General features: G+C 46.2%; 1 protein-coding gene across 1 annotated transcript; it reads left to right on the top strand.

Annotated features, from left to right (window-relative positions):
- The first annotated feature begins 16393 nt into the window (after nucleotides 1–16393).
- LOC125554347 (L-type lectin-domain containing receptor kinase IX.1-like) lies at nucleotides 16394–30666 on the top strand. Its single transcript, XM_048717921.1, has 6 exons — nucleotides 16394–17284; nucleotides 22400–22629; nucleotides 22714–22924; nucleotides 29692–29953; nucleotides 30051–30217; nucleotides 30288–30666. Exons 1-6 carry the CDS (start codon nucleotides 16468–16470, stop codon nucleotides 30596–30598), a joined length of 1998 nt encoding a protein of 665 aa, XP_048573878.1. The 5' UTR covers nucleotides 16394–16467; the 3' UTR covers nucleotides 30599–30666.
- Nucleotides 30667–72089: the final 41423 nt, after the last annotated feature.

The following is a 72089-nucleotide window of genomic DNA, read 5'->3' as shown; positions in this document are numbered from 1 at the left end:
TTTTAGTTTAAGCAATTGTTTCATGTTTTGGTTACACCTCCGAGTGGCCTATGTTTTGCCAGAGTGTTGATTAATTTCCGTTCCGGCAAATTTCAGGCGCTCGATATGTCCTTTTTTTAGCAAAGGTCATGCCGGATTTTTCCGTGAATTTTGGCATGACTTGTGCTAGAATATGTACAAGTTTAATTTTTGAATTATGAACGTAGGAAATGTCGTACTCAGACGACGACAGTCTTCCGGGGGAGTGCAGCTGGTGCCACGATGATCGAGGTATGTGCGACAGGTCCGTTGAGCTGGATGAAGATCGGCGCTTCAGCATTAAGCTCAAGGAGACCTTCGATGTTGAAACGGTACGCAACAACGACAAGTGTTTTTTTCGTAATTAAACATGACTTCAACTATTTCAACGTCTAATTTTCATCTTTTATAATTCGACTAGCTTATCCCATGCCATGCAAGACGCTATGTCTTGGAGAGGATGGGTTTTGAAGACCATGAAAATCATGAAACAAAGAAAATACACCTAAGGACCCATCATGATATCGATTTTGAAGTAAATCTGTACAATTCTCAGAGCGTAACCCATTTTGGTTGCCAAAATTGGGAAGCACTTTGCAAAAATGTATGGTTTTTATGAGGGTATGATTGTCACCATGGATCTTGGTAATCCTGACATCGAGCAAGACAATATGGACATTTGGGTCCTTGTTGATATGCTTCCGATTCTACCGCAATGTGAGTTTCTCAAACATAGTTATTAACTAATTTATATTGTTTATTTCAAAATAGTTGACAACCTATTTCCATTGACAGCTTATTTTGAATCTTCAAAGAATGTGCAGAAGATGGTAGACAAAATCCACTACACTGATGGCTCCGAATTAACTTATAAGGAGAAAAGTCATCTGATTGCTTATTGTACTTTTCTTGAGAATTACAATACCTATTATCGAACTCCTCCAAATTATGGTGAATACGTGCCACTAGTGCACGTGTTGAACCACGTTAACTTCTATGGAGATACCCTGGTAAGGTTTTTTACTATTACAACATCCGTGCATCTTTTGCATACTTCTAAAACTAGTACATCATTGCTAACTACGAAGTTATTACTATGTTTTTCAACAGGAAATCCCGATGGATTGTGTGCCTCATCTGATGTATCAGAATGGTCGCCTTGCAGTTATGAACATACAGCCGGGTGAATCTAAGGAGCTCACCTGTGCATATCGAATTTCTAAAAGCGGTGAACACATGCTAATCAAAGAATGGAAAAAATGTTTGGACATTCGCAAGGAGGTTCTTGGAAGTAACATTAAGCGAAAGGCAAGAATTGGAGACAGGATAATCTCCATTCTCCATAATGGAGAGTCAGGGGCTATCTTGTTGTTTGCTATTTTACCTTAGAGAATATAGTAGGTCCTAAGAGAATGTACTAGGTCCTATGAGGTACAATATGTTTTTTATGTGATACAATGTGTTAGAGTTGATGATGTGAGGAGTACTTGTGATTACGACTAGTGACCAATGATATGATGATGATGATGATAAGTTGTTAATGATATGATATGATGATGATATTTATTATATCATTGGGTGAAAGAACCGCAGATTAGTTTCAAGTGGATGTCCATCCACTTGAAACTAGTCCACACGATTCTTTCAGCCCGTGATGTAATAACTCATTATGATGTAAAAACAATTTCTAAATTCTTGTTGTATGAAAACTTGTGTAAAGGTGTACGAATACAACATGAAATTAAAAAGAAATAAAATATGAAATAATAGTAGCAGCGTGGGCAGGGAGAAGCGCTACTACTAATTACCAGTAGCGCTCCTCCGGGAACTCGCTACTACTAAGTCGATTTAGCAGTAGCGTGGGAGGAGGCACGCTACTGCTACACGTTAGCTGTAGCGCCTTATCAGTAGCGCATAACCCCGCGCTACTGATAGGTCTAAAACCCGCGCAGCTGCTAGGTTTTTCCCTAATAGTGGTGCGATGCCCTTTAGTCCCGGTTTGTGTCTCAAACCGGGACTAAAGGTCCCATTTTCAAACTCTACCCCCTCCCCCGGATCGCCTTTTTTGTTTTGAAAAAAATCAAAAGAAAATGATAAAAACTTCAAAAAATAAAATCCTTCGAGAGGTAGTTATATTACTACCTCTACTAGTTAGGAAAATTTAAAAACTTAAATTTGGACATGTTTTGCAAAAAATGTAGGGAAAATGTAAAACGGCTATAACTTTTGCATACGATGTCGGAAAAAAACGTATAATATATCAAAATGTTACGGCCTGTTTGCAAATTTTTAAAATCCTCAAATTCTAAAAGGAAAAAAAGTTATGCTCAAATTTCACTTTTTTTTTGTATTTTCGTTAAATCTGGTCAAACTATGGTCAAACTACTTATTCAAGAAGTATTAGTGTTATTAAATAATTATTCAAGAATATTAGTGTTACTAAATAATTATTTCAGTTTTTTTGAATTTTTGTCAAATCTGGTCAAATTGTGGTCTAACAATGGTCAAACTATGGGCAAACTACTTATTCAAGAAATATTAGTGTTACTAAATAATTATTTCGGTTTTTTTTGAATTTTGGTCAAATCTGGTCAAACTATGGTCAAACTATTTATTTAAGAAATATTAGTGTTACTAAATAATTATTGTTTTGCACAATAATAGTTTCAAACTCAAACAGTGAAATGTGTGACTTCATGCTCAAGCTAAACTCCCGAGGGTTAATAGGATTGACATCTTACTATTGTCAGGAAAACAACAAGTGCAGACTTGGAAACGAAGGAGAATAGAACCCGAAAGTTAAGCGTGCTCGGGCTGGAGTAGTGAGAGGGATAGGTGACCGGTCGGGAAGTTATATGATTTCGAATGATGAGGGGTGATTAGAGATTAGAGGTTAAATTGAGCAGTGATAAGGGGCGGGTGATTAAAGATTAAATTATAAAATAATTCAGAAATTTGAAAATCGAGAATTTTTTTTCAAAAACCGGGACTGAGGCCCTTATGAACCGGGACTAATGACTCTTTTTCTGCTAGTGCAAGTACGACATGACTAGGTTTTATATAAATTTCGTACATTTATATAAATTCTACTACATGTAACATTTGCGAGTCGAAGGCCTCACGATACTGCAATTTTTTCTCAAACGGCCCTTATATCAGATTTGCGGAACAGGGTTTTAGCGAATTTGCTAGATTTGCTCTAAGGACTGAGACTGAGAAGGTTCTATTAGGTGTCCAACTCCTTAACCTACTCGATCAGTGTCCAACTATAAGCATACGTGATGAATCCTTATCCTACTCGCATTATTATTTGGAAAGGATTCATAATCGTTGCGTCCACGCGTTGGCCAACGCACCGCGCCTCTCGCTCCTGGATCGGCGTCTCCTGCCTCGCGCGCCCTCGCCAGCTAGCCTCCGCCGCCCGCGCCGCGCCGCCCCCCTCCCCTGTCGCCCCGCCGCTGCTTCCATAGCTCTACCTCCAGAGGTAGATAGGTTGCCGCCCGGCTGCCTGCTGGACCGCCGCGTGCGCACGGACTTCGAGGACGAAGATGAATTCGATTATATCGCCGAGCAACCGTTCAGGATTCTCAGGTGTGTAGAAAGGAAGGCTTCGGGGTTCTCACCCGTGATGCAGCCCTATGCCGACGAGGTAGTCCAGAGCCTACACATCGGTGTGCATCTTGCCAAGGATGAAGACGACAGTTCGACAAATCTGTCTTGTCTGGTCCTCAAAGGCGGCAGCCCGCTGACCACGGTCGAAGCGGTGGACGAGGGCGTCATCGTCCTCACGACGACATTCCTACATGAATTCAGCCGCATCATCTATGTCGTCTACGATGCTGTCCGGGGATCGCTTCACATGGCCCCGGCGCCGGAAGACCCCTCCTGGATATTCACGGGCCTCACTCGTCGCCTTCTCATTGCGCGCCCGTCCTGCGGGGATGACTACGCGCTGGTCCTATTGGGGAAGATGGACCAACGGGGGGATGCCCTCTTGGTATGGCGGCCCGGCTCCTCCACCGTGCCATGGTCTGAGGTCAAGCTTGCTGGCTTTCCCTCATGCATCAGCGGCAAGAGCTCCCCATACTACCAAGTTGATGTCACCTTTTCGGTCGACGGCATGGGCTGCTGGGCGGATCTTCTGCGAGGCGGCGTGTACTGCCACTGGGACACTCTCTTCAACAATTGCGGTGGCAACGAGCCCTTGCTCAAGTTTGACATCTTTCCCCTGCCAAAAGAGTTGGCCAACGCAAAGTCGGTGGATCACTCCCGCAGCAACACTCGGGTGGCACAGCCAAAAGCCTACCGAACCGTGGGCGTCGTCAACAACACCGTGCTGTTTGTGTCCGTCGACGGCTTCCTCGATCATGTCCAGAACAAGAACCGCGCCGTGTCCGTCTGGTCGCTGCGCAAAGAAGAGATGGACTGGGAGCTGGTGTACAAGGTCCACGTCATGGACCTTGTGCAACTCGGTGGATTCGGCAATGATCTGCCCACCAACTTAACCCCCATGTACCCTCTTCTCAGCCCCACCGATGATGGAGTTGTCTACTTGGCGCTTGGCAAGCTCCGTGAGAACCGGAGCAACTGGATGTGCATCCCAAGAGGGGCACGATATCTACTCGCGCTCAACATACGGACGAACACCATCCAGAGTATATTATCGCTTGCGGAATGCTTTGACGATCCTTTCATCCCCAACTTCGTTGCTTCTAATTTCTGCCGGTACGCTCGTGTCGTCGATCTCGATTCCCACATCTTGATGATGGAGATGAGGAGGCAGCAGTCTTCGAAGGAACAAGATGGGCGAGCTGATCTTCCAGCTCATTATTATTTTCACTCAAGACTAGCCCAGTCAGGTATTTCATATTTGTGAGTTGTTTAAATCTTGGTGGTGCTTCTCATTGCATCCTTTCAGCCATCTCATTGTCTCTGAATGTTAGAATTTTTGTTCTCAATGCTTAATATGTTAATTTCTTTGCACAGGCATTGTAGACACCGTTCCAGAGCACCATTCCGGAGTTATCATGGAGTGATATCCTGTCTCCCGTAAGTTTATTGTGGGGAGGATACAGATTAACCTCTAGTTCTGTATCTTCAGGCTCACAAAGGTCGCAGTCCAATCTGAATCTTCACTTGGCACAAGAGGAGAAAGATTTGATCTCTAGTTCTGTATTGTCGCCTATATCTAAGCACTATTTGTTCCATATGTCTTCTCAGAAGTGTAACGAGATGATATTATCAATATGTTATTCACTTTTGTTTCAGTACACTCCCTCTAAACACATCAAAGGCTGTAATTTAGAGAAATTTTTGTTGTAAGTTTGGCCATATTTCCATGTTTTAAGAGAAATTTTTATTATCTCGGTTATGTCACATGGCAATTTCATGAATTTTGATGTACATAACATTTCAATTTTTCTTATAATGATTGGACTTATCACATGGCAAGTTTTACGGATGTTTGTGCTCTCTAGGGCGTGGCAAATTACATACATGACGGTCGGTAATTTTTGGAAGGAATCTATTTGTATTACTCAAAATGTCATTTTTAGGGGAATTGTCCCTAATTTTATTTCTTTTGGCAAATCCCCCGTTTGTTTTTGTGTTTTTACGTGTATCCTTTAATTTTGTCCTAATTTTATGTTACATATACATGTCTTAAATTATAGCATGAAAAATTTATTATTTGTAGATACCTTTGTCATATTCACTGAATATACCATGGTAAAATCTAAATTAGTGGGTGGCAGTTTCATAGGCCATAGCTTGGCAAAATATTTTAAATTTAGAACATGTCAATTGTGTTTTTATGTTTCTTTGTTTTTGTATAAATCAGAAAATAAGTTTTTGTTGTACTTTTAAAAAGTGAGCTAATTATTTCGCAAAGAAGTTAGCTAATTAGGCTATCTTTTTTTCTTTCTGCGCGTTACATGGGCTATCTAGGTCGCGCTAGACCTACACTAGAGTGAACATCGAGAAGGGACGAACGTCAGATGGATCGTTCTTCCCCATCCGATGTCCGTTCCCTATTTTTTAGGTCCAAAAATAACTAATCATCAAAAGTTACAGGGCATCTCAGAAGATGTCAAGAAAGTAATAATACAAGAAATCTCAGACACCCGACAAATCAACCCCAATTTGACAGTTTGACACCATGAACCGAGTGTATGGTCTTTTTTTAGCGAATGAACCGAGTGTATGGTCTAGGAGAGAAGATATTGAGATATCGTTGCTTCGTGGGCCGTGGTATCCGAAATTGGGCTGACCCGAGTGACAGTTAGGTTTCTTTTGTTCACGGCGTGGAGGAGATGTTGACGTTTTCCTCCTGATGGAAGCGCCACCGAGACATCGCCTCAGGCGTTCGCCGCCGCCGCCGCCGCATGGAGCACTTCCGGTGTGTGATCTTAACGTCGATGACCGCATCAGTGCCCTCCACGACGACATGCTCCTGCTGGTACTCGTGCGCCTGCATGGCCGCGCGCACCGAGGTCCTCTCGCGCCGGTGGCATGGCCTCTGGGCCCCAGGCCTGTACCAGGCACCTGTGCAGGGTGTGCGCCTGCACAGGGCCCCCAAACCGGCCGGGGCCCCAAATCAGGCAGAGTATTGCTAATTAGCAGGAAGTATACGTACTCTCCATGCAATTAATTAACTCAGCTAACTAGCAGTGGCGGAGGCAGAAATGCGTATAATCTGATGTTAGGGAGGGCCGGCTGCAGGCAACAGTAAAAAATAATATCACTGTTCATATGCATAATACAAAGGAAATTAGGATGTTGGGGAGGGCCCGGGCCTTGGCTGGCCACCCCCTGCCTCCGCCACTGCTAACTAGTATTCTCTCAAACTACTACATCCTCTCCTGATGCACGATGCTCTTTCTTCGTCTTCCTCAAACATCAAATAAAGTCTTAACTCATCAATGATCTTCACTACTCCATTTTCCATTCCGTGTCTATTCACTCTTCGCGATTTTCCCAAAAGAGTCCGCTGGAATATATAACGCTCTACTCCCAGTCCCCATCTATTTATCTAGTGTTCTTCTCAAATCTTCAATCGGCAAGCATGCAAGTTAGGGTACCTCTTTCGCTTGCTCTGTGACCCATCAGCAACAATTGGAAACCCCCCCCCCCCCCCCACACACACAAAAAAAAACGAGACTGGATTGCGTTTGGATATTTTTGAGTTCTTGGTCGCCAAACGATGGTTCATCAACAAGAGCAGTCAGACCGAGAAACTGCATTTGGATGTTTTTGAGTTCTTGGTCACCAAACCAGCGCTGCCACATGATCTTGCTTCCCAAATCAGTCAAAGATTGCTTCATTTCTTTCTATCCATATAATTGAAGGTTGCATCATTCCTTTTTATCTACATGTTTAGTTTTATATTCTTGATATTTGTCTCGTACTTTTAGTTTCTATGATGTCTTCTAGAACTAGCAAGTATGAATAGGGCAGTATATGAAAAAGTAGGGGAAAGTAAACTGTCAAGGGCCCATATTTGGATTTCGCACTGGGCCTCTATTTTCTCGGGTACGGCCCTGCTGGGCCCGCCTCCCCGATCTCACCTTCCGCTACGTCCCGCCCGGAGACATCGAGGCGGCGCTCTCCCGCGTCGCTCTCCCCGCAGCAGTTTCTCTTCTCGACATCCGTTTCCCGGGTTTTTCGTCGCCGGCGTGGGGAAAGGCCGACGACGTCCGCGCCAAGTCGCTGCTGCGCGCCGCCGCGCGGCTCTCGCCGGAGGAGCTCGTCTTCACCCTCTCGTCGTATAATGCGGTAAAACCAGGCCGTCCCGTCGAAATCGCCATGCCGTGCTTCCGCCGGGCCACATCGGTCGAGCTGGACACGAATCGCCTCCGCCTCAAACCGCCGCCGGCCGGCCAGCTCCCCGTGCTCGAGAGGTTGTCTCTCTCCGGCAACATTGTCGACCTTGGCACCATGCTCAGCCGCTGCCCACGGCTACGTGTGCTCAGGGTCACCTTCCGTAGCACGAATCCTGACTCGCTTGAAGCGGCGCTCTCCTCTCTTCAAGCCGCTGTGGCGCTCGGCCTTACGGTATCCCTCCTCCACATCCACCACATTACTATTGATTGGTGGAGGTACAGTATTGGGGCTGCTCGCTTCTCGTCCCTTCTCGGTTCCATGGCAAGGGTCTCCCCTCAGGAGTTCGTCCTCGTCGACGGCTACTACGAATGTTATAATGTTGACCTGCCTTGCTTCCGGCGCACAACGGCAATCCAGATGAGATTGTACACCGTCCGCTTCACACATCTACCGGAAGATCATTTCCCTGCGCTCGAGAGTCTATCCCTCGAGGGTTGTTGCACCATCCCCGACCTTGCCACATTGGTCGCCCGATGTCCTCGCTTGCGCGTTCTCAAGGCAACCATAGATGATCATACAGACCATGTCACAGTCTACTCGACGTCGCTACAGGAGCTTTACATCAATGCCGCTAAAGACACAGAATGCCGGCGCATTGACATTGTGACTCCGTTGCTTAAACGGCTGAACCTGGAGGTCAAGGCCGACATGGACCTCAGCATGTCTATCTCGACACCTATGGTGGAGAGGGTCTCATTGACGCGCTCCTATACAAATTCGCCTCTTTTATTTGGTTTTTGGTCGCTCAAGAGCATGAGATTAGAGACCACAGAGAGCTACAAATACTACAAAGATGGGGGTCTCAGCAACATCAACTACCAGGAAGCCGCGTGTTCGCAGCCCCCTCGCATTCATTCCCTGGTCTTTAGCATATTTGCCGATGTACGACCTCTTGTCTGTCCTCTTACTCAGCCCACTAGATTTGTCGGCTATACTTGCATATATACTTGAAGGTGTGTTTAAATTCTTGGCATGATACCATCATCATGCTTACTAACTATTTTGTTTTGCAGAATAGTTTTCATTCGGGTGCAGTGCCGCTGAACTTCGCGCATGAGATGAAGAAACTTCTGATCACCAACTATTCTATGTTGGAGCTATATCTCAACACAAAGGGGCATGTTCTTGGAGAATTGATGTTGCGTCTTCTTGGAATGCATCAAATTCGAACCGCTATACAAAGCCTTAAGGTTATCCTATCAGGGTGGTGCAGGGTAATTCTCCATGATGCTTATATATCTTACACACACTACTTTTTCAAAATACATTCTAATGGTTTTTATGTTCTAGATGTCACAAACATCAAAATGTCTTGAAAACTGTCTTTGTAATGAGCCCAGCAACTGGAGGAGCCAAAGTATCTCCTTGACTCATCTTGAAGAAGTAGAAATCGACAACTTCGGCGGAGGGGACAGTGAGATTGATTTCATCACAATGATATTCGGATGGGCGCCAATGCTTAAAGGAATGACCACCAGGCTGGCGCATGGCATGAAACAAAGTGACACTGAATTTTGTGTCATGAATATTAGCATTATATGTTTGTTGTATCCCTCTGTTGATTGCTTTATTTATCCCGGTTATTATGGTGAAATAGTTTGGCGTACGCCCATAAAATTACCATGCTCTTAGATGCAAGGTGGTCATGCCTGAGTGGTTATCGGGCAAGAATAAAATCATGTGGCTTTGTTTGCTTTCAGACAAGAAATGTTTCTTGGTCGGTGTAGCAAGAATATTTTACACTCGGACTCATCTCAGTCTTAATAAGGAACTTAGTCCCTGTATAATATCCGACTGAATATTTCAGTATGGGAGATGCAACTATGACTATCTGTTAATCTTTATATACTTGGTTATGTCTCATCCTATTTGTTTTGAAATTATATATTGAACTAGCTTGCAATGAGGTTCTTTTTATTTTCTTATTCAATTAACTACTTTTGAGCTGAATATAAGGAGCATTTGGAGCCATTCAATGTTAAGAAAAGACATCCAAGATATGGTTTTAGGGGAAAAAGACCTCAAAGATACGATTTTAGGAATTACAATCTTTCTCTAATAATAAAGCGGCTATTGCTTCTACCCGTTCACCGTCGCGAACTATTTTTTGATGTATATATAGGAATATCTCTATTTAGTTTTCGTTGGTCATCGTAAATACCGATTCGTTTTCCATTTAACTCTTCCAATCAGTCCGTGAGTTCAACGTAATAGGCCTCGGCCTGCTCTGTAGTCTGTACGAGACAATGCTCTCCTCTTTCTGTCCCGTGTCCGCCGCCGCCTGCATCACCTCACCTCTCCGCCGTGCCTCCTCCTCTTCCTCCCTGTTTTTCCTTCTCCTTTCTTCTCTCATCGGATCTCATCCCCACCCCCTTTCTATCTCTGTTCTCTTCAAGGATGCCATGGATCAGAGCTCGTCGCTGGATCCCGATTTGCCCCACCGTCGCGCCCCTCTGAGATGGATCCGTCCTTCGTGCACCGCATGCTCTGCTGCCGGCCGCGTCCACGCGGAGGAGCTGCCGCCATCGCCTGTCGTTTCCCGGTCTGCACAAGATGATCGGCCATGCCCTCCTCGAGTTCGTCTCGCGAGAAGATGCTTGCCCGCAATGTTCGTTGACCCCCTGCAGCCGTCCGTCCGCGTAGGGTACCCTTCCGTCAGTCCTTCACCCATGTCGAATCGCCGCACCTTTTCATGCAGCTTTGGTAGTGCTCTGGAGGCGTACCTCGCGGTAGCCATCGAGGCAACCACCGCCGCCTGCGGGCGCAACGAGGCGAAGGAGGACCTCCTGGTTGGGCTTGGCAGCGCGGAGGCGTCGTGAAAAGGAGACGCCAAGGTGCCGGTGGTGCTCAGCGAGGACGAGTGCCGGAAGGGGCGGAGCGCGTCGCCAATTTCTGGTAATAATTTTTATCTTTCTTTCAGATGTAGTAATTGATACCGATGAACTTAAAGGTAGAATTTCTAATCTTAATCTTGCGGTGTTCAAGAAGGCGCCCACAAAATCAATTGACACCATCCCTTCTCTTGTTGTGCACACAGATCAGGGGAGACATACTGGCCTGGACAATCTTTAAAGCCCTGTTTGATAGCAAAGTATTTTCTAAGTATTTTGAGAATACTACAGTTTTTGAGATTACCATGGTTTTATTTACAATGAGTTGTTTGGTTGTCCCTAACAACTGTGCTTTTAATATTGTAGTATTGGGCAAACTGTAATTTTTTCTCTGCATAAAAAAAAAGAACCCCAAACCTCTTTTTTTTTTAAACAGAGCTGCTGAGTGCTTAAACACAACGGCTAAACAGCAAAATTTACAGCGTTATGCGGCAACAACCAAACAGGTTCTATGTATTGTGAATACTGCAAAATACTCTGTTTTGATAAAACTATGGTATCTCACACCTACAAGCAAAATTACTATAGTTTTTGATACTTTGGTTTATATAATACTTTGCTATCAAACACAGCCTAAACCATGAAGCCCTCTCACGGGTCAGACATTGAACACATAGTTCTTCTTTTGGACAGTGAAAGAAAATTTTCCTACAGATGTGATTGGTGAGGAATGTTTGTCTTCAGGGAAGGAGCATGAATGATTTACTGCTTCAGATCTGTTGAAAAATTACTCTGTACAAAGAATGCCATTTGAAGCTAGACATGTGTCCTTGAAACAGCACACGTAGTGAAAGTAGTGCCTCTTCTAGGAAGTCAACTCTCAGAGAAGCAGAAATGATTGTGACAACACTCAGTTGGTGTGGAGGTGGTATATATGCAGTTTGCTCACAAACTGCTTCAGCTATCAAACATGGAAGTTTCTCCGAGCAAGATTTGTTTGATGTTGTTATCGATGAAGCTGCACAGGTGGGGTCTTAGACTCTCAATACTAATTGTTCTCTTTAAATCAAGCTAGCTTTATATTTTATCTGAGCTTATTTTGATTTACTCCTATTTAGGCTTCTTTAGCATTGTTCGTTGAAGAGATAGTGGCGGCGCCATGCGCAGCTCAGTGGTCCTTCAGGGAATCGCTCAAGGTGCTCGATGCTGACATCCAACGCACCAACTTTGTTCATGTCCAGTCTCTGCAGGACGTCAGACTACTCGAGGGACATACACAAGGAGTGGGGGGGGGGGGGGGGGGGGGGGGGGGGGGTCTGCGTGGAGTTCAACAACAACAGGGGTGAGAATAAGAACCTGATCGCCTTGCATATTTTCATTTTGTTTCTGTCATGTTCAACCATAGCAGCCATGTTTGGTGTTTAGTTTAATGCGGTCTTCAGAGCTAGCTTAGTCGATACTAAAAGTTTCGTGTTATCAAGTGCTTCACCTGTCACTCACCTCGGAGCAGCTCCTTTGTTCAGATGTCTATGCCATGTAAGTAAGTTGGTGTGACCGTCATTTATGGAAAATTTGCAGCAACTTCTGTATCCGCTTACCAGTTTTGTGGTTGGTTCTTACAATGCCTGACCTTCACCACATACATGTAAGTATTAGAGATTTACAAGGTTAATTTTTTCTTTGGAATTTTACATGGCAAGTTCACCACATACATGTAAGTGAACTTCATGAGGTTTTAAACTGTAAAATTAAGTTGCATTTAAATTCTCTTAGATTGACTACCATAGAGCTTTCAAACTCGACTGGAATCATGAGGCTATGCATTGCATGTGTATTGTAGCAAAATGACTACACATAATTCCTTATCAACTAGACGAGTAGATGGAATACACAAACTACTTACCGATTCATAGTTCCTCACACACCAAACAAGAAAACTTGCCAATTTATACATTGAGTGCATGAGCAGACGATCTTTTTGTGCAAAAACAATTATATTTCACTAAACTGCCTCCGGCCAAATGGTTGTGCTAGCTATAATCATTCAACCATGTATTTATAAGCTAAAAATTCATATTTGAGATTGGTCTGGATCAATGATAGACATGTCCAGGCTCCAGATTATTCCATGAAGCATATTATGAGTATTCCTTTGTCTGGTTGATGATTTTGGCTGCAAGTGGTTTTTTTGCATTCAATTTCATCTTGGATGCATTTGGGTCTATGGGTTCTTTTTTCTTTGCCTGAGGTCTCACACAAGTAGCCATCTTTTCTTTCTCCAGTGATCTTGCTACTCAGTTCTGGCAGTGTTTGCAGTGTTGATAGCCTTTTATCTCTTGATAAGTTAGTAACAATTGATAGTTAGTACTTAGTTCTATGGACATTTGAATTGTTATTATTATTTTTGCTTACTACAATATTATAGATTTTGCTCTAGATATTTCAAGACTTGCATGCTGAGCGTCAGTATCCAGCCTGGCACATTATGGTTGGGCCTTCCAACTTCTATTCATCTGCATGTATTAGGAAATTTATGTAAATGGTTTGTTCTTTTGTTTATCAATGTCTTCTGTTCTTACATAAGCGAACATCCTCATGTGTTGGGTTTTCATTTCTGTTTGACATCATTAAATTACAGTCCTACCTACTTTGAAATGGTTCCAGCGTGTGCTTGATGCATTGTTCCCCTTAGTTTTTGGAGGAATATGTGCTATTCGTGGTGCTTCTGGTTGTAAAAAAAACTTTCTTTTGGCGGTCACTTTAATTATGAGGTCATCACCCTACTGCCATGTTGTCATAGCTGCTGAAAAAAGCTCCTTCTATAGCATTTTCTTGGTATCATCTCTATATACCGATACTAAGTTTAAAAATCTCCACAATACTACAATTTTGAAGTTCTGGTTTATGTGGGATGTGGTGAAAGTTGAAATGAGATGACGAAGGTTCTCATGTATTTCCCCCAATCGACAATGACACTGACCGATGAATGTGAAGAGTGGAACCGCCCAAGCGTGTGGCGAGCTCACCATGGTCTCCTTACTCTAGATTGAGAGCTAAAACAACTCCCCCGCCAAAAAAAGAGCTAAAACAACCATCCAATGACCCACTTTGGATACAAGGTACATCAGGGACGTGTTTAGGGGGACGAGGAGGAGCTTGTGATTTCTAGGTTGGCCAAATGGGGAATCATGTAAGGACGGCACACTAGAGTGACCAACAAATCCTGTGTGGAAGACTTGCAGTCCGGAATTTTCTCTAGTTGCAACGCACGGGCATGTGTACTAGTTATAACTAAATAAACGAGTAATGCATAAACTTGTTGTGTCAACTTTTAGTTGTATGTCTCATAGTTCGTCTATGCGAAGATTCCATGTAATTATTTGATGTTTATAATGTTATTTTATTGGTGTCGACTTGTCATGCCATTTGCATTTGGGTTTGGTGCATCCGCTCTTGTGTCATTTGGATGACTAGCACAAATGTTCGTGCATACATCTACAAATACCAAATGACAAAGATGGGGGCATGTCAGCGTCTCCTCGCCTCTCAGTCCGCCATCAACACCCGGTTAATCTCGTTGAATTTGACCTATTTCTTGTTGAATTTGAACTATGTAGTACTAGACTTATTTGCATACTATGTATGGATGATGTGTGCTATTTTCTATCAAAACTTTGATGAATTCGGCCGTGTTTGATGGATTTTATCCGGTTAGTTGAATCCGGGCTTGAAATGTACGCGAATAGTGTTGGATGACCGGCTCCCGTATCCGTGTTCGTGGACTGGTTCTCCATATCCATGGACAGATGCGGTGTCCATTTTGCGAGTCTACGTTGGAGATGCCCTCATTGCCTTTATATTGTTCTACTCCGTAACAACGCACATATGTCCAATTAGATAATCAAGACTTGACTACGCTTGTTATTATGATGTGCATTTTTTTGATTGGAGACGTATGACAAAAGCTAGAAGCCAGGTCGCCCTCCCACGTTGCCGTGAGAATTGGTTGCGGAGTATATTCCAGCGAGATTTGATTATATGAATATGAATATTTGAATTGACAATATATTGCAAATTTTCGACCACATCATGTGTGCCCTGGGTCGAAAAGGGTTAGAAAAAAAACCGATGCATGCAATTAGTTGCTAAACATCATATTTGTCCTCAGTTGCTAGTTGAAACGTGTTAGAAATAAGCCAAGGCATGCTGCATGCAATTAATTGGTAAAGGTAATTTGAGTAAGGCTAGTCATAGTGGGGAGTAATTTAGACTAGTGTCATGCATATGACACTAGTCTAAGTTACTACCTTCATAATGCAAAGTAACATAATAGTAGTATCATAGATTGCTTTATTTATTAGCTCGTAGACTCATCTTGTTTTAGAAAACATTATGTTACAGTAACATATTATATTACCACCTCTTATTAATTACTTGCCACATAAACATAATTTTTTCGAAATGCGCTATGTTACTAGCTAAGTTACTCCCACCATGACTAGCCTAATGTGGCATTCGTGATGAGATGGCATAGCTGTATATGCTCTAAAATAAGTTGATGATGGCTAGCGATTTATATTGTGGTCTGTTTTTTTATTAGAGACGTACAATAGAAGCCCGGTCTAGTTGGCAGGTGCTAGCCCAAGTTGCCAAATTGCTCAAGTATATTAAGCTGGAATCGGCCTCTGGGTCGCGAATCGAATGGTACACGACTTAGTTTTGGAAGATATGCCACCAAAAGAGGGAGATAGTGGCTGATGGTCACAACAAAAAATTAAGTCCTGCTAATTAACCCAAGTTGCCAAGATGCTCTTGTATATTAGGCATCTATGCAGTAGTGGCTGATGATCAGAAAAAAAATTAGTCTTGTTGACTGACTGTTTATTTACTTTTAAGTAGTGCATCCGCGTGTGAAAGAGGGCGTATTGTCGTTGGAGACAATTAGAGAAAGTGCTCATCGAGATGCGCATGCTGGTGGAAGTCGCTTGCTAGTTCCTAGTTGCATGGTCAAACAACTTGCCTATATCAGATGCTCAATGCTTTTTAACGGAAATGATAGACCTATGAAAGAAGCCTACATAAATAATCTTCTAGTCCATGAGAACGTTCTCTCCCACTAAATGCACATCAGTATCAAGTCAAGTCTAGCCTTGAATTCTCGCAAAAAAAGTCTAGCCTTGAACTGGGCTACAATCTTACAAATGTGTGTGTGTCATCTCCTAATTCATAACCCCCCCCCCCCCCCCCCCCCCCCCCCCCCCCCCTCCCCCAATCGGGTGGCGACACCGCTCCTCTGATTTCCTCTATAGCCTTGAATCCGTAAAAAACACTATCTGTAACTGTAGAATTGTGACACATTACATTTTGAAATTTTATCAAAAAATAAATACACCTTATATAAAGAAATGAAGGGAGTAACAAATAACTTTTGTTGGTCCTCCGAGCTCCATGCAACAATGGACGTGAATGTGACGCGAAGGCTGCGGTTAACTTGAGTGACGACTAACGATTATCCAGTCGTCGTCTACTGGTGTACCTTGGCCTTGATTTATTCTTTCCTCAAGTGCTGCGTCTTCATTTTTTTTGAAAACGAGGAAAACCCCTGGCCTCCATGAGTCCATGCATGCAGCCATAAGTGTTGCATCTTTATGAGAGCACCGAGCACCAAGTCCACGTTCAGCTCAGAACACTCTATATAGCTAGGTGGCCCCTCGTCCATCGAGCTTCCACCTCCATCATGGCGACGGCGGCTTCGCGTGCACGCAGCAGCATCCTCATTTCCGTTTGCGCTGGGTGCTTCCTCCTCCTCTGCTTGTCGCGTGATGCAGCAGCCTCGCCTCTCTCCTTCAGCTTCGACTTCTCCAACAAATCCACCTTCGGCTCAAGAATCCAGGTCATGGGCGACGCGCTCCAGCAAGACAACCTGGTCGACCTCACGGTCGACACCTCGTACAGGCGTGGCATCCACTATCTCAAGGGGCGGATGTCGTACGTCGACCCTGTGCCCTTCTTTGACGGCGCCACCCACGAGTTGACGAGCTTCGTCACGCAGTTCACCTTCGCGATCAAGCCCATCCAAGGGGAGATAAGGGGGGACGGCATGGCTTTCTTCCTCTCCAGCTTCCCGCCGACAGTGCCGGCCAACTCGACCGGCGGCAACCTTGGCCTCATTGTCCAGGGTGACGGGAACGCCTTGGGCGTAGACCGGTTCGTCGCCATCGTGTTCAAGACGTTCAACAACTCGGACCACATCGGCATCGACATCAACTCTGCCTCGTCCTCCAAAAATGAAACAGCCTTGCCCGACTTCAGCCTGAATGGCTCCATGACGGCGTGCATCACTTTTAATGGCACCACCGGGATGATGGATGCCTCCCTGCAGTTGAATGACAACCGTTCCCTTGGTCCCTTTAAGGTTAGTTATCAACTACCCGATCCCCTGTCCTTGCTCCCGCCGGAGGTGGCGGTGGGGTTTTCTGCAGGCACAGGCGACTACTCCGAGCGCCATCAGATAATGTCCTGGTCCTTCACCACAACTCTTCCTCAACGCAAAGGTATATCTATACTTATAGCTTTAAGTTTCATACAAAGATAACAATCTTCATTTAAAAATACATTATTTTAGCACATTTTTAAATCTCTAAACGTCTTTTCTCGTTATAAAAGGTTTATATATTCATTCATCGAGGAAGAATGTCATTCTTCCAACAATTAACATCTATTCTGTTTCTAACTGTTTTACATACAACAAAGGTCTTTGTTTTCGTGGGTAAAACTTGTATTACTCAATTCATAACAGGATTACAATCAAAGACGTTAAGATCAATGGCTACCCGAGGGCCAGACCCAAGCCTGCATATAGTTTGCCAAAGCATCACTAACTTTATTTTGAAAATGACTAGCATGAGTAATATACTAATTCTACGGAGACTCGTCATGTACTTGATCTCCTGCACCAACGACGGATTCAGCGATCTGTTCGCATCGCTTGCTTGAATCATCTTAACTGCCACAAGAGAGTCATGTCCGGTTCTTTTGGCCGATTCCCTTAGAATCTTGAGAATCGACCCTTGACCCAGTTTCTCTCAGAATCTTGAACCCGTATTTTTATGACAATCCTAACTGTTTACATCCTAACTAGCTAGGATTGTAAAAAAATATGGGTTCAAGATTTTAGAAGAAGCTGAGGGAAGGCCTGATTATCAAGATTCTGGGAGAATAGGCCAAAAGAACTAGGCCTCAATCTCAATTGCCATGGGTAAACCTGTCCGTAGCAGTGCTAACGAGAGACATTCCATACACGCACCCAATTGCTTCCAAATCTTCCCAGCATGAGAAAAGCTGTTTGCAAAAGGAAAAAACTGATCGAACCCTGCCCATCACGCAACACCATACCCAATCCAGCACGTCCATCCTCCGAGAATGAACCATCAGAGTTCAAATTAACCCAACTTTGAGAAGGAAAAACCCAACCGATTGAGTTGATCTGTTGATCTACATTCATGCTCCAATCTATTTGGAATCGGTACGTGCTATTTTGGTTTCTCGTATATAGAGACCAACGCACTAGAAGCTAAAAACACCAAACAAAAACAAGGCCAATTGGTCATGGTGCAAGGTAGACAATCCCCTTTGATAAAACAAAAGTTAGATAATGGAAGAGAGAATTATCTCTGGATCACCCTTTGATCATATTGATGCTATATTTTGATGGTATGCATGTTGCTTTCATTACATAATACTATGTACAAGAGTTCCATGAGTGCTTGATATATTCCTGCACATAGAAAGTACATGATATTCTAATGAAAGTACCTGGTCTTGGATAAGAATAACCATATAATTTAATTAGACTAGGATAATAATTGACGTTGATTCTTCAGTACAATCTCTAATATCATAATTTTCAAAATAATAACATCATTTTGAGAACTACAAATCCACATTTAAGAATTGGAAAATCATATGAGCCCAAGATAAAAGTAGACGCAGTGTATTGTCATTTATATAATTATTGTGTAGAAAGAATACAATCAGATTATGATGTAAATGATATTTTACAAACTTAATTAGTATAATGAATTCAATATAAAATCTAGAAATTCATTTAAAAAATAATCCATAAGCACTTGTTGTTCTCGAAATAGAGTTTCGCCCAGCTTGATAAATAAAGCAACAAAAGAATAAAATACAAGACCGAACGATACAAGATGGTGAGGTAGCTCTCTTATAAAGTCGATCGCATGATAACCAAATCACGTAGAACACACTCGACTACGCTACTAGCAAAGAACACAGGAAGATCTGAGCACACACCCACGCAATGACCTAGCACATCTAAACTACACGACAACGCCGCCAAGAGGGAGAGCAACGCAGAGTGTACATAAAAACCATGACATCTTCAAGAAGAGTGCGACACCAACGGGTGCCGCCGCCGTCAGCGCCGAGGCATGGAACTTTCGCTCGACAAGTCACCTGTGCCACCACGAGGCTGCCAGGATGAACGCAGCAAGGTCAAATCCCCATATCCAGATCCTAGGAGGATAGGGAGCACACCTGAGTCACCGCCACAACACCACCCATCACCCACACAACCCGGAGGGGGAGCCACCACCGCCACAATGATGCCCGCTCAAGAGCAATCATGTGGACCATCATCAAGGGCTGTTGCACCAATATCCCTATCATGAGGCACCATACGCTGCTCACTTCACAAAGCACTCAACCATAGTAGGAAGGGCAGAGGCACACCATCTGCTCCTAGCCGGGTATCAGTCACCGTGTCTGGATAGGTGCCTCCACCATATGAGGCACCCACGCCTGCAGCCCCAGCCAATCCTGGTGGACTAGGGGAGACATGACTCCATGACTGCCGTCGGCGAGCAAATGCCTCGAGCCTTTTCCAAACAAGCTTGCAAGACGCCATGTTCATGGCCACCAGCGCCGATGTGTGCACCGGCACAAGGTTATCACGAACACCACCACCAACCACCTTACCCGAGAGGAGAGCAGGAGCACCACTCGCGAGCACATCGTAAGCCATGCCCAACCTCACCTACCTGAAGCACACGCTCTGATCCACCTCGGTCCCCGATCTAGCCCACCCGAGTATGCACCCTAGATCTGAACGTTTCCATCACTACGAACCCCGGAGAAGGAGGCCGCCACCACCAACCTGCGTTGCCTGCAAAACTACAACCGTCGCATCCCACCCACCTAGCCGCGCACCTCCGCCATGCCTAGATGAGGCCCAAACGCCCGAGAAAAGGCAAAGCACCACCACCGCAATCAGCCATTGCCGCTAGAGGGTGAACCAGTAGCCTCTGGCCACAGCCGCCGCGACCGTGCCACCTGTCGGCCAAAGCCGGCCACCGTGACCAGGTGCGTTCCTCCCGTCACGCTGCCCCCGGCTCTGGCCGCGAGTGGCAGTCGTCGAGCGGATCTGGGCGAGAAACACCCCCTCTGTCATAGCTGCCACCATGTGCCCCGCCACCCACCAATCCACCATGTCGCCTGAAGCACAACAAATGCACCGGCACCATCCATGGGACCTGCACGCCACCGCTCAGGTCGCGCCGTGCCGGCCCCTGCATGTGAGGGAACGAGATGGCCCTACTGCCGGTGGCTCCGGTCAGTCTTTGCCTAGCCGAGTCATGTGATGGCATGGGAAGGAAAGGCAGGGGACCGGCGGTGGCAGATTAGGGTTCCCCCGGTCGCTGCAGGGGCCGGGGGGCGATGCGAGAGGGGAGGGGGAAATTGCCTTTGTTCATAAGCACTTATTGTTATAAACAAGGAGATTCAATATGTAAGCCGGCTAATCTTGTTTTCATTTATGACTATCACTCAATAGTATCACAAGTAGTAGTTGCTTCTATCTACAACCTTTCTCCTATAAAGATAAGAGTATAGCTGGATTAGCCAATTAAATTTCTTAATTTATAAATTAATAATTGTAATATTTTAAAGGAACATTGACAATTTGTATTAACATGTTTTCTAAAAAACAGTTATTTTACTATAAATAGGAGTATTACAAAGAACTATTATACATTATTAGGGAAAAGCTTATAGGCAGACGCTTACTAGTAGCGAGGGTTTATACCCCTAGCTACTGCTACTTACTAGTAGCGCGATTTTTTACCCCTCGCTACCGCTAAGTTGATAGTAGTAGCGCGAGTTTTTAACCCTCGCTACTACTAAGCGGTCTCTAGCGTGTCCCCCGAGACATGCCATAGTAGTAGCGAGGGGTATAAACCCGCGCAACTACTAAGTTGATAGTAGTAGCGCGGTTTATACCCCTCGCTACTACTAAGTACAAGGTAGGTGAAGTCGCCATATCCTCGGGCGAATCCCCATCTCCTCCCCAAATCCCTCCTCTCTTCCGCCACTCTCTCCTCTCACTTTTCATACGCTCTCACATGGACCTCTTGCTCATGCACCCATCCTCCTCCGTGGCGCCGAAAGAGGCCGCCACCTCGCGCCACCGGCGTCTAGGAGCTCGCCGGTCTTCCATCGACGTCTAGGAGGCCGCCGCCCCGCGCCACCACACCGGAGCACCTCACCACCGGTGACTAGCTCCGCTACTCCCTCCATCACCTTCCTCTCTCCCTCGGTTTTCCTTTTCTCTCTCTCCCTCTGGTTTGACTCACCCTCCCATGTCCATGCCTGTGCAGGTCGTCGCCATGGACGACCCGGAGCTATCTGGCATGGTCGGGAAGAGGAGCCCCACACCGCGGCCTGGCTCTGCCATAGAAACGGGCCCTCTCAAATAGCCATCGGCGGATCTGGTCTTCCGCTGTCCGTTCATGCCTCCGGCGACGCCAATCGTCGCTAGATCGAACCACTGCTGCCATTGACAACACGCACGGGATCAAGATTTTTTTGTTTTTGAAAGTAATAGCAGTAGCGCGGGGTATAAGACCCGCTACAGATAATTAGCAGTAGCGCTGTCTGCAACGCACGCTACAGCTAACCATGTATAGCAGTAGCGTGTGTCAACACGCGCTACTGCTACAAGTTAGTTGTGGCGCCGTATCAGTAGCGCGGGCACCCGCGCTACTGATACACCCAAAACCCGCGCTGCTGCTAGGCTTTTCCCTAATAGTGATAGTTGAGTTTTGACACTTTATTAAAATAAAACATCATACATTTAGAAGATACATATCTAAATATGAATAAGTTGTCAAGAAAAAACGACTATGGAATGATTACTCAAGATGTCATATATGTATAACTATGTGATGTTTATGCTCCGAATAGCATATGAGCCGTTCTGTTTGACTTATTTAATCTAAATATGGATAACTTCACATTCAATTAAGAAGTTCAGACTTTTCCTATGGATTTGGAACATAGTACTCCCTCCGTTCTAAAATAGATGACTCAATTTTATATTAACTTTAGTATAATGTTAGTATAAAGTTGAGTCATCTATTTTGGAACGGAGGGAGTATATGGGAGTACATGGGAGTTTATTAGTCTATATAGCTCCTACCTGTAGGCTTGTGCAAGTAATTTATAGGTCTACAAGGACTATAAAAGACTGTTATTTTTCCTTTGCCCAAGCAGGGGTATAAGATTAGGCGGAACTTTGTTTTTGGCCCTCTTGGGCTATCTTGTCACACACTTGATGCAAACTGAATTCTGGTGATTATTGCTGCTTGCAGGGCAAACTAGGAAGGCAACAAGGAATGCACTGCTGATTATTGCTGCTTGCAGCATCGTTTTGGTGGCTGGGATCATCGTTCTCCTCCGGCGTCGTTGCCTCTTCCCTGACAGGCAAAGCATACAGCTTGGCAGCTTGGGGCCAAGGCAATTTTCACCGAGGCAGCTCAAGCGTGCGACCAACAACTTTTCACATCTGTTGGGTAAAGGTGCATTTGGTCTTGTCTACAAGGTAATCATAACATGTATACCTTGCCAGCCAGTACTTAACCTTCACAATAATAACCATGATGGCTTGTGTTGTTTCATTCATTAGGGGACCTTGGAAGACAAGGAGGTGGCTGTAAAGAAACTAAGTCGCCGCATGGTTGGAGTCGGAGCGACCGACTTTGGTAACGAAGCCAGGCTCCTCATGGCGATTAAGCATAAGAATCTGGTGAAGCTGTTGGGGTATTGCAACAGAGGCGAGAACAGGTTGCTTTGTTTGGAGTATCTCTCCGGTGGAAGCCTCGACAAGCTAATCTATGGTATGATGGATCGCGTGATTGAAGTCTTTACAATGATTCGCCATGCATCATACATAGTCAAATCCATTCATAGGAAAAGTAATTGGTAGCCACCAAATTGGCTGAGATAAATACTCCAATCAAATAGTACAAAACTGGAAATTTTAAAGCCCAAATGCATATTCTTAGGCCTTGTTCGGTAATCACCCACTCCTGAAATCTGCGGTGTGGGCAAACTGCAACTCCGCCAAAGTTGTGGAACGGAGCGACACCGAACATTGCCTTAAGCTTAATATAGGGAGCTTACGCTATGGACCCTTACGCTCTGTGGCTGAGCATTAGCAAAAGAAAACCATAGAAACAAACTGTTAATAGCGTCACGGAGAAACGCTTTATATAGGGACTGCCTGTAGCTACCTCAGGTGCCTGGAAAAAAGATCTGCATCAGTCAATTTTCTTGGACGTCCGATCGACATCCAACGGGCATCGTGCCTTCTTCTTCCTCCCACACACCCCTGCCCTGCCCTGCCCTAGCCGCTTGCTACTACCCTACCCTCCCCTCAACCTCCCCCATCGATGTGTTTGCCACCGCCGTGGCCATCCCTCTAAGCCCCCTATCTCCGACAACGGCGAGGACTACTCTTCCCCTCCCCCACCTCCCGCCCAACAGCACTGGTCAACCCACTTCCCTACCTCCGCTTGGGACGCTGCCACTCGCAGCGTCGTCACCGTCTCCGGCGTGGTCCTAGCTCAGCCTGGTTGAGATCGATCTTCGTCGCTATTGCTCCTCACGTCATCCCCATCTCCGGTCTCGTCCCAAAATCGACTAGGGTGAGCCATTTTTTCAGGCACCTGAGAAATAGCAAACACGCTTAATATAATACTAGCAAAAGAGCGTGTGCGTTGCAACAGACGAAAAAATAACAGATGCCCATAGCCAATAACCGCGAGTCAAGACCCCAATAATTCCATGTTATTTATTCGAACACGGCATCCCATTTGTGTTGCCACTCCTTCTCCCACCTCCGCCAACGATGGCCTCAGTGCTCACACAATCACAACACGTTTGAATGTGGTCAATCCTAAAGCGTCTCTCTTGGCATAAGATGAGAAATCTGTTTTCCTTTTTCCCGTGTAAGGTTTTTCTGACGCGTACATGTGTTGTTACAGATTATTCCTTCCATATCCAATCTAATTTTACTAAGGTGCTCATTTTGAATCCAGATCTACACTGACACAAAATGAGAGGTATATCGTGCACCATTGATTAAGACAACGCCTTAAATAACATTTTTTAAATGGTGAACAGGTAAAATAACATCAATTCAGATTCTATAAAAAATCAATTTCATGTATAATATGTTAAAATCAGAGTTATGGTTTGAAAGATATGACTATTTTAAAAATCATATGATATTTACTGCGGGTTAATTAAACCAAATATCAAGGTGTTTTCCGCAAATAGTGAACATATTTTCTGGAGTCACTTAAACCCGGACTGCGAATTGATTTGGGGAAATTGTAGAGGGGGGGAGGGGGGGGGGGGGGGGGGGGGGGGTTAGCAAACAGCAAAACATTATCTCTAAAATCACTTAAACCAGGACTACGGGTAGATTTTAATAAAGAGCGGGGGATTTTATGCAGAAAGGCACGATGATGGACCGAAAAAAACATTCCATACTTTATTAGTATGTATAGGTATAAATTGTAAATGACCTATTGTTTTACCATCTATTTGTTGAAAGATACCAAAGTATGCACCACGTTTTAAAGACATGAAACAAGAGTTACCATTTGTGCCACATTTTAACCTTTTCTCTAGACTCTAGCCACGGAAGCTAAAACTGTGGATACTTACTAGACCCGAGTCAAACAGGTTAATGGCACGTCTCCTCATTATTTGACCATTCTTTAAATAAAAAATTGATGCTGCAGTTCAAGTATATAGAAACAGTGGTTATATGATGTTGCGCATCTCTTTCTAAAAACCATTTGTCTAAAAACTGATGATAATATTCCCGGCATCTGCTTGATTGATGCACACAATTATAGAGTATTGATTACTTAACAATACCGTGCAAAGTCAAGTATTGACGCCCAACGAATTGTCTTGCACAAAAGTAGATAAACCCGAGACCATCAGTATAAGAATCTTCACAATCCTACCACAAATTAACACTATGACACATGTGTTAAAAAAACACTATGACATGTGACTGGACAACGAAAAAACCGCTATTCCTAGATAAGATCGTGAGTTTTGACCAACAATGCACACATATTTATCGTCAAATCCTTAACTGTCAACAACCTCTCTACCAGTTGATGACTCATTGCTAGCCGGATTGAGAAGATGAGAGCCCGAGGACCACCCACATTGCAAAAGAAAATGTGGGAAGCAGGTGAGGACCTCGACGTCTTGCTTTCGTGCTCTACCACACCTCCATTTGACCCCAGTTGATGGAGAGTGAGAGATAATTATGTCATGAGGAAATGCCAGCGACATCGAGCGCTCCCCCCCCCCCCCCCCCCCCACCAAAAAAAACATGCAACCATGGCCTGCAGCGACCACACCGTATGTGGTCGGCCGGTGTCGTCAGTCCAGTTGCGAAGGTGGTTTGAGCCCGGCAAGGAAGTCTCACTGTGACATAGGCCAGCGGCGGCTAGGAGGCACCGAGTGGCATTCATAAATATCAGGATGCTGCTAGGTGCAGACCGACTGGCCCAAATTTTAGTAGCTCAGCGCGGACCCATCGGATTTGAGCCTCCCAGCTGTTGGATTTGCTTCTCAGGCCCTTTCTTCTACCTCATGCTCGAGTGACCGCGTATAGAAAAAAACCATGCTGAGCTGCTCACCATGTGTTGCACGCCTCCTCTATCAGGTGCTCCTTCGCGAGACGCTTCGGACGCGTTTGTTGGTGTCGTCGGCCCCAGCAGCACCACGTGTAGCGCCCCCTCTCGCTTGTGACCATCAATTGCAACACGGGGGTTCATTGTTCATGCTTGCACACCAGGCCATCTTAGCACCCCTGCCAGTCCTGCTAATGTAGCCACCGCCGCCCCGCCATTCCAGGAAGTCTCCGCTCCATCCTCATCCTCGCCGTCGAAACCCCGCCTCTGTCGGCAATTGCAACTTTTCTCCTCGATTTCTGCAAACTATTGCCATCATTGATCACCATGAAAAATGGTCATAGCAAATTTGGTCGCCGGTCGTAGTGAAAGCCGACGACCGTTGCAGCAAATGTTCATTGCCTCCTTCATGGGTTGCAGCTTCACCATGAAATGGTTGTAGGAAATTTCCTCACTAGTCATAGCAAACGCCGGCGACAGTTGCAACAAAATTTGTGGCTGCCGTTGTCGCCGGTTGTAGCTTGCCATGTAGGTCACAACATTTTGCGTCGCTGATTGTAGCAATCGACCCTACTGATTCCAACATTTTGGCTGCTGGTTGCAGCATCCTATCGTTGTCGTGGTTGTCGACAGTCGTAGCAGCGGTTGTCACCAGTTCTAGCAAATTGCGTCACCCATTGTTGAGGAAATCGTTAACTGGTAGCTGCTCGGTCGGCTGGTGAGTAGGGGATTAATAGGCTAATCGGAAAGTTAATCGGCCATTTAATCAATTAATCGGATGATTTATCGGGTAATCGGCTACTCGGGGACCCTATGAGTAGGGATTAATTGGCAAGTTAACTGGTTAGTCGGATGAATTCTTGAACAGGGGCGTCACCTATTGTAGCAAACAACATCACCAGCCCCAGCTGTCGATCTCGCATTCCAGCAGTTGACGTTGCCGGTTCTAGCAATTGGCATCACCGGTTCTAGCACACACCCTCGTCGGTTGTAACTTGCGGCCACAAATGTTGTAGCTCGAAGCCCGTGGTCTCCCCCCTACCTGTGAGCTCGCAGACCATGGCCACAGAATGCAGCACACAATCACAAGGGTTCCAGCAACAATGCACATCGGGTGCAGCATTCGTGGACGGCCTACAACTCCACACCGTGTCCCCGCGATGGGGGAGGAGGCGTCCCTGCGATATGGGAGGAGGAAGAGGTGGCGAGCATGCCTCCATGTTGAGCACGTCCATCTTACTCGGGCTCATGGCTTCTCCTGGGGAGCCCGCGCCTTACCATCCTTGTGCGCTAACGGGGGAAGAGGGAGATTTGTGGGCAACGCGGAGCCATTGTCATCGGCGGTAGAAGGGGATGCGGTGGCTAGAGCATCGCAGTGAGATAAGAGATGAGGCGAGAGGAAAAAAGAAAGAGGTGTGGCTGCACATCGTCTTTAGGAGGAAGAAGATAAGGATGGAGTGGGAAGAGGAGGACGGTGCATGGGACCACAGGGCCATGTGGTGTGGGTGCGTGTGACGGAGACACAAGGGACCGGCCGTAAACTTAGCGGTCGTCCGGCAGGAATCATTTTCCTAAGTTTTGACACTCCAGTATATGTCACAAATATGTTTACAATACAGTGTAGACCGGTGTTGAACTTAATATTTTGGGTTCGGATTTACTCCTCTATGTCGCACCTAGCCGAAGTCCTAAAACCTATAAGGGAGGATAAATTTTACTCCCTCGCTGAAAAAACCCTCCAACCCGCCTAGATATACTTGGCGCTTGCACGACCAAGTAAAACTAGTGCACCTCTTTCTCCCGCTCTCGCACCTCCGCCACTCCCGCAGCAGCCACCACGCATCGCCGTCGCCACCGATGACCGGCCATCCCGCCGGAATGGGTAGCCAAGACCCTTCCATTACCCCACCGGCCACTGCCGCCAGAAACCACCCATGCGCTGAAAAAAAGGTTGGGGATGAAAACAGTCCAACGGCCACAAGCACCGGCTCCAACCGCGGCAAAGGCCGTCGGGTTGCGACTTCCTCTCCAATGACGGTCGACTGCCCTCCCACCACTCCCCCAGAATGAAGAGAGCTCAAAAACCGAGTGGCGACGGTGGTGGCCCTCACGGAGTAGGCCGGGAATAATAATAATAAGAAGACCGCTGAGACACCCATCCACATCTAGTGCCTCGTGTGGCGTCTCCGGTGACCCCTACGACCACTGCTCCGGCACGGTCGGTGGTCACAGCCAGCAAGAAGGGTCGCATCTTTCAAGTGCTCGAATAAAGGCTAACAAGGTAAAGAAAACCATCTTTCACATTTCGACCAACGAATTTTAGATGGTGATTGTTGGTGGTCGATGGTGATGGAGTTTGTTCGCTTTGTTGTCATAGTGTGGAGATTAACACAACCACATTCTTGGCATCTTTGGAGTCCTCGACTATGATGGGGCTAGATGATCTCAATAATGACTCAATTTGGGATCATTCGGAGGTGGCCGAAGAGATGGAAGAAGAGAAGGAGGCCGATGAGGAGGAGGCCGATGGGTATGCAGTTGAGGAGGTGGCAGAAGCAAGCACGAGGTCATCAAGGTCACGCACCGCCAACTACAATCAAGTCGAAGATGTTGCTCTATGCTATGTTTGGATGAACATCTCCATGGGTGCAACTGTTGTAACGGATCAAACCAAGGCTATGTTTTGGGAGAGAATTGTGGATTACTACAACAACTCTGTGGAGGTGCAATCTAGCCATTCGTAAGGTTCTCTTGGGCATCGTTGGGGCACCATTCACGACCAATGCAACCAATGGTCTGGTTGCATCAATCAAGTGAATCATGCACCCTCGAGCGGTGTGCAAGTGGCGGAGTATGGCCCCTACATGCAAGAACTATTCAAGCATAGGAACACCAACTTCGGCCACAAGCCTTTCACGTTGCATCATTGCTACAAAGAGCTATGCAAGAATGAGAAGTGGATCGAAAGAGCTGCGGAGACCACCCCAAAGAAATCAAGGTTGAGCATATCCATTGAGGAGGACAATGAGGTGGATGAAGAGGCCAACAAAAGACTGGAATATAACAAAATTGCAAAAGAGAGAAAGAAGAGAAATGTGATGGCACATACAAATAAGAACTTGTGGCCATGATTGAGGCCAATAAGGTGTTGGCAGCCGAACACAAAGAAGAGAACATGGCGAGGTGGAATGAGCTCAAGATGTTGGAGGATGAGAAATGGATGTCAAGTTGGCGGCCGAAGACAGAAAGTTGAAGGCGAAAGAGCATAGACTTACACTTGAGAAGGAGAGAATTCGTGATGGCAGGAAAGAAGAAGATCGTGCTATCATGTTCATGAATCCAACCACAATGGATGAAACCACAGGAAATTATTGAGAGCTCACTCGTGTGGAGATCTTGACCCTAACGGAACGCTCTCGTCGGATTGGTGTGGGCGAGAGGATAGTGGTGGTGATGATTTCTTCGGCGAGGACTTCATTTGAGTTCATGCATGCCATTGGTTGGCTCAATCCTCAACATACACATGTTATGTTGTGGTGGTTTTGGATGAAACTTTGTGTTTTAAGTTATGCGTTTTGGATGAACTATGCATGTTTTAATTTGAAAATCACGATAATGAAACTATATGTTTGAATGGTTATGTTATGCGTGTTTTAATTTGAATGTTTTTATTATATATATATATATATATATATATATATATATCTCGTGAAGTGTTTGAAGTTCATGGAGTTAGAACACAATTTGTTTTTACTCCACTAAGTGCAAGGGATTAGCTAGGTGTGGCCACCTATAGAGAAGATAAAGTTTACTCCTCTAACTCTACTCAGCCGGATCCTCTCTATTTTTGAAGGATCGGTTAGAGTTAGCCTTAGTTTCATGTACCTATAGCTTCACTAAAACCCATGCTGACGGCGTTCTGGAATGACTGTGTCAAGCTAAGACGCCCGGAGGAGGAGGACTTGACTGGTGCGCACGATACCAAGTAGTACAAGGAATATGTTCGGGCTTGCAATATCTTCATCATGAATTGGACCCTGAACAGAGGATCGTGCACATGGATCTAAAGGCGAGCAACGTGCTGATCAGCCGTAACGAGCGCGGAGACATCACCAATGTAAAAATCGCGGATTTCGGCCTGTCAAAGCTCTTCAGAGCGGACCTTACACACTCCTACACTGAACTGGTCATTGGTCTAAAGTAAGTATATACTGTATATGGTAGCAAGATAATAATAATCTCCACACACTCTGGCTATAGTGCTAACTATTTATTTATCCGTTGATGGATGATGCAGGGCGTACATGCCCCCGGAATACCTTAGCAGGGGCAGGATCTCAGCCAAGGTGGACATATATTGTTTCGGCGTTCTTATTCTGGAGATAGTCACTGGCGACTGCGCCAACGTGAATGATTCCTCGGTCGAATTCATCGACCGGGTAAGCGCTGGCCGGCGATCGAGTTGTGAGTTTCAGAGTTTGTGCTCGTCGATCGTAGGAATACAGTAGATGACTTGTGACAAGCTCATGTGCAGGTGCGCAGGGAGTGGGGCAACGGAGACGTGAGAAGGATCACGGTGGAAAGCTGCTCCGACGACTGCATTCCACAAGCTCGCAACTGCATCGATATAGCGCTGGATTGCATCCAGGAAGACCCCGACCGCAGGCCGGACGCGACAGAGATAGGCCAGCGGCTCTCGCTTTCTCGTACCTGCGGCACAGTCCATGCGATGCAAGCTATAAGCATCGACCGAACTCAAATATAATAATGTTAAAAACGCTCTTATATTATGAAACGAAGGAAGTATTTCTCTCGCATACTTCCTCTGTTTCAATGCATGCATGAGACGTCCTATATATAAGAGCGCCAGGATGTCCTGTAAATTTATACGGAGGTACCTAGTAATATGTAGGTGTTAGCACGAGCTCATATCCGCATGAACAGTAATATGTAAAAAACTGTTTTTTTTTCACAATGAACATGCCTTGTGTTCCACTTCTAACTGCTTGCCAATTTTCACGAAGGTACAATGTGTGTGGTGGTCTAGAGAAAAAAAAGAATCGGATGCACAAAGAAAGGCGTTTTAGAGCACTTGTTTTTATACCACACACGTCTTTTGTCAGTGAAAACTTGCTTATAGTTAGAACACGCGTTATGTTCATTGTCAAAAAATCCGAAATTTTATTTCATCTACTACTTTTTACTGTCCATGCCATAGCACATAAGCTTGAGCTTCAAAATGCCTCCTCCTGATATATATATTTTTTTCTTCTCCTTTTACATGATTGACTCAGAGCTTAAGAAGGCGGATGATGTCCATGTTGATGTTGACTGATCCCTTGCAGTCCGACTGCGTACATAAATTTTATTTTGTTTTTTTCTCTGGTTCGGGGTCCAACATGTATCATATCGCTTGATGCCGAGTAAATTGCAAATTACCAATATATTTGTGGACTCTAAATCAATAAACTACCAACCACATTTAGTTTTTTATCTTGCAAAAGTCCGTCATTAATTTTTTGGAAAAACTTCCAATCTATTAATTTTCAATTATGATAGTACAACGAACATTAGAAATAATAAAAATTACATCCAGAACCGTAGACCACCTATCGACGACTCCAAGCATTAAAGCGAGCCGAAGGAACGCTGCTGTCATCGCCCCTTCCTCGCCGGAACTGAGCAAAACTTGTTGTAGTACACAGTCGGAAAGTCATTGTGCTAAGGCCCCATAGGACCAGCGCAAAAGGATAGCAACGGCCACCGACAAAGAGTAGTGTACATCAGAAGAATCCAACCTGAAGACATAAGAACATATATGAACGACCATCAGAGCCGAACAAATTCACGGAAGACAAATTTACCGGAGACACAACTCCACATGTCCACTGACGATGCTAGAAGCACCACTAGAATGGGGCCTATGAGGAGAGAACCTTATTCCATCTCCAGGGAGGCACCGCTGCTACCTCTTAAGCATGCGTTGGTTTTCCCTTGAAGAGGAAAGATGATGCATCAAAGTAGCGTAAGTATTTCCCTCAGTTTTTGAGAACCAAGATATCAATCCAGTAGGAGATTACACGCAAGTCGCCTAGTACCTGCACAAACAAACAAGAACCTCGCAACCAACGCGATAAAGGGGTTGTCAATCCCTTCACGGTCACTTACGAAAGTGAGATCTGATAGAGATAATAAGATAAATATTTTTGTTCTATAGATTGAAAAGTAAAGATTGTAAAATAAATGGCGACAAAAATAGCTAATTGACGGGAAAATAATATGATGTAAAGTAGACTCGGTGGCCATAGGTTTTACTAGTGGCTTCTCTCAAAATAGCATATATTATGACGGGTGAACAAATTACTGCTGAGCAATTGATAGAAAATCGCATAGTTATGAGAATATCTAGGCATGATCATGAACATAGGCATCACGGCCGTGTCAAGTAGACCAAAACGATTCTGCATCTACTACTATTACTCCACACATCGATCGCTATCCAGTATGCATCTAGAGTATTAAGTTCAGAAGAACAGAATAACGCATTAGGCAAGATGGCATGATGTAGAGGGATAAACTCAAGCAATATGATATAAACTTCATCTTTTTATCCTCGACGGCAATAATACAATACGTGCCTTGCTGCCCCTGCTGTCACTGAAAAAGGACACCACAAGATTGAACCCAAAACTAAGCACTTCTCCCATTGCAAGAAATATCAATCTAGTAGGCCAAACCAAACTGATAATTCGAATAGACTTCCAAATATATCAAATCATGCATATAAGAACTCAGAGAAGAACCAAATATTATTCATAGATAATCTTAATCATAAACCCATAATTCATCGGATCTCGGCAAACACACCGCAAAAAGAATTACATCGAATAGATCTCCAAGAACATCGAGGAGAACTTTGTATTGAGATCCAAAGAAAGAGAAGAAGTCATCTAGCTAATAACTATGGATACGAAAGTCTGTGGTAAACTACTCACACATCATCGGAGAGGCTATGGTGTTGATGTAGAAGCCCTTCGTGATCGAATCCCCCTCCGGCAGATCGCCGGAAAAAGTCCCCAGATGGGATCTCACGGGTATAGAAGGTTGCGGCGGTGGAAAAGTGGTTTCGTGGCTCCCCTGGATGTTTTCAGGGTATAAGAGTATATATAGGCGAAAGAAGTAGGTCAGTGGAGCTGCGAGGGGCCCACGAGGGTGGGGCGCGCCTGGCCTACCTCGTGGCCGCCTCGTTGCTTCCTTGACCTTCACTCCAAGTCTCCTGGATTGCGTTTGTTTCAAAAAAGATCTTCGCGAAGGTTTCATTTCGTTTGGATTCCGTTTGATATTCTTTTTCTGCGAAACATTGAAATAGGCAAAAAAACAGCAATTTGCACTAGGCCTTTGGTTAATAGGTTAGTCCCAAAATAATATAAAAATGCATAATAAAGCCCATTAAACATCCAAACAGATAATATAATAACATGGAACAATAAAAAATTATAGATACGTTGGAGACGTATCAACCGCCATCTCGTCTTCTTGAGGAGGATACAAACCCTAACAGAAGTCCAACAAGATCTAAAAACGGAGCCCCCTACCGGCAAGGGCCGGGATCCACTCCGCTCACATGGCCCTAAGGCCACCGTAGATTGTGCTGACAGTTTGCCAAAAACACTAAATGAGCATTGACACTATTTTGATGGATGGGGCACGTTGTAAGTGCTAACATGACCCAAAAAAACTTGACACCGGTCGACAGCATCACGGGAGCTCAGCCAGACCTCGCCGGAGATAGCCCAACCCTTGCCCGAGCTCGCCCCAAGCCGCCTCGTCCCAAGCCGCCTCGTCACAACCCGCTAGTGAGCTCCTCTGACCTCCTATCTGTTAAATGGAAGGCTGCAGAAGAATGCAATTTGGGTGAATGGATGCATGTGAACGTGCTAATAGTCAATGAATGTAGTTGCTTGATGTGCACACAATGGGTATTTTTGCTAGATGACCTCTTTATCTTTATCTGAACTAGCAAAGTAGCCCGCTCGATGCGCGGGCTAGAATTTTATACATATATATTATATATATTTATACATATATATTATCCATTTATGAGTTGATATTTGAAGATATAAAAATAAGCCAAGAATCCATTTGTGAGTTGATATTTGAAGATACAAAATTAAGCCAGCTAACCAAACTATAGCAGACCAAGCTACAAATAATCACAAATTTAACTAGCATCAACTTTGGTAGCTCTTTACTGCCAGAACAAAAAAAATTGAATCAAGCACAGAAAGAGCATCCTTTCATATTCTGGTACATATTAATTTGTCTCGATATTTTTGTAGTTCTCCAATCAACATTGCTAAACTATTGAAAAGGAATTGAAATAGAGAATACATTTGTTAAGTTAGGGAGCAAACATGGTTTTCTATAATTGTGTTGGTGGTTAATTTTTCCAACTTATGTCAATCATGTATGATCTATGGGGTTGGTTTATTACTTTATCAAATCAATGGTGCGCCATTTTTTTCGTTGTTGTGGTGTTGGGCAATACAAGTTGGTGGTCACTATTTTAAATCTCTGACCACTAATTATATGTGAAAAGAATTTAGTTAGGTCAATCAAAAATTATGTTGATGTATTCATCTTGCAAAATTCTTTAAATGTCATATTTTATGCCTTGCAAATTGTGTACATTGACGTCTACACCTTTTCCCCTAGAATTTCAATTAATTTGGAACAAAGGGAGTATATGGTTGGCAAAACTTTAATAGAAGGGAAATAAATAATAGGCTAATGCACATCCTTCTACACAATATTGCGAGGTGTACTGAATCTAGATAGACAAATATTACATGCAAAATTAAATCATAGATGGAAAATTTACAGCGCATCAATGTCAAAGTTGCCAACTCAAACACGAAAATTTGTTTCTGGTCGTGGGAACAGATGAGGCCGGAATCACAGCCTTTGGTCGTCCTCGGGATCCACGTGTATTTTCATATTATAGAGCGTATGCGCCTACCATATTTGATGATGGGTCCCGTGCATTTGATGATGGATCCACTCAAACACCACTATTTCACACTGTTGAGTATATTGATTATAAGGAAATATGAGATAGACTAGGATCGGTCATGTCTTGTCTTGTATTTTAAATTGATCATTGTACTTCTATATATATTCCCACGAGGTTCAAGCAATACAACAAATCAAATAAACTATTCAAACAAATTTCTCTTTCCCTTTTAACATGGTATTAGTTTCCGGGTTCTAAACCCTAGCCGCCGCCGCCGCTTCCGCATCCGCGCACCGCCCCCGGGGCGGTCGGCCTCCATGACCACCGCCGGGGGCCGCGTCGCCCGTACGTAGGGTTCGTCCGCCGGCCGTGTTGACTGTCTGCCCTAGAGAGTCTTTTTCCCGAGCCCTTACTCCGGGTTTTTTCGCTCTCTCGCTGGTCATTTTGATCGGCGTTTTTCTTTTTGGTTTTTCGATCTATGCTTGATCGGTTTGCGCGCCCGCCGCCACCGTCGACCCCCGTGTGCCTCTACTCCGGTACCGGCGCGACCGGCCGGCCTCTTCATCGCCCTGGTGGCCTCGCGCGACAGGCGGCACCTAACGGCCGTCGTCCGCACGTCTGCCTGCCCATCGCCCCGACCCGGCGGCCTCGCGCGACAGGCGGTTCCTCACGGCCGTCATCGGCGCGTGGCCTGCTCGTCGATCTACGCCGGCCATCATCATCCTGTCCTCGAGTTCAGTGCGCCCCTCCGTCGATCGAGCAACAGGCTGCCACTGCATCGCCCCGTCGGGCCGCAGCACTGCCGCCCCGTGGTTCCCCCTGTGGCAGCACCGACCCGTGCCGCATCTGCGTCGCCCCTTCGGGCCATAGTGCCACGACACGTGATCCCCGCCGCCGCCCTGAGGCCGTCCCCGTGGTTGCACCACCTCGCGCGCTGCCGCTTCGTCGCCCCTTAGGGCCGTAGTGTCGCGGCTCGCGGTCAACCGGCGCATCGAGGCCGTCCACTCCAGGCCGTCCTCGAGGCTGCACCAACCCTCGTTCTACCGCTGCGTCGCCCCGTCGGGCCGTAGCGAGCGTGGCACGCCATCCCTGCAATCGCCTTGAGCTCTTCCCCGCCGTCGCCCCGACCTGCCCGCCGCCGTTGCTGAAAGCTCATGGATGTCGCCAAGAGGGGGGGGGGGGTGAATAGGCGTTTTGAAAATAATTACGGTTTAGGCTTGAACAAATGCGGAATAAACCTAGCGGTTAATTTGACAAGCAGAAAACCTACAACAACTAGGCTCACCTATGTGCACCAACAACTTATGCTAAGCAAGATAAACTACTAGGTGATAGCAAGATATATGACAAGAACCAATATGGCTATCACAAATTAAAGTGCATAAGTACAAAGCTCGGGTAAGAGATAACCGAGGCACGCGGAGACGATGGTGTATCCCGAAGTTCACACCCTTGCGGATGCTAATCTCCGTTTGGAGCGGTGTGGAGACACAATGCTCCCCAAGAAGCCACTAGTGTCGTGGTTCTAAGACTGACAGTAGAATAGGGGGTAGGAATAGAGGCAAGATCCTAGCTATGGAGGAGTTGTACACACGAGTTTTACGAGTTCAGGCCCTTCTCGGAGGAAGTAACAGCCCTACGTCTCGGAGCCCGAAGGTGGTCGACTGGATATATGCGTGTGAATTACAGAAAGTGTGAACCCTTGTCCCAGAGGAGGGGGTGGCTTATATAGAGTACGCCAGGACCCCAGCCCCCCTCTGTTACACAAGGTTCAATGCTCATAAAGGAGGGGCGTTACTGGTAACGTCTACAGTAAAGTGTTGTAAATGCCCATAAAGCTATGGTTTAAGTCCTGACCGTTGCAGAGTGGAGAGTTTCTCATCTTCTGGTGGTCGAGTGTCTTCAAGGTGGTCGAGTGAGAACATCTTCACGGTCGAGTGGATGATGGTTTCTCTTCGACTGCTTCTGATTCTTTGTAGAGATGTCCTTGGGGAGGGTATGTTGGATAGATCCATGACCCTACCCTAAGTACAAAACTTCATCATTAGCCCCCGAATGGATCAGGGTTTGAGTGAGGAAGGAGTTGGGAACACTTCCGACCCATTCTTTGTGCTATGAGTATATCTTGTTCTGGAACAATGAGTTGAGGTGACGACGTCGACTCCTTTCTCAGTCGCCTTGGTCCATTCTTGGTTTTTGTCGAGTGAGTTTTCACGGTAGAATTCCGAATGATGATGTAGAGGATGTTTGTCTTCAGTCTGACAGGTTGCTCTGCTCTCCGCGGATTTTGCGGGATTCGAATTTTGGGAAGTGCGCTAGACGGACGGAACCGAGGTTATCGAGACGGATTAGGCAAGTCTCCTTGATCCCCGTGCCACCTTTTTCGCCACGTACTGCGCGCGACTGTTGCGGGATTTGTTTAGATCATCTGGGTCCACCAGTCAGTCACTCGAGGGACGACCTTATAAAAGGACTCGGACCAGGCCTCTGCCCCGTGCGCTCCCATTCTCTCTTCTTCTCCCGATCTCTCTGCCACGCTCGCTTCCGCCCTCGTCGCCGGACTCTCGCTCGAGCTCGACCCGTCGCCATGGGGAAAGAGAAGACGGTGGCGCTAGAGCGCGCGAAGAAGGCAACCGCGAAGGCGAAGGGCAAGCGGACCAGCTGGGGCGGATCCTCGTCGAGATCCGGCCTGCCGCCGGGCTGGATCCAGGGCGACTGGATCCACTCGACAATCACCCAGGACGACCTCGACGACCTGGTGGAGGGGGGACTGACCCCCCACAAGTCGGCACGGCTCCCGGGGAACGAAACCGAGCCACAGCCAAGGGAGGGTGAGTGCGTTCTCCTCGACACCCACGTAGATCGCGGATTCTCACTGCCTCCCCATCCTTTCTTCCGGGGTTTTTTGAATTTCTTTGGGGCTCAACTTCACCATTTCACTCCAAACACCATAGTCTATCTGGCTGCTTTTGTGTCGATGTGTGAAAATTTCTTGGGCTGTCGACCGCACTGGGGTCTTTTCAAACACATCTTCACCTGCCGCTCCCAGTCGGTCAAAAAGGCCAATCCGAGTGACGGGAGGACACAAGTGATCCAGATGTGCGGGGGTTTGGGGATCCAGATGAGGAGCAACAGTACCTTCCCATCCATGATCCTTCCCGACTCGGTCTGGGGCTGGCAGTCGACTTGGTTCTACTGCAAGGATCAGCCGACCCCGGGTCAGTCGTCTGGACTTCCTCCATTTTCCTTGGCTCGAGTGGAGAAGCCCGCCCCCCTGAAGGTAGTTCCAGAAGAGAAGGCGCAGGTCAAGGTGCTGTTCGAGCGGGCCGTCCAACTCGTCCACGACGGGGTGACCAGAATGGACCTGCTGGAGGTCTTTCTCGATCGACGCATCCAACCGCTTCAGGCGCGTGATCATCCGATGTGGATGTACTCTGGGCTCGAGGATTCCACTCGGATCCACCCGGAGGATGTCAGCGAAGATACCTTGGAGAAGTGGTTGATGGGGATCACCAGCAACAAAGACAACCCTCGGGGGTCTAGGAGGGTGATTCCATTCGACAACTCGCACCAGCCGGAGCAGGTATAATTCTGTTTTATCAAGTATCATTTCGATTCACCGTGTGACATCTTTTTTATGGTCGACTGAATTTCCTTTGATCGTTGTCCTTTCAGGCCCTCATCGACATGGACTCAATGCCCAACGGAGTGCAGGAACAAGACGTCGAGGAAGAAGCGAGCGGGGGCGAGAGCGGTGAGGGGCACTCGGATGCCGAGGAGGTCGAGGAGAGTGACACATCGACTGATGATGAAGAAGTCAACTCACCTCCTCGCAGGGAGAGGAGATCCAAACATGCTCATGACCCGGCGATCGCTCCGGGCTTGGTGGCCGCGCCGATTGGATAGTCTTCGAAGCGTCCCAGGACGTCTTCCCCAACGCCAACTGAGAAGGCTCCAAAGCAGTCCAAAGTTGTGCCACCTCCAGCACCGAAAGCACCGAAAGCCACCTCCTCCAAACTGCCAAAAGCTTTGCCAAGGATCAAAGTGACCGTCCCTACTATCTCCGGGTAATCATCTGACTATTCCTTTTCGTCCACTCGATTAACTGGACGTAACTGATTGAATGCGGGTCTTTGTAGTGCTGCTACGTCAGGAACCACTTCTCTCCAGTACCAGGACGAGGAGATGGAAGATGCGGTAACCTCCAACCCAGGTATAAACTCTTGCAATTTTGTTCTTGATTCTTTGGTTGATTGCGTTCTAGTGGTTCACTTGGGGTCGAATGATCTGACTTGCAGCTCCACCCAACGTCATCGATCTTCTAGATGACGAGGAAGATGTGGCTCTTAAGCCTAGGAAGAGCAAGAAGGTAGCAGCTGGTAGGATGTATCGGCAAGAACCAACTATGACACCTCCCGCCCGTCAGCCTGAAGACGCGGGCAGGGCCTCTGTGACCTTCGCTGCACCCTTGTCGAGTGAGCACTCCACATCGCCGACTGCGCCCGTGATTCCTTCAGTCGTCCAACTCCACGCCACGGAGCTCCAAGCCGCCGCACCTGGGTCCTCTGCTCACTTTTTCACCAGCTATCCCGTCCCGGACAACCAGTCGGAAGCGGCTGTGGAAGCCATCCGATAGGCTGACATGATGATGGAGCGGGCGAAGATGGTGCATGAAAACAGCTAGGCTTCCTACGCCGCCAGTGCTGCTCTTCGGGCCAATGTCCAGGTGAGTAGACTTTCCGACTGTTTTTGCTCTATGAGGAAATGTTACTCGAAAAATCTTCTTCTACACAATCTCCTGTTGTTTGCGTCGAATTAGAGCACCCGTTGGGTGTTTTGTTGTTTTTGGTAGTTTTGCTCTTCCACTCGGTCTGGGTGAGTGGGATCTGAACCGGTGGGGGCACGCTAAGTGCACCCACTGGGTGTAGTCCCCAAGACCGCGGTCGACTCCTGGCAGTCGACTGTGGTCTGAGTTCTACTTTCCTTTCTTTTTCACTCCTTACACTCGACTCAGGCGGACCGGTCGAGTAGGATCTGAACCGGTGGGGGCACGCCAAGTGCACCAATTGGGTGTAGTCCCCGAGACCGCAGTCGACTGCTGGCAGTCGGCTGTGGTCTGAACAACTTTTTTTGACTTGGTCCGGGCGGACCGGACGAGTTGAGTCTTAGTCAGTGGGGGCACGCCAAGTGCACCCGCTGGGTGTAGCCCCTGAGACCGCAGTCGACTGTGTGCAGTCGACTGGGGTCTAAGCGAACTTCTTAGGTTTTATTCACTCGGAAGTAAACAACCTTTGATCTTATCGACTGATCCATTTTTTGCCTTCTACAGAAGTCTTGTACTCTTATTTCTAAGTTTGCTGAACTTGAGGAGAAGCAGAGGCAACTCAACCTCGACTTGGAATTGGCCCAGCAGAATCTGAAGAAAGCTCAAGGCGAAGCCGCTGGCATGGAAGGTAACTGACTGTCGACTGACTTTCAATATATTTCTTTGATATCTTCTTTGATTCGATTGTTTCTTTTGCAGAGAAAATGAAGTTGGCTCTGGAGAAGAAGGACTCGGACCTCGCCGCCGCGCAAAAAGCAGCCCAAGATAAAACTGCTCTCGCAGACCAGAAGCTTGCTTCAATCGGAACGCTGGAAGGGGAGGTGAACAAACTGAAATCTTGTCTTAATGAAGCTAACCGCGAAGTGACGAGTCTGAAGAAGGACAAGGTCGTACTGAATGAAAAGTTGGAGTCTGCAATCCGCAAGAGGAATGACACGGAAGCTTATCTGAGGACTCTTGCCAAGAAGCTCTATCTCACGCTGGAAGGTATTTCTTCTAAGCCGACTGTGTTGATGCTTGCGATCGGATCTTGCTCGGTTGATTCACTAATTTTTGGCTGCAGAATTCTGCCAAGACTTCGACGAGGAAACTGGAAGGGTCGAGACAGGTATGGACCCTATCGCTTCTCCAGTCTGCGACGAAACTGCAATGAACGTGCTCCGACTGGAGTCCCGTATCGCCAGCGCCACAAGCTACCTCATGCGCCTGAAGGAGGTAGTCTCCCAAATCGACTCATCGCTTTGGCCGAGGGCGACACTCCAAAATGACCTGGAATCCCTGATGACTCGACTGAACGAGATCCCTAACCGAGTGCAAGAATGGAAGAAATCCTCCGCCTGGTGTGGTGCTGACGTGGCGCTGTCCTTGGTGCGAGTCCATTGCAAGGAGGCTCGTGAAGACAAGCTGGCTGCGATCAAAGTCGCTAACACCAAAAAGCATGACTTCCAGTCCTTCATGGAGACTTTCATTGCCGCCGCCACTCGGATCGCTGATGGGATCGATCTAGACTCATTCGTAGAGCCTGCCAGCCCTCCTCCGGCCGAGTGAACAAACTTATGAAACTTGAATCTGCTTTAAATTTGCCTCGGAATGCCGAGTGATTGCTGTAACTGTTGAACTCCTTCGGGCTTGGTGCCCAAGTACTTTTGATTTGCTGCTTGTTACTTTTAGGATTTATCTGAATTTGGTTTATCTCCAAATGTGCCTGCGTTTGCCTTCGAATGGACTTTGCTCACTGCTCGGAACGCTTCGTCGTCCTTGCGGATAGGGATGGAGCGGACGTTGTACTTGTGCCGTAGCTCTGAAGGAGAAGGTTGCAGTCGATTTGCACCTCGTCGTCCTTGCGGATAGGGATGGAGCATACGTTGTACTTGTGCCGTAGCTCCGAAGGAGAAGGTTGCAGTCGACCTGCACCTCGTCTTCCTTGCGGATAGGGGTGGAGCGTACGTTGTACTTGTGCCGTAGCTCCGAAGGAGAAGGTTGCAGTCGACCTGCACCTCGTCGCCGTTGCGGATAGGGATGGAGCGTACGTTGTACTTGTGCCGTAGCTCCTAAGGAGAAGGTTGCGGTCGACCTGCACCTCGTCGTGGTATGTTTCGGACTTAGGCGAGTACTGGACTGCAGCTAAGACCCCCGAGTGGGAGGACTGTCCTCCACTCGGTAAGATTTTTTCGAACTTACGCGAGTATTGGACTGCAGCTAAGTCTCCTAGTGGAAGAACTTGGGCGAGTACTGGACTGCAGCTAAGCCCCCGAGTGGGAGGATTGCTCTCCACTCGGTAGGATTTTTTTCAAACTTAGGCGAGTACTGGACTGCAGCTAAGCCTCCTAGTGAGAGAACTTAGGCGAGTACTGGACTGCAGCTAAGCCCCCGAGTGGGAGGATTGTCTCCAGTCGGTAGGATTTTTTCAAACTTAGGCGAGTACTAGACTGCAGCTAATTCTCCTAGTGGAAGAACTTGGGCAAGTGCTGGACTGCAGCTAAGCCCCCGAGCGGGAGGATTGCTCTCCACTCGGTAGGATTTTTTCGAACTTAGGCGAGTACTGGACTGCAGCTAAGTCTCCTAGTGAGAGAACTTAGGCGAGTACTAGACTGCATCTAAGCCCCCGAGCGGGAGGATTGCTCTCCACTCGATAGATTTTTTCAAACTTAAGCGAGTACTGGACTGCAGCTAAGTCTCCTAGTGAGAGAACTTAGGCGAGTACTGGACTACAGTTAAGCCCCTGAGTGGGAGGATTGCTCTCCACTCGGTAGGATTTTTTCAAACTTAGGCGAGTACTGGACTGCAGCTAAGTCCCCTAGAGAGAGAACTTAGGTGAGTACTGGACTGCAGCTAAGCCTCCTAGTGGGAGGACTTAGGCGAGTACTGGACTGCAGCTAAGCCCCTGAGTGGGAGGATTGCTCTGGTAGGATTTTCTTTCGAATTTAGGCGAGTACTGGACTGCAGCTAAGCCTCCTAGTGGGAGAACTTAGGCGAGTACTGGACTGCAGCTAAGCCCCTGAGTGGGTGGATTGCTCTCCACTCGGTAGGATTTTCTTTCGAACTTAGGCGAAACGGATTCGCGACTAAGCCCACCCACTGGGGGATTTCAGAAGTAAAGAAGAACACAACAATCGAATGATAGGACCATAAGCTCTTGTCTTTGATAAACAAATTACAAAAGTGTTCCTTATTACATTTTATTGAAATGAGTGCTTAAGTATAAAAGGGGCGGAGCAGCTCCGCGTTCCAAGCCCGTGGCTCGTCTTTCTGATGCTCAATACTGTAAAGATGGTATGCTCCGTTGTGGAGAACTTTGGTGATGATGAAGGGGCCCTCCAAACTCGGGGCAAGCTTGTGTGGTTTTTGTTGATCCACTCGAAGAACCAGGTCTCCTTCTTGAAAGGCTCGACCCCTCACATTTCTGGCGTGGAATCGACGCAAGTCTTGCTGATAAATGGTCGACTGGATCAAGGCCATATCTCTTTCCTCCTCTAAGAGATCGACTGAATCTTGTGATGTCTACTACACAACCTTCTTCTTGTAGACGTTGTTGGGCCTCCAAGTGCAGAGGTTTGTAGGACATTAGCAAATTTCCCTCAAGTGGATGACCTAAGGTTTATCAATCCGTTGGAGGCGTAGGATGAAGATGGTCTCTCTCTCAAGCAACCCTGCAACCAAATAACAAAGAGTCTCTTGTGTCTCCAACACACCCAATACAATGGTAAATTGTATAGGTGCACTAGTTCGGCGAAGAGATGGTGAAATAAGTGGTATATGGATGGCAGATAAAGGTATTTGTAATCTGAAATTATAAAAACAGCAAGGTAACTAATGATAAAAATGAGCGTAAACGGTATTGCAATGCTAGGAAACAAGGCCTAGGGTTCATACTTTCACTAGTGCAAGTCCTCTCAACAATACTAACATAATTGGATCACATAACTATCCCTCAACATGCAACAAAGAGTCACTCCAAAGTCACTAATAGCGGAGAACAAACGAAGAGATTATGGTAGGGTACGAAACCACCTCAAAGTTATTCTTTCCAATCAATCCGTTGGGCTAGTCCTATAAGTGTCACAAACAGCCCTAGAGTTCGTACTAGAATAACACCTTAAGACACAAATCAACCAAAACCCTAATGTCACCTAGATACTCCAATGTCACCTCAAGTATCCGTGGGTATGATTATACGATATGCGTCACACAATCTCAGATTCATCTATTCAACCAACACAAAGGACCGCAAAGAGTGCCCCAAAGTTTCTACCGGAGAATCACGACGAAAACGTGTGCCAACCCCTATGCATAGGTTCATGGGCGGAACCCGCAAGTTGATCACCAAAACATACATCAAGTGAATCACGTGATATCCCATTGTCACCACAGATATCCACGGCAAGACATACATCAAGCGTTCTCAAATCTTTAAAGACTCAATCGGATAAGATTACTTCAAAGGGGAAACTCAATTCATTACAAGAGAGAAGAGGGGGAGGAGAAACATAGGATCCAACTATAATAGCAAAGCTCGCGATACATCAAGATCGTGCCAAATCAAGAACACGAGAGAGAGAGAGAGAGAGATCAAACACATAGCTACTGGTACATACCCTCAGCCCTGAGGGAGAACTACTCCCTCCTCATCATGGAGAGCACCGGGATGATGAAGATGGCCACCGGAGAGGGATTGCCCCCTCCGGCAGGGTGCCGGAACGGGTCTAGATTGGTTTTTGGTGGCTACGGAGGCTTCTGGCGGCGGAACTCCCGATCTAATATTCGTTTTTGAAGTTTTACGATACGTAGGTATATATGGGTGCAGGGGGTATGTCGGAGGAGCTACGAGGGCCCCACGAGGCAGGGGGGCGCGCCCTAGGGGGGGCGCCCCCACCCTCGTGAGCACCTCCCGTATCTCCTGACGTGGAGTCCAAGTCTATCCGGTGGCTTTCGTTCCAAAAATAATTTCTCCAGTTGATTTCGTTCCGTTTCCACTCCGTTTGATATTCCTTTTCTTCGAAACACTGAAATAGGTATAAAACAGCAAATCCGGGCTGGGCCTCCGGTTAATAGGTTAGTCCCAAAATTAATATAAAAGTGGATAATAAATCCCAATATTGCCCAAAATAGTAGATAATATAGCATGGAGCAATCAAAAATTATAGATACGTTGGAGACGTATCATCTTGTCGGGCCTGCTCTGCTTCCGCTTCGGAGAAGAGCTTGACTCGGGGTGCGTTGTCGAGCAGGTCACTTGGCAGAACAGCTTCGGCTCCATAGACTAAGAAGAAAGGAGTTCGTCCGGTAAACCGATTAGGAGTTATCCTTAAACCCCACAGAACTGACGGAAATTCATCAAACCAAGCGCCTGCTGCGTGTTTGAGATCACGCATCAGTCGGGGTTTCAGTCCTTTGAGAATTAGGCCATTGGCTCTTTCTGCTTGTCCGTTCGACTGCGGGTGAGCGACTGAAGCATAGTCGACTCGAGTAACCTGAGAGGCGCAGAAAGCTCTGAACTCATCAGAATCAAAGTTCGACCCATTGTCCGTGATGATGTTGTGTGGGACTCCATATCTGAATGTCAATTCTTTGATAAAACTGACAGCGGTGCTAGCATCAAGGTTCTTGATAGGTTTAGCTTTGATCCATTTGGTAAACTTGTCGACTGCAACGAGCACATGAGTGAAGCCGCTCCTGCCGGTTCTCAGCGGTCCAACCATATCCAGTCCCCAAACAGCAAAGGGCCAGATGAGGGGGATGGTCTTCAGGGCTGACGCTAGCTTGTGAGACATGTCTGAGTAAAACTGGCAGCCTTCACATCTGTCGACTATATATTTTGCCATTTCATTTGCTCATGGCCAATAGAATCCATCTCGGTATGCTTTAGCCACGATGGCCCGAGAGGACGCATGATGACCATAGGTCCCCGAGTGGATGTCATTGAGGATCATTCGACCTTCTTCTGGTGTTATGCATTTCTAACCGACTCCAGTCACGCTTTCCCTGAACAGTTGTCCTCTTATCACAGTAAAGGCCTTGGATCGACGGACGATCTATCGAGCCTCTTCTTCATCCTCTAGGAGTTCTTTACTGAGGATGTACGCAATGTAGGGCACTGTCCAGTCGGGAGTAATGGCCAGAACCTCCATGATCAGGTCGACCACGGCTGGGACCTCGACTTCAGTCGGATCTGTGGCGCTCTTAGGTTGCAGGGGCTCTTCAGTAAAAGGATCTTCCTAAACTGTCGGCGAGTGAATATGCTCCAAAAACACATTGCTGGGAATGGTTTCTCTCTTGGAACCTATTTTTGCCAAGTCATCGGCTGCTTGATTTTTCAGTCGGGGTATGTGGTGGAGTTCTAACCCCTCAAACTTCTTCTCAAGCTTTCTCACCGCGTTGCAGTAACCAGTCATGGCTGGGCTTCTGACTTCCCACTCCTTTATCACTTGATTAACTACCAAATCTGAGTCGCCATAGACCATGAGGCGACGGATGCCGAGTGAGATGGCCATGCGCAACCCATACAGGAGTGCTTCATATTTTGCTTCATTGTTGGAGGAGTCAAAGTGAATCTGGAGGACATATCTGAGCCTGTCTCCTCGGGGGGATACCAGCACTACCCCGACACTAGAACCATTCAGCATTTTGGATCCATCAAAGAACATGGTCCAGTGCTCAGAATGAACTTGAGTCAGCAGTTGCTGTTCGATCCACTCGGCGAGGAAATCTGCTATTGCTTGGGACTTGATAGCTTTCTTTGCCTCAAACTTGATATCCAAGGGAAGGAGTTCAATCGCCCATTTTTCCACTCGACCAGTTGCATCTCTGTTGTGCAGAATCTCTGACAATGGAGCATCGCTGACGAATGTAACAGAGTGATCCGAGAAATAGTGTGCAATCTTCTTCGTGGTCATGTAAATCCCATAGACAAGTTTCTGATAATGAGGATATCTCTGCTTCGACGGGGTCAGGACTTCAGAAATATAATAAACTGGGCATTGAACTTTATAAGCTTTTCCTTCTTCTTCCCGCTCGACCGTAAGTACTGTACTGGCGACTTGTCCGGTGGCTGCTATATAAAGCAATAGAGGCTCTTTGCTGATTGGAGCAGCAAGCACCGGCTGGGTGGAAAGAAGGGCTTTTAGCTCTGCAAACGCTGCATCAGCTTTTGGGGTCCACTGGAACTTATCTGATTTCTTCATCAGTCGGTAAAGAGGTAGCGCCTTTTCATCGAGGCGAGAAATGAATTGACTTAGGGCGGCCAAGCAACCAGTAAGCTTCTGGACATCATGCACACACACAGGGCGTTTCATTCGGAGTATAGCGCCTACTTTCTCTGGGTTAGCATCGATTCCTCGTTCGGAAACGAGGAAACCGAGTAACTTTCCGCCTGGAACTCCAAACGTGCACTTTGATGGATTGAGCTTGATATCATACCTTCTGAGGTTGGAAAAAGTTTCAGCAAGGTCAGTCAGTAGGTCGGAACCTTTACGTGACTTGACCATAATGTCATCCATGTATGCTTCCACATTCCGACTGATTTGAGTGAGCAGGCACTTCTGAATCATCCGCATGAATGTGGCTTCGGCATTCTTCAAACCGAATGGCATTGTGACATAACAGAAGCACCCAAATGGGGTGATAAAAACTGTCTTTATCTCGTCGGGTCCGTACAGACGGATCTGGTGGTACCCGGAGTAGGCGTCCAAAAAGGACAAACGCTCGCATCCTGCAGTCGAGTCGACTATCTGATCGATGCGAGGGAGAGGAAAGTGATCTTTCGGGCAGGCCCGATTGATATGCTTGAAATTAATGCACATGCGAAGTGAGTCATCTTTCTTTGGGACCATGACAACATTGGCTAACCACTCGGAGTGGTAAATCTCTCGGATAAACTCAGCTGCCAAAAGCCGAGCCACCTCTTCACCGATTGCCTTTCTTTTCTGGACGGCGGACCGTCGAAGATGCTCTTTGACTGGTTTCACCTTCGGGTCAACTCGCAAACGATGCTCAGCCAGTCCCCTGGGAACACCCGGCATGTCAGAAGGCTTCCATGCAAAGATGTCCCAGTTCTCACGGAGGAACTGGATGAGCGCTTCTTCCTATTTGGAGTCGAGTGAGGTTGAAATGTGAGTTGGAGCAGCATTGGGATCTGTCGGGTGAATGTGAATCGACTTCGTTTCACCATACGACTGGAATGTTGAATCTGTGGCTGGCTTCTTGGCTCGCAGCAAGCCACTCGGATCTGCATTTTTCTGGTATTCTTGCAATTCTACCACGGTCATCTGGGCATCGGCGATCTTTGAGCCCTTCTGGAAGCACTCTTCTGCCTTCTTCCGATTACCAGAGATAGTGATCACTCCTCTGGGACTAGGAATCTTCAGTTTGAGGTACACGTAACATGGTCGAGCCATAAATCGTGGATAAGCTGGCCTGCCCAGAATTGCATGATAAGCACTTTGGAAATCCACAACTTCAAACGTCAACTTTTCTTTGCGGTAATTTTTGGAATCACCGAAAACCACGTCGAGCGCAATCTGACCGAGGGATGCAGCCTTGTTTCCTGAAATGACCCTATGGAAACTCATATGGCTTTCACTGAGTCTGGACATCGGAATGCCCATTCCCTTCAACGTCTCTGCATACAGTATGTTCAGGCCACTGCCACCGTCCATCAGGACCTTTGTCAGTCGCACTAGTAGGAAAAGGCCTACTAGTGGCGCACCAGTTTTGCCTACTAATGGCGCACTACTGGTGCGCCACTAGTATTTTTTAGTAATGGCACACCACTGGTGCGCCATTAGTATACCAAATACTAATGGCGCACCTATAGTGCGCCATTAGTATGCCTAGAGGTGCGCCATTACTATCTGACTTAGTAATGGCGCACCACATAGAAGTGCGCCATTACTATCTGACTTAGTAATGGCGCACCACATAGAAGTGCGCCATTAGTAATATTTTTTTTCAAAATTTCAATTTTTTTTTAAAAAATTTCATTTATTTATTTTTTTCTTAATCTCGGGTCACTATGGCTTAATCTTGGGTCAATATGCTTAATCTCAGGTCAAATCGCACTCCGTGGTCAAACTTCCCAAAAGGTCACCCATCCTCACACTACTCCAGCCCAAGCACGCTTAACTTCAAAGTTCTATCCATATTAAACCTTGTTGATGTTTAGGACTTTGTTCATGTTCATGAGTGTGATGAAATTTTGAATAAATATTTCAAACTTCCGTTCATATTACGTATCATATTTTGAAAAAAAAATCGAAACTAATTTTTTTTTCTGTTACTAGTGGCGCACCTAGCATACGGTGCTCCACTAGTAAGTTTGAAATTTTTTGAATTTTTGCCTCCAGATCTTAAAAGCCCCGTAACTTTTTTCTGTTAGGTTTTTGAGGATTTTGAAAATGTTTAACAGGGTTTCTCGCATTAAATTCGGATGTAACTTTTCGAGTAGATGATTTTTCATATAGAAAACTTTTTAATCTGAGTTCGTATGCAAAAGTTATCCCCATTTTACAAATTCTAGAGAGATTTTGCAAATAAAGTCAAAATTCATATTTGTAAATTTTTCCCAACAACTAGACCACATATCACATGGGAAACTTATTTTCTTTTATTTTTTTGACATTGTTATCACTTTCTTTTATTTTTTTAAACTGAAAAGGCGGTCCAAGGGGGGGGGGTGCATGCGAGGTATTTTTGGGCCAAGTTAGTAATGGCGCACCGTGGGAGTGGTGCGCCATTACTAGTTCAACTAGTACTAGTTGAACTAGTAATGGCGCACCACTCCCACGGTGCGCCATTACTAGTTTTCAGAAAGTACTAAAAAATTTGAATTTTTTTTTGAAAAAAATTACTAGTGGCGCACCGTGGGTGTGGTGCGCCATTACTAGTTTAACTAGTAATAGCGCACCACTCCCACGGTGCGCCATTACTAGTTTTGAAAAAAAAAATTGAAAAAAAATTGAATTTTTTTACTAATGGCGCACCGTGGATGTGGTGCGCCATTACTAGTTTAACTAGTAATGGCGCACCACTCCCACGGTGCGCCATTACTAGTTTTCAAAAAAAAAATCTTGTTACTAATGGCGCACCGTGGATGTGGTGCGCCATTAGTATTTGGACACTAATGGCGCACCAACACATGGTGCGCCATTAGTATATAGTAGTGGCGCACCACATGTCTGGTGCGCCATTAGTGTCAATTCCATCTATAGCCCTTTTCCTAGTAGTGTCGAGTGCCTTCGACCACCGGGTCGACCACCAGTGCTTGCCTCCCAGGGGTGGCGATGTGCGCTGGATGGTCAGACTGGTCGAATGTAATGGCAGTCTGTGACCACTTCAAGTATCTGGGTGTCACCGGGGCGACCATGTTCACTTCCCTGTTGATGACTTTCAATCGACTTTTGCTCTCAACGTGAGCAAAAATCATCAGAGTGGAATTCACGTGGGGATAACCATCATCATCCTCTCCCTCATCCTCAGCCTTGTCTGCTTCCTTCTCCTTTTCCTTGGGCTATTTCTCTCGGAACTGCTAGATTAGGAGCCGACACTGCCGAGTGGTGTGCTTCGGGTAAATGAAATTACCTTCTTCATCTTTTTTGGTGTGGATATGGCACAGCAGATCCAACACATCATTTCCATCTTGATCTTTTACTTTCTTGGGGTTCTACGGCCCTTTGGGCTTCCCCTTGAACTTTCCTTGAACCACAGCCAAGGCTTCACCCGGAGCAGCTGGCTCGGCCTTGCGCTTCTATTTCCGACTGGAGTTTCCTCCTCCGGCTTCGTGGGCGACTGCTTTGTGCTTGCCACTCCGGAGTCGCTCTTCTTCTTCACCATTGGCATACTTGGTGGCAATTTCCATCATCCGAGCCAGAGTCATATTTCCTGTCCGGCCGAATTTCATATTCAACTCCCGATACCCGATGCCTTCCTTAAAGGCACAAATTGCCTGATGATCCGACACATCTTCTACCGTGTGGTGTAGGGTGATCCATCTCTGGATATAATCCCTCAAAGTTTCATTCGGTTTCTGAACACAACACTATAATTCTGTCAAACCTGACGGCCGTTTGCAAGGGCCCTCGAATGTTCTGACAAACACTCGGGCGAGATCTTCGCAAGTATAGATGCTGCCAGGCGCTAACTGATTCAGCCATGCTCTAGCCGAACCCTCCAACATCAGAGGAAGGTGTTTCATGGCCACTTCATCATTGCCGCCACCAATCTGGACAGCCACTCGGTAGTCTTCAAGCCAAGTGTCAGGCTTGGACTCTCCGGTGAACTTACCGACTCCAGACGCCAACGTGAAGTTGGGGGGAATCACCGCAGCCCTGATAGCTCTGCTGAAGCACTCTGGACCAGAGACATGCACCCTGTTGCTGGTTTGCGGATCTCTGTCATGGCCCTCTCGGTGAGCTCTGTTTCTGTCGACCAAGCCCTGCACGAGAATAGATCTCGCATCAAAGCCTGGCTCCCTGGGGTCGACTGGAATACCTCGTCCGACCCTGTGAGGGCGTCTGTCTTCATGTGGCCGAGGCACGTATGACCTACTCCTTGGAGGAGGCGTGGGCACTCGACGGCGATCATCGCGATCGGCACGACGATCATACTGCTCTCGGTTTTTGTACTGATCACGCCGATCTCCCTGTCCCTCACGCCTCGGGGGCGATCTTGGGCTATGGGCCGACTGAACTGTGTCTGCGACCACGGATCTGCTATGGATCCTATTCCGCGACTGAGATACGACCGTATTCTGCTCTCCCGCTGCCCGGAGCAAGGCTCTGATCTGCACCAGACCTCGGCCAGCTTCTGATTGGGAAGGTTGGATCGACTCTGCTATCCAGGCAGCAACTGCTAAATTCTGGATCGGTGTTCGGTATACCTGAGTCGGAGGTGGAAAAAGATGGTGTCGACTGGACTCAGGAGCTCGTTGTCGAGCGCGATCATCGAGTGCGCGCTGGAGGTTCTCCAGTCGAGTGCGCTCAGCCAGGTTGGCCAAGCGTGCCTGCTCCAAGGCCTGGGCCTCAGGGGTTTCTCCAACTATAGGAGTATGCAATGCATCCATGTTCCGGCGGCGAAGTTCCTCCCTCTGCTACGAGGAGAGGGGTTCGGGGCGGCACTCCTCATGAACGTGCGACGGATCGCCGTTCCCGTCGCCTCCGTCTTCACAGTTGAAGCCAGGAGGGCTGCATGGTCCATTGACCATCAAGACTTCCGCCACCGGGTCATTGCTGTCGCACTCGGATGCGGTCTCTATGGAGCCAGTCGACAGATCGAACAGGCCGTAGAGAGTTTCATCGGGCTCGATCGCCGCGACTTGAGGGGTTTCCGACTGGTGGGCCACCGTATGCTTCACCCACCGCTGAAGCCTCGACCGACTGGAGCGTTTGCTCCCGCGGGTCGCAAGGAGTGGGAAAGCTGCTGGAGTCGACTGATACTGGGTCGATGGTTGCCGCAGGAGGACGCCACAGACGCATGCGCGAAAGTGCGTCGCCCCGCGGGCGGGGAGCGCGTCGGCGTCGAGTGGTGCCTCCTGAAGCCAAGCGGAGTTGTCGGCGACAAACACGAGCGCGCCGAGACGGATCTCGCGGCCCTCAGCCAAACCTCCGCCTGGAACCATGATGAAGGGGATCGGAAAAATTGCAACTTCTCCAACAAGTCGCTAAGACACCTGCCCCACGGTGGGCGCCAACTGTCGTGGTTCTAAGGCTGATAGTAGAATAGGGGGGGGGGTAGGAATGTAGAGGCAAGATCTTAGCTATGGAGGAGTTGTACACACGAGTTTTACGAGTTCAGGCCCTTCTCGGAGGAAGTAACAACCCTACGTCTCGGAGCCCGGAGGCGGTCGACTGGATATATGCATGTGAATTACAGAAAGTGCAAACCCTTGTCCCAGAGGAGGGGGGTGGCTTATATAGAGTACGCCGGGACCCGAGCTCCCCTCCGTTACACAAGGTTCAATGCTCATAAAGGAGGGGCGTTGTTGGTAACGTCTGCATTAAAGTGTTGTAAATGCCCATAAAACTATGGTTTAAGTCCTGACCATTGCAGAGTGGAGAGTTTCTCATCTGCTGGTGGTCGAGTGTCTTCAAGATGGTCGAGTGAGCACATCTTCACGGTCGAGTGGATGATGGTTTCTCTTCGACTGCTTATGATTCTTTCTAGAGATGTCCTTGGGGAGGGTATGTTGGACAGATCCATGACCCTACCCTAAGTACATAGCTTCATCAACTAGGGCCACCATAATCTCCTCACGCCCTCGCTGTTGGGGAACGTAGCAGAAATTCAAAATTTTCTTACGTGTCACCAAGATCTATCTATGGAGAAACCAGCAACGAGGGAAGGAGAGTGCATCTACATACCCTTGTAGATCGCTAAGCGGAAGCGTTCAAGAGAATGGGGTTGAAGGAGTCGTACTCGTCGTGATCCAAATCACCGGAGATCCTAGTGCCGAACGGACGGCACCTCCGCGTTCAACACACGTACAACCCGACGACGTCTCCCATGCCTTGATCCAGCAAGGAGAGAGGGAGAGGTTGAGGAAGACTCCATCCAGCAGCAGCACAACGGCGTGGTGGTGGTGGAGGAGCGTGGTGATCCAGCAGGGCTTCGCCAAGCACCGCGAGATATGAGGAGAAAGAGAGGGGTAGGGCTGCGCCAAGAAGGAGAGGAACTCGTGTGTCTTGGGCAGCCCAAACCTCAAGTATATATAGGGGGAGGGGCTGCGCCCCCACCTAGGGTTCCCTCCCTAGGGGTGGCGGCAGCCCCCAAATCCCATCTGGGTGGCGGCCAGGTGGAGGGGAGAGGGAGGCGCACCAGGCATGGGCCCTAAGGCCCATCTGCCCTTAGGGTTTGCCCCCCCTCCTCCCCTTAGGTGCCTTGGGCCCTTGTGGGGGGCGCACCAGCCCACCTGGGGCTGGTCCCCTCCCACACTTGGCCCATGCAGCCCTCCGGGGCCGGTGGCCCCACTTGGTGGACCCCCGGGACCCTCCTGGTGGTCCCGGTACGTTACCGATAAAACCCGAAACTTTTTCGGTGACCAAAACAGGACTTCCCATATATAAATCTTTACCTCCGGACCATTTCGGAACTCCTCTTGACGTCCGGGATCTCATCCGGGACTCCGAACAACATTCGGTAACCACATAGAAACTTCCTTTATAACCCTAGCGTCATCGAACCTTAAGTGTGTAGACCCTACGGGTTCGGGAACCATGCAGACATGACCGAGACGTTCTCCGGTCAATAACCAACAGCGGGATCTGGATACCCATGTTGGCTCCCACATGCTCCACGATGATCTCATCGGATGAACCATGATGTCAAGGACTTAATCAATCCCGTATACAATTCCCTTTGTCTATCGGTATGATACTTGCCCAAGATTCGATCGTCGGTATCCCGATACCTTGTTCAATCTCGTTACCGGCAAGTCTCTTTACTCGTTCCGTAACACATCATCCCGTGATCAACTCCTTGATCACATTGTGCACATTATGATGATGTCCTACCGAGTGGGCCCAGAGATACCTCTCCGTTTACACGGAGTGACAAATCCCAGTCTCGATTCGTGCCAACCCAACAGACACTTTCGGAGATACCTGTAGTGTACCTTTATAGCCACCCAGTTATGTTGTGACGTTTGGCACACCCAAAGCACTCCTACGGTATCTGGGAGTTGCACAATCTCATGGTCTAAGGAAATGATACTTGACATTAGAAAAGCTTTAGCATACGAACTACATGATCTTGTGCTAGGCTTAGGATTGGGTCTTGTCCATCACATCATTCTCCTAATGATGTGATCCCGTTATCAATGACATCCAATGTCCATGGTCAGGAAACTGTAACCATCTATTGATCAACGAGCTAGTCAACTAGAGGCTTACTAGGGACATGGTGTTGTCTATGTATCCACACATGTATTTGAGTTTCCTATCAATACAATTCTAGCATGGATAATAAACGATTATCATGAACAAGGAAATATAATAATAATCAATTTATTATTGCCTCTAGGGCATATTTCCAACAGTCTCCCACTTGCACTAGAGTCAATAATCAAGTTCACATCGATATGTGATTAACACTCAAGGTCACATCCCCATGTGACTAACACCCAAAGAGTTACTAGAGTCAATAATATAGTTCACATTACCATGTGATTAACACTCGATGAGTTCTGGGTTTGATCATGTTATGCTTGTGAGAGATGTTATAGTCAACGGGTCTGAATCTTTCAGATCCGTGTGTGCTTTGCAAATCTCTATGTCATCTCCTAGATGCAGCTACCACGTTCTATTTGGAGCTATTCCAAATAACTGTTCTACTATACGAATCCAGTTTATTACTCAGAACAATCTGGATTAGTGTCGAAGTTTGCATCGGCGTAACCCTTTACGACGAACTCTTTTACCACCTCCATAATCGAGAAAATTCCTTAGTCCACTAGTTACTAAGGATAACTTTGACCGCTGTCCTGTGATCCATTCTTGGATCAGTCTTGTACCCCTTGACTGACTCATGGCAAGGCACACTTCAGGTGCGGTACTCAGCATGGCATACCATATAGAGCCTATGACAAAAGCATAGGGGACGACCTTCGTCCTTCCTCTTTCTTCTGCCGTGGTCGAGCTTTAAGTCTTAACTTCATACCTTACAACTCAGGCAAGAACTCCTTCTTTGACTGATCCATCTTGAACACCTTCAAGATCATGTCAAGGTATGTGCTCATTTGAAAGTACCATTAAGTGTTTTGATCTATCCTTACAGATCTTGATGCTCAATGTTCAAGTAGCTTAATCCAGGCTTTCCATTGAAAAACACTTTCCAAATAACCCTATATGCTTTCCAGAAATTCTACATCATTTCTGATCAACAATATGTCAACAACATATACTCATAAAAAATTCTATGGTGCTCCCACTCACTTCTTTGGAAATACATGTTTCTCATAAACTTTGTATACACCCAAAATCTTTGATCATCTCATCAAAGCATACATTCCAACTCCGAGATGCTTACTCCAGTCCTTAGAAGGATTGCTGGAGCTTTGCATACTTGTTAGCATCTTTCAGGATTAACAAAACCTTCCGGTTGTATCACATACAACCTTTCCTCAAGAAAATCGTCGAGGAAACAATGTTTTGACATCCTATCTGCAAGATTTCATAAATAATGCAGTAATCACTAATATAATTCCAACAGACTCTTAGCATCGCTACGAGTGAGAAAGTCTCACCGTAGTCAACTCCTTGAGCTTGTCGGAAAACATCTTAACAACAAGGCGAGCTTTCTTAATGGTGACATTTACCATCATTGTCCGTCTTCCTTTTAAAATCCATCTGTACTCAACAGCCTCACGACCATCGAGCCGTTCTGCCAAAGTCTACACTTTGTTTTCATACATGGATCCTCTCTCGGATTTTATGGCCTCGAGCCATTCATCAGAATCCGGGCCCACCATCGCTTCTCCATAGCTCGTAGGTTCATTGTTGTCTAGCAACATGACTTCCAAGACAGGATTACGTGCCACTCTGAAGTAGTACGCATCCTTGTCATCCTACGAGGTTTGGGAGTGACTTGATCGAAGTCTCATGATCAATATCATAAGCTTCCACTTCAATTGGTGTAGGTGCCACAAGAACAACTCTTTGTGCCCTGCTATACACTAGTTGAAGTGACGGTTCAATAACCTCATCAAGTCTCCACCATCCTCCCACTTAATTCTTTCGAGAGAAACTTTTCCTCGAGAAAGGACCCAATTCTAGAAACAATCCCTTATTGCTTTCGAATCTGAGACAGGAGGTATACCCAACTGTTTTAGGTATTCTATGAAGATGCATTCATCCGCTTTGGGTTCGAGCTTATCAGCCTGAAACTTTTTCACATAAGCGTCGCAGCCCCAAACCTTTTAACAAATGACAGCTTAGGTTTCTCTAAACCATATTTCATACGGTGTCATCTCATCAGAATTACGTGGTGCCCTATTTAAAGTGAATGTGTTGTCTCTAATGCCTAACCCATGAACGATAGTGGTAATTCGATAAGAGACATCATGGTACGCACCATATCCAATAGGGTGCAACTATGATGTATGGACACACCATCATACTATGGTGTTCCAGGCTATATTAGTTTTGAAACAATTTCCACAATGTCTTAATTCTGTGCCAAACTCGTAATTCAGATATTCATCTCTATGATCATATCATAGATATTTTATCCTCTTGTCACGACGATCTTTCAACTTCACCCTGAAATTACTTGAAACTTTCAATAATTTAGACTCGTGATTCATCAAGTAAATATACTCAACATCTACTCAAATCATCCAAGAAGTAAGAACATAACGATATCCACTACACGCCTCAACACTCATTGGACTGCACACATCAAAATGTATTACTTCCAACAAGTTGCTTTCTAGTTCCATTTTACTAAAAACGAGGCTTTCAGTCATCTTGCCCATGTGGTATGATTTGCATGTCTCAAGTGATTCAAAATCAAGTGAGTCCAAACGGTCCATTTGCATGGAGTTTCTTCATGCATATACACCAATAAACATGGTTCGCATGTCTCAAACTTTTCAAAAACGAGTGAGCCCAAAGATCCATCAACATGGAGCTTCTTCATGCGTTTTATACCGGTATGACTTACGTGGCAGTGCCACAAGTAGGTGGTACTATCATTACCATCTTATATCTTTTGGCATGAACAAGTGTATCACTACGATCGAGATTCAATAAACTATCCATTTTAGGTGCAAGACCATTGAAGGTATTATTCAAATAAATAGAGTAACCATTATTCTCCTTAAATGAATAACTGTATTGCGATAGACATAATCCAATCATGTCTATGCTCAACGCAAACACCAATCTCGATGGTAGAGGGAGCGTGCGATGCTTGATCACATCAAGCTTGGGAAAAACTTCCAACACATATCGCCAGCTCACCTTTAGCTAGTCTCCGTTTACTCCGCAGCCTTTTATTTCGAGTTTACTAACACTTAGCAACCGAACCGGTATCTAATACCATGGTGCTACTAGGAGTACTACTAAAGTACACATTAACACAATGTATATCCAATATACTTCTATCGACCTTGCCAGCCTTCTCATCTACCAAGTATCTAGGGTAATTCTGCTCCAGTGGCTGTTCCTCTTATTACAGAAGCACTTAGTCTCGGGTTTGGGTTCAACCTTGGGTTTCTCCACTAGAGCAGCAACTGAATTGCCGTTTCATGAAGTATCCCTTCTTGCCCTTGCCCTTCTTGAAACTAGTGGTTTCACTAACCATCAACAATTGATGCTCCTTCTTGATTTCTACTTTTGTGGTGTCAAACATCGCGAATATCTCAAGGATCATCATATATGTCCCTGATATATTATAGTTCATCACGAAGCTCTAGCAGCTTGGTGGTAATGACTTCGGAGAAACATCACTATCTCATCTGGAAGATCAACTCCCACTTGATTCAAATGATTGTTGTACTCAGACAATCTGAGCACAAGCTCAACAATTGAGCTTTTCTCCCTTAGTTTGCAGGCTAAGAAAATCGTCGGAGGTCTTATACCTCTTGACGTGGGCACGAGCCTGAAATCCCAATTTCAGCCCTCGAAACATCTCATATGTTTCGCGACGTTTCAAAACGTCTTCGGTACCTCAAATCTAAACCGTTTAACTGAACTATCACGTAGTTATCAAAATGTGTATGTCAGATGTTCGCAACATCCACAGACGACATTCGAGGTTCAGCACACTGAGCGGTGCATTAAGGACATAAGCCTTCTATGAAGCAATGAGGACAATCCTCAGTTTACGGAACTAGTCCGCATAATTGCTACTATCATCTTTCAACTAAATTTTCTCTAGGAACATATCTAAACAGTAGAACTGAAGCGCGAGCTACGACATAATTTGCGAAGACCTTTTGACTATGTTCAGGATAATTAAGTTCATCTTATGAACTCCCACTCAGATAGACATCCCTCTAGTCATCTAAGTGATTACATGATTCGAGTCAACTAGGCCGTGTCCGATCATCACGTGAGACGGACTAGTCAACATCGGTGAACATCTTCATGTTGATCGTATCTTCTATACGACTCATGCTCGACCTTTCGGTCTCTTGTGTTCCAAGGCCATGTCTGTACATGCTAGGCTCGTCAAGTCAACCTAAGTGTTTCGCGTGTGTAAATCTGGCTTACACCCCATTGTATGTGAACTTAAGAATCTATCACACCCGATCATCACGTGGTGCTTCGAAACGACGAACTTTCGCAACGGTGCACAGTTAGGGGGAACACTTTCTTGAAATTTTAATGAGGGATCATCTTATTTACTACCGTCGTTCTAAGCAAATAAGATGCAAAAACATGATAAACATCACATGCAATCAAAAGGTGACATGATATGGCCATCATCACTTTGCTCCTTTTGATCTCCATCTTCGGGGCTCCATGATCATCATCGTCACCGGCATGACACCATGATCTCCATCATCATGATCTCCATCATCGTGTCTTCATGAAGTTGTCTCGCCAACTATTACTTCTACTACTACAACTAACTGTTAGCAATAAAGTAAAGTAATTACATGGCGTTGTTCAATGACATGCAGGTCATATAATAAATAAAGACAACTCCTATGGCTCCTGCCGGTTGTCATACTCATCGACATGCAAGTCGTGATTCCTATTACAAGAACATGATCAATCTCATACATCACATATCATTCATCACATTCTTCTTGGCCATATCATATCACATAGCATACCCTGCAAAAACAAGTTAGACGTCCTCTAATTGTTGTTTGCATGTTTTACGTGGCTGCTATGGGTTTCTAGCAAGAACGTTTCTTACCTACGCAAAAACCACAACGTGATATGCCAATTGCTATTTACCCTTCATAAGGACCCATTTTCATCGAATCCGATCCGACTAAAGTGGGAGAGACAGACACCCACTAGCCACCTTATGCAACTAGTGCATGTCAGTCAGTGGAACCGGTCTCACGTAAGAGTACGTGTAAGGTCGGTCCGGGCCGCTTCATCCCACGATGCTGCCGAATCAAGATAAGACTAGTAACGGTAAGTAAATTGACAAAATCAACACCCACAACTGCTTTGTGTTCTACTCGTGCATAGAATCTACGCAATAGACCTAGCTCATGATGCCACTGTTGGGGAACGTAGCAAAAATTCAAAATTTTCTTATGTGTCACCAAGATCTATCTATGGAGAAACCAGCAACGAGGGAAGGAGAGTGCATATACATACCCTTGTAGATCGCTAAGCGGAAGCGTTCAAGAGAACGGGGTTGAAGGAGTCGTACTCGTCGTGATCCAAATCACCGGAGATCCTAGTGCCGAACGGACGGCACCTCCGCGTTCAACACACGTACAGCCCGACGACGTCTCCCATGCCTTGATCCAGTAAGGAGAGAGGGAGAGGTTGAGGAAGACTCCATCCAGCAGCAGCACAACGGCGTGGTGGTGGTGGAGGAGCGTGGTGATCCAGCAGGGCTTCGCCAAGCACCGCGAGATATGAGGAGAAAGAGAGGGGTAGGGCTGCGCCAAGAAGGAGAGGAACTCGTGTGTCTTGGGCAGCCCAAACCTCAAGTATATATAGGGGGAGGGGCTGCGCCCCCACCTAGGGTTCCCTCCCTAGGGGTGGCGGCAGCCCCCAGATCCCATCTGGGTGGCGGCCAGGTGGAGGGGAGAGGGAGGCGCACCAGGCATGGGCCCTAAGGCCCATCTGCCCTTAGGTTTGCCCCCTCCTCCCCTTAGGCGCCTTGGGCCCTTGTGGGGCGCGCACCAGCCCACCTGGGGCTGGTCCCCTCCCACACTTGGCCCATGCAGCCCTCAGGGGCCGGTGGCCCCACTTGGTGGACCCCCGGGACCCTCTTGGTGGTCCCGGTACGTTACCGATAAAACCCGAAACTTTTCCGGTGACCAAAACAGGACTTCCCATATATAAATCTTTACCTCTGGACCATTCCGGAACTCCTCGTGACGTCCGGGATCTCATCTGGGACTCCGAACAACATCTATTGATCTACGAGCTAGTCAACTAGAGGCTTACTAGGGACATGGTGTTGTCTATGTATCCACACATGTATCTGAGTTTCCTATCAATACAATTCTAGCATGGATAATAAACGATTATCATGAACAAGGAAATATAATAATAATCAATTTATTATTGACTCTAGGGCATATTTCCAACACTCGCACAATGCAAGATGCCGTGATTCCACTAAGAGACCCTTGAGGGCGGTCACCGAACCCGTACAAATGGCAACCCTTGGGGGTGGTCATCGAACCCGTACACTTTGGCAACCCTTGGGGGCGGTCACCAGAACCCTTCAAATTGCTCGGGGTGATCTCCACAACCTAATTGGAGACCCCGACGCTTGCCTGGAGCTTTACACCACAATGATTGAGCTCTGAACACCAACAACCGTCTAGGGCACCCAAGGACCCAAGAGGAACAAGCTCAAGGGTACCGAACACCCAAGAGTAATAAGCTTCTCAACTTGTAACTGCCACGTACCACTATGGAGAACTCAAACCGATGCACCAAATGCAATGGCAAGGGCACACGGAGTGCCCAAGTCCTTCTCTCCCAAATCCCACCAAAGCAACTAATGCTAGGGTGGAAAATGAGAGGAAGAACAAGAAGGAGAACACCAAGAACTCCAAGATCTAGATCCAAGGGGTTCCCCTCACATAGAGGAGAAAGTGATTGGTGGAAATGTGGATCTAGATCTCCTCTCTCTTTTCCCTCAAAAACTAGCAAGAATCCATGGAGGGATTGAGAGTTAGCAAGCTCAAAGAAGGTCAACAATGGGGGCAAAAACGAGCTCAAGAGATGGGGAACCATTGGGGAAGAGGACCCCCTTAAATAGGTCCCCACGAATCTGCCCGTTATGTGCAGAATAACATAGGAGTGGTACAACCGCTATGAGCACGGGTACAACCGGTAACAGGCAATAAGCGGTACAACTGGCCCACAACTGCCCAACAACCGCACCACAACAGAGACGAGTCCGGTGGTAGAGCGGTACATGGCCGGTACAACCTTCGGACCAATTCTGGAGCGGTACAACCGCTCCAAACACCGGTTGTACCGGTCAACCGGTACAACCTCTCTATGGGGCGGTACAACCCCTCTGTGTAAAATGGGCAATATCAAAACAATCACAACTTTCACATACGAGCTCCGAATTCAACGAAATCAAGTTTGTTGGAAAGCGAGCGACAAGGGCTAACACAATCTTGATAGAAAAAGAAATAAGAAGGAAATTATAAAAGGCCCATGAGAAAATGGAGAGAACCCTTCCTCGAATAAGACCGGTAAAACCTCCAACACCGAAAACGCAAAAGAAGATGCAAATGAAATCGGTTTTCGATGAACTCGAGCTTGTCAAGAAGATGACCATGAGATCGAAATCTCACAAGGAGAAGAACCAAACAAGAACCAAGAGAGATGATGCAAGGATGCAATGGTTTGAGCTCTCGACGAACGATACGATCAAGCTACTCACTAGAGAGCCCCCCTTGATAGTACGGCAATCGATCCTACAACCCGGTCTCCCAACTACCACCATGAGACCGGTAAAATAGAAAACCTATCAAGGGCAAACCTTTGTCTTGCACATAGTCCACTTGAGCTAGATGATGACGATCTTGACTTCCTCTAGTTGGACCACCTTTCTTGATTGTGTTGGCTCGATGAAGACTAGTTGATTGCTCCCCCATACTCCACTATGGGTGAGCCACTCTTCGGCACATCTTCACAATTCCATTGACACCACAATGGACGGCAAGCTTCAAGCTTGATTGCTCCCCCATACTCCATTATGGGTGAGCCACTCTTCGTGTTGCTTCACTTGAACTTGCACACTACAAACTTGATGACGATCACCACTTGATGTCATCCTCCATGGGTTGTATGAGATCTTCCACTTGACGCAAGACCATGGAAACATACCTAACCCTACAAAGAACTCTCACGTAGACCATGGGTTAGTACACAAAGCGTAATGGACAATGCATACCATGCCATGTGATCACTTGATCCCTCTCGGTACTTCTTCTACGCTTTGTGAGTTTATCAACTTGATTCACTCTTGACTTAGTCTTGATCAACCTTGAATCTTTCCAACTCTCTTCATTTGGATGATGTCTTGAAGGTAAACATGAATGATCACACAACCTTCTTCTTCAAGACATGCTTGCAATAAGCTCAACTCATACATGACCAATCTTTGGATAATTCCTTGAAAAGCACTTTGGCCATCTCATAAACTCCTTGAAACCAACACATGGACTTCAAGACAATCCTATGGACAAATCCTTCAAATATTACTCAAGGCAACCGTTAGTCCATAGAGATTGTCATCAATTACCAAAACCACACATGGGGGCACCGCATGTCCTTTCAATCTCCCCCATTTTGGTAATTGATGACAATCACTTTCAAGAGAGTTTATATAAGAAATTATGCATCACCATGCAATGCAACAACCAATAATGCATGTGTATGAGATGCAAATGCTTAGGTACAAAACCAAAGCAAGAAGAAATAACTCTCTAAACTTATCCACAAAACTCTCTGAAACTTTTCCCCCATTGGCATCGATTGCCAAAATGGGCGAAAGGCTTAGAAGTCCAATAAGAAAAGTGTTCCTCCATAAATTGTGTATTTCTCAACAAGAGAGTGGAATGCGATACACATATCCAATGGTAAATACTTGGAGGAAGACAGACTATATTGAGGCCCAAAGATTGCAAAAGTAAGATATGCCACAAAGGCATAGCAAAGAGAGAAACAAGCACTCATGCAATCAAAAGATACCAATTGAAGCAGGCAATCAAAGGATATCAATTGAACCAACTAGACCAAAGATCCTACGAGCCACGTGAATAAAGGATATTATGATATGAGCAAAGGAGTGTTCTAAAGAAACTAGAGAAGCTCCCCATGATTTGTGCACACAAAAGAATATTTGTATTTGGATACAAAGTGCACAAAATAGGATCATAGCTCCCCCAAAATCAATAGAAACTTACAACAAGTGCAAGTGAGCATATAGGAAACAAAGCCTAGTACTTGCAACAAACACATGGTTGAGCAACAAGTAAAAGAGGCAACTTAAGAATGGGCTCAACCAAAATGATGTGTGTGAGTCAAGGCAATGCACTTGAGAAGACTAATGTACGGATGAGCATTAGGCATCAATAAAGTCTTGAAAGAATGAGGAACATGGTGCAAGGCCTATAATTCCCACACACAAGTAGCAAATGGGTTCACAAGCTTAATAATAAGCATATAAAGAACCTATGCTTGTGACAACCTGTGGTGAAGATAGAATATGAAAGCCTCATCAAGACGAGGGATACCAATTAAGATGGCAAAAGCCTCGTAAAGATAAGCATGAGGAAAATAATCTTCACCACACACAAGAGTGCATCAAGATGCAATGATAGAAGACACGCACTCAAGGCAAAAGCTTTCACGGAGCCACCAAAGAAATAACATAAGAAAGGCAAGGTGGACGTGGAAGAAAGGATATCATCTAGAGATGTAATTTATCTCAAGTGTATAAGGTTCTAGGTAGACAAAATCATGATAATATATATCTACAAAGAAGGATGTACACCCGAAATAGTTACAACACGAAGGAACAAGATATCCAAAAGGAAGTCATAGATATACCAATAAGATATTTGCTTGGAAGCATACCACATGGCTAGATATGGTCTTATTGTATATAAATGAATTCCTAGGACACACCCATCAAAGACATCAGAACTAGCAACATGAGATCATCATTGAGATGCTTTGAGAAAGGAAACAAGCATCACAAGATGTAATGAATATTATGCCAAGATGCAACCTACACAAGGTTGAATGCTAGAAAAGAATGCATGAATAGATACTTGTTACCGAGATATCATTGGAAGGATGTAGAAGAAACCAATTGAAGGTAGTAGATAGTAGTTCATTGAGCATCCTAGCTTGAATCCAATAAGCACATGGTCACACCACCTTCCTTGTGAGTGAGCCGAGCATCCAATGCATCTCGAATTGTTCCTAGAACAACAACACAAACAAAATGGTACCCAAACTCATTGGGACCAAAGAGTTAGAAACACCAATATACATAGGACAAACTCCACACAGATATGTGCATGTACATAAGGAAATGAATTTCATGCACATCTCATCCAATTAGAGACTTGGTGGAGTTTCCCTTATATATTGGTCAAATAAAGAAGGCATGCCACAGAGACTACATGAAGTAAATATGCATGCTCAAGTCCTTCAGGAACCGATACCAAATGATAAAGAAAAACCAAGTGAAGAAAAGATACCAAATGAATAAAACATCACTGAGGATATCCATAAAAGATACATCAAGGAATGAGATATCCATTGATACACTCAAAATAAAACATATCAAACTCCCAAAAGAGAGGATGGTTCCAAACAAACCAACCTCTCTACAAAGTTTCATGATGGCACAAAGTACCAAAATGAAAACAGCTTGCCTTCCACCAACACACGCTTGATAAGGATCGCAATATGAGTGTTTTATAGAAAATAGGATAGCTCCCCCATGACTAGTGCATTATAGAGAATTTGCATTTGAATACAAAATGCACAAGGTGGGGTCACCCCTTTCACTATATCTAGAAAACACTAGACAAGATCAAGAAATAAACAAGATCCACAAGTGGTATGGAAGACAAAGGGAGTTGATACATTCCTTGGCAAGATAAAAGGAAAATAAAGGCACAAGCCAATGTAAAGATGATCAATAAATTCTACCCACACAAGTGAGTACCAATTGTCAAAAGACAAGAAGTAAATGGAAATAATTCCCGATGGTAGATAGCAAGGATATCCGACATCATCTTCGCACCAAACAAAAAGCAAATTGCAACTTGTAGAGCTAACATGCCACCTAGGAACAAGATAATTTACAATATCAACTCTAGGTGACAATATCTCAAATGTACACATTTTCTAGGCTAGTAATATACACATAACATATTACTCCCCCATAATGTGATACCAATTAAGGATAAACAAGAGGCAAATAAAAGGATCCAACAAGAGATAATTAATGGACTATTTAGAATTTTGAATTTCTCATGAGAAGACATACCACATAGCGACTAGATAATCTTGAAATATTAATACTAGATGGTATTACTCATGTACAAACATTTATAGGATTGTGAGGTGCACAAAGCACATCACTCCCCCATAATGGGATATTCCATTAATCTCTCACAAGAGCCAACTAAGAAATAAACAAGATGCAAAGGGCTCAATGCATGACATACACGTACATGATGTGCAAACCAACACACACATACTTGATTGCTAAAGATAATCAAGTTGAAAGCACAACATATACAAACACATGCAAGGAACAAAACCAAAACATGCAAGGGGGCAAGTAACTTTCAATGTAAGCAATTTAAGTACAAGTTACCGCAAGGAGGCACATTGGATATAAGATATGAACTTGATGATTCAATTGACTTGGCTTGAGACAATAAGAATGATGAAGTCCCCTTAATTCTTCATAATGTAGCCAAGTCTCCAATGACCTCCAACAACACCTATTGATCAAGTATGATCTAGTTGGTCCCCAACCAAGTTGGGTCCTAAGAGGTTAGTCACAATAGGCTTGGCTACCCAAATGGTTCTTTTCTTGACACCACTTTGAGCACCAACAAATTTGGCAAACACATTGCCAACCTTATCCTTCCCAAGAGAATAGATATCATCAATTAGAATAGGGTTGGATAAGGTACCATTCGTGCATGAAGAAGCGACGTGACCTTTTTCACGACATAGGTAGCAATGTCTACTCTTTACTTTCTTCTCACTTGATTTCTCAACTTGAGAAGCATTTGCTTGAGTTTTCTTGGGAAGAGGCCTTTCTTCAACTTGAGGTTGAGAATGAGAGTGAACTTATGGCCGCTTCCCTTGTTGCTTGTCACTAATGGGCTTCTGCTTCAATGGGCAAGATCTAACATGATGCCCTTCTACTTTACACTTGAAGCAAACAATCTTGGCCGAATTCTTGACTTGTTCTTGGCTCTTCTTTTTGTTCACCTTGGACTTATTCTTCTTGTTGGATTTGAATCCAAGTCCACCTTTGTCATTGGGGGAATTTTGCACACTCAAGATATTGTTGAGTGTGAATTTCCCTTCATGACTCTTTTCCAAGTCTTTCTTCGAAGAAGTGACTTGGGCCTTGAGCTATTTGATTTCCTCTACATGGTTAGTCTCAACACAAGCACTAGAGGAAGTATAATCTTCATCTTTAGAGCAACAAGGCAAGGAAAGCAATTCATCACAAGATGTACCAATGTTATGCATGGATGAATCGCGAGGACTAGCACAAGACAATATAGCATTTTGAATAAAAGTAGTGCTAGTATCCACATGAGGCTCACTAGATGTTACCTTAGCAAGCATGGCCTCATGAGCTACACATTATGGGATACTAGAAGATCATCATGAGAGCTTGTGAGCTTTACATAATTTTCTTCCAACATCCCATAATTTCTAGATAGCAACTCAAGTTGATCCCTTAGCTCAACATTCTCCTTCAATATGGATGCTTTACAAGAGATAGAGTTAGTGGCACACGCATCATCATTAGCAATAAGAGGAGAAGACAACTTGGCAAGCTCTTTTGAACATGAAGCTTTAAGTTGAGCATGAGACTCGGTGAGTTTGATGATCTCAAAGTCCTCAAGGAGTTTAGCATGCGCAACTTCAAGCTCCTCATTTTTAGTTTCAAAATCATTGGCCACCTCAAGAGCTCTATCACGAGATTCCCTCACTCTAGATAATTCTAGAGCAAAAGTCTCGTCAAGAGATTCCTTGGTGGTTCGTTCAAGTTCAAGGGCTTGAGAGAGGTCTGCAATCTCATTTGCGTAATCACGCTCATGACCTTCCATTTGATCAATGGTGACCTCATGCTCCTCAAGACGAGATTCCAACTCATCAATATATTTCTTGCCCTCAATAGCAATAGACATGATTTCCATGAAGTTGGAACGAGCAATTTTATTCTTAAGAAGAGCTTTAAAAATCATTTCCCCCCTTAATTTTTAAGGAGGCAACATCATCATTCTCTTCATCATAATCAACATCATCATCACTCTTGCCATCATCAATACGATCACAAGATATATTGGGATTCAAAGTGGGAGATACCTTTGAAGCCTTAGCCATAAGGCAAAAAGCAATCGATGATGATGTAGGATCCCTTGAAGCACCGTTCAAGACCACATCTTGTTCCATGGAGTGTTGGGTTTCCTCTACATTGTTAGCACAACAACTCAAGGAAATAGATGCATTTTTATCATGGCAACAAGACATAGTAAACATATCATCATGAGATTTAGTCAAGCAATTTCTACATGATATGCAAGGACTATCAACACAAGCATGTGAAACATTTGGAGTGCTCGAAGTGTTAAAGCCTAAAGAAGGAGCATTGCAATAAGATAGTGATGAAGGATCATCCACAATAAGCATACTATCATCATTGCAATGACCAACACTACTCACCATATCATTACCTTGTGGCAAACCACATGTAGGTGAAGTAGAAGAAGTTGAGAAGACTATACGACCGAAGGTGGAGGGAGAACAATCATCCCCACAAATCTTGGACACTCCATATTTATCTTGAAGCTTCGTCCACAACTCATGAGCATCCCGGAACGACATGAGTTGAAATATAACTACATTGCTCAAAGCATCGAAAAGCACATTATAAGCTTGAGCATTGAGATAAGAGTTTTTCTCATCCTCTAAAGATAATCTGTGGGGATCCTTTGGAGGAGAAAAACCCATATCTACAATTCGCTCTAAATTTGGGTCCATGACCCTAAAGAGATTAAGCATGCGAATTACCCAAACATCCAAATTTGTGCCATCGAAACTAAGAGTGTCAGAGAATCCTAATCCCCTAGTCGACATCTTTACTCTCTAGGAGGCAAAGCCTAATAAAGAGAGACGAGGCTCTGATACCAATTGAAAGATCGTGGATGTCACCTAGAGGGGGGGGGGGGGAATAGGCGTTTTGAAAATAATTACGGTTTGGGCTTGAACAAATGCGGAATAAACCTAGCGGTTAATTTGACAAGCACAAAACCTACAACAAATAGGCTCACCTATGTGCACCAACAACTTATGCTAAGAAAGATAAACTACTAGGTGATAGCAAGATATATGACAAGAACCAATATGGCTATCACAAAGTAAAGTGCATAAGTACGGAGCTCGGGTAAGAGATAACCGAGGCACGCGGAGACGACGATGTATCCCGAAGTTCACACCCTTGCGGATGCTAATCTCTGTTTGGAGTGGTGTGGAGGCACAATGCTCCCCAAGAAGCCACTAGGGCCACCATAATCTCCTCACGCCCTCGCACAATGCAAGATGTCGTGATTCCACTAAGGGACCCTTGAGGGCGGTTGAGGGAGTCCTAGATTAGGGGGTCTCCGGACAGCCGGACTGTTGGACTATGAAGATACGAGATTGAAGACTTCGTCCCGTGTCCGGATGGGACTCTACTTGGCGTGGAAGGCAACCTAGGCAATACGGATATGTATATCTCCTCCTTTGTAACCGACCTTGTGTAACCCTAGCCCCCTCCGGTGCATATATAAACCGGAGGTTTTTAGTCCGTAGGACAACATACAATCATACCATAGGCTAGCTTCTAGGGTTTAGCCTCTCTGATCTCGTGGTAGATCAACTCTTGTAATACTCATATCATCAAGAACAATCAAGTAGGATGTAGGGTATTACCTCCATCAAGAGGGCCCGAACCTGGGTAAACATCGTGTCCCCTGCCTCCTGTTACCATCCTCCTTAGACGCACAGTTCGGGACCCCCTACCCGAGATCCGCCAGTTTTGACACCGACATTGGTGCTTTCATTGAGAGTTCCACTGTGTCGTCACCATAAGGCTTGATGGCTCCTTCGATCAGCGCTAGCGATGCGGTCCAGGGTGAGGCTTTCCTCCCCGGACAAATCTTCATATTCGGCAGCTTTGCATTGCGGGCCAATTCGCTTGGCCATCTGGAGCAGATTAAGAGCTACACTCCTGGCCATCAGGTCAGATTTGGAAACTTGAACTACACGGCCGACATCCGCGGAGACTTGATCTTCGATGGATTCGGGCCCATGTCGGACGCGTCGTACAGTCATGACGAGCATGACGTAATTCTGCCGTCGGACAGTGCTCGGGAGATCGCATCCGCAACTACTCCGTCCATCAATCCGGAGCAAGTCGCGCCATCGGAGAGCGGAGGGATGGACCCCACCATGGAGGCCGCACTTTCAGTGGCGATAGAGCCGGATACTGACTTCACCCCTTACGGGAGCCATGTCACCGAACCACTGGATTCATTTCCGGCCACGGACTCTGAGCCGCTCATATCCGTGCCCATCGAGTCCGACTGGGCGCCGATCATGGAGTTCACCTCCGCGGATATCTTTCAGCACTCACCTTTTAGAGATGTGCTAAATTCATTAAGGTCTCTCTCCCTGTTAGGAGAACCTTGGGCAAACTATGTCCGGCTAGAATGGGATGCGGATGACGAAGAAATTCGCTGCCCACCCACCACCCACTTAGTAGCCACTGTTGACGACTTAACCGACATGCTCGACTTCGGCTCCGAAGACTTCGACGGTATGGACGATGAAGCCAAAGACGAACAAGATCCACCTCCCTCGGGGAACTGGACCGCCACCTCATCATATGATATATACATGGTGGACACCCCCAAAGAAGCCAATGGCGACGAGACAGCGAAGGATGACCCCTCCAAGAAGCAACCCAAGCGCCGACGTCAGCGGCGCCGCGCCAAGTCCCGCCACAGCAAGAGCAGTGATACCGACACAAGAGATAATAACACTCCGGATAGCGCCGAAGACAACAAAAATCCCCTCCAGCACGGTGTAGAGCTAGAGGACGAACAAGCTAGCCCTCCAGAGCAAGCAGCAGATGGAGAACCGGAGGAGGACAATTACATGCCTCTCTCCGAAGACGAGGCGAGCCTCGACGACGACGAGTTTATCGTGCCCGAGGACCCCGTCGAGCAAGAGCGCTTCAAGCGCCGGCTTATGGCCACGGCAAATAGCCTAAAGAAGAAACATCAACAGCTTCAAGCTGATCAAGACTTGCTAGCAGAAAGATGGACCGAAGTCCTTGCGGCCAAGGAGCATGAACTCGAGCGCCCGTCCAAGAGTTACCCAAAACGCAGGTTGCTACCTCACCTCGAGGAGGAAGCATTGAAACCTCATTCACTAGTGTACGATGCGGCTGACCGGCCACTACGCTGCCGAGCCAGAGAGGCATTTCAGCCTAAAATTCAGACCGCACCCCGTCGCTACTCAGTTAAAAATACTAAGGCCCGGGGCAACATAGAGGACCTGCGAGACATCTTGGACATTAAGGCAAAAATCGCAAGGTCAATATACGGGACACGGGCACGTGCACCCACACGGGACGATGATCGTCGCGTCAGATACACCAAGAGTAAATCCGGCCCGGCCAAAAACAACAGACAAGAATCATACGAACTACGTCGGGATATAGCCCGGCACAGAGGCGCCGCACACCCCCTATGCTTCACTGATGAAGTTATGAATCATGAATTCCCGGAGGGTTTCAAACCCGTAAATATCGAATCGTACGACGGCACAATAGATCCCGCTGTATGGATTGAGGATTTCCTCCTTAACATCCACATGGCTCGCGGTGACGATCTACATGCCATCAAGTACCTCCCACTAAAACTACCAGCTCGGCACTGGCTGAATAGCTTGCCAGCAGATTCCGTCGGCAGTTGGGAGGATCTGGAAGACGCATTTCTTGACAACTTCCAAGGCACTCATGTGCGGCCACCAGATGCTAATGACTTGAGCCACATAACCCAGCAGCCAGGGGAATCGGCCAGACAATTCTGGACATGGTTCCTGACTAAGAAAAATCAAATTGTAGACTGTCCGGATGCAGAGGCCCTAGCGGCATTCAAGCATAACATCTACGACGAGTGGCTCGCCCGCCACCTCGGCCAGGAGAAGCCAAAATCTATGGCAGCCCTCACAACACTCATGACCCGCTTTTGCGCGGGTGAGGACAGCTGGCTGGCTCGCAGCAACAACACATCAAGGAATCCGGATACCTCGGATACCAAAGATGTCAACGGTAGGCAGCGTCGTAATAGACCAAAGCGCCGCAATAATGGCGATAACACCGAAGATACGACAGTCAATGCCGGATTCAGAGGCTCTAGATCCGGTCAGCGGAAAAAGCCATTCAAAAGAAATACTCCGGCTCCATCCAGTCTGGATCGCATATTGGATCACTCGTGTCAAATCCACGGCACCCCCGACAAGCCAGCCAATCACACCAACAGAGAATGCTGGGTGTTCAAGCAGGCCGGC

This window comes from Triticum urartu, chromosome 4, assembly GCF_003073215.2.
Source record: "Triticum urartu cultivar G1812 chromosome 4, Tu2.1, whole genome shotgun sequence".
In the NCBI taxonomy this organism is placed as follows: Eukaryota; Viridiplantae; Streptophyta; class Magnoliopsida; order Poales; family Poaceae; genus Triticum; species Triticum urartu.
The sequence above is the reverse complement of the archived record's forward strand: the minus strand, read 5'-3'. Positions and strand labels throughout refer to the sequence as shown.

Coding starts and splice junctions, on each gene's coding strand:
- LOC125554347 (XM_048717921.1), top strand. CDS start 16,468: ATGGCGACGGCGGCTTCGCGTGCACGCAGCAGCATCCTCATTTCCGTT. Junction 17,285..22,399: donor AACTCTTCCTCAACGCAAAG/GTATATCTATAC, acceptor TGCTGCTTGCAG/GGCAAACTAGGAAGGCAACA. Junction 29,954..30,050: donor GAACTGGTCATTGGTCTAAA/GTAAGTATATAC, acceptor TGGATGATGCAG/GGCGTACATGCCCCCGGAAT.